Below are 72,089 nucleotides of genomic sequence, written 5' to 3'. Positions count from 1 at the left end.
GTTTCTTAAGTATGATAGTACCAACAATAACAGCTATTAAACTATGGTTCCTGACCAATATGAATGAATTTGAGGAAGTAATCATGAGACCTGTGGGTTGTTCCATATTCCAAAAAGCTCGCGTATTTGCAATAGAACCCGTGAGAAAGAATACACGAAAAATAACAAGACTAGATAGATTACATAGGCAGAATAGACCAACCCCGCCAGCAGAAAGAACATCAGTAATGACATTTCGGATGAGGGATGAATGGAACAAAGATGCTGTGCAGCTGCTGGAGTGGCTCACACGTATGCTCTCAGCAGAGATGCAGGCAACTCGGGAGGAGGTCCGGGCATCACGTCAGGTGGTGCATGGGGATCTTCGCACCATATTCCTCCAGAACAAGACCTTCCACACCTGCATGCTTGCTGCCATGGAGGACCAGACTAGGGCTTTGCGTGGGCTGCCTCCCATAGCACCACCACCTCCTGTGGCAGCAGCAGCACAGGGTGATGAGAGCGACCACAGCGATTCTGAATCTCTCACGATAGCGTAGCCGTGCAGGCCATGAGGCCATGGAGGTGTTTTTTTTTCGCAACATCCTCCCTAGCCCCCACATGACCATTTTTGATTTTGATTTTTGATGTTTGAGTTTTTGTTACAGTGTGTTGCCTTGTGTGGCTCCCGTGGGCATCCAATGTATTCCGGCTGGGCACATGCAGGCTTGTCCTGAGTTTGGGTTAGATGCTTGGGTTCGTGATACACACACCCGTCCTGCTTCCCGTTTCCATGGGCTTGCAAAGGGTGTGCCCAAGTGACATTGACTTCCACAGTGACGTTGGACTCCCATGACATGTGTGGGAAGTCTGTAGTCAATACTGTGTATACATTCCTAATGCATATTGGTGTAGTATTGTACACTGCATGGTGTATTGATGTGTGCTTGTGCATCCATGTCTCCCTCCTAATTTGCAGGTTCATTCCTCATGTCTTCACAGGGCCGTCTACTTTGGAGATGGAGTTCATGTTGTAAGCAGTGCACTTCCAGATTTGCGTGGCACCAACACTGTACAGTTGGAAGTGGTCGATGTGCTAGCATCACCAGGTTGTAAGACTACGTATCCTTTAACTTATTACTGTCATGTGAATGCTATGTTTGGGGTTGGCTAGCTGCATTGTATTGTAGTAAGTCTTTGGTCATGTGTGTTGCCAGTTCTACATTACTGGGAGCATATTGTGTGTGGCCATTTTCCATTCGGGACACTGTACTTTGTGACACTTGTGTCATGTTTTGGGGATTCCTTTGTTTACTCTCACATAGCATGACATGCCATGGTGTGTTGGGTGGCGGTGCTGGGGAGGTGTTGGGTGACATGGCCCTGTTGTCATGTTGTATCTTCCAAGGGGGTAATGATTTTGGCAGCATACAAGTGTGTCTTTTGATGACACAGCATTGGTGGTGTTTGTGTAGGTAGGGATGCACACAATGGAACACTTCCAGGTGAACAATCTCAGGCTGGTATGGTTGTGACTGTTGACTGTCACTTGACTCATCATCATTGATAGTCAGCTGGTATGTGCCAGGGCTGTGTGCACTCCACAGGGGTGTGATTTTAGGTGAAGTAATTAGCCACCAGCTGCGTACGGGCTGCCTCACCCCGTGCCCTTTCCCCTCCCATGCGCAGCAGGCGTGCATGTGGTTGGGGATGTGGGGGCACCACCATGTCCACGGGCAGGCCCCGGCGTGTTGCAACGTTGTGCAGGACACATGCTGCCACTATGATCCTGCACACTACTGGGGGAGCGTATAACAGCTGCCCGCCAGAACGGTCAAGGGAGCGAAAGCGTGACTTGAGCACTCCGAATGTGCGCTCCACTATGCCCCGGGTTGCAATATGGGCTGTGTTGTATCTTACCTCGGGTGGCGTGGGTGGGTTCCGAATTGGCGTCATCATGTGGGTGCTCAGAGGGTAGGCACTGTCCCCTGGGGAGGTGGTGATGTATCATTAGTGGGGTTGTGACATTACTCAGTATCTGACATGCATGCATGTTCTGTGGCACTTATACTCACCGATCAGCCATGTATCGCCATGCCGTCCAGCTTCTAGGTCCCGGTTTAGGGTTGACATTCTGTAAATGAAACTGTCGTGGGTGGACCCTGGATAGTTGGCATATACTGAGGTGATGATTCCCTTGGCATCACATAGTACCTGGACGTTGATGGAATGCCAGTGCTTGCGGTTTCTATCGATGTGCTCAGATGCCCTGGGGGGACGTAGAGCCACATGGGTGCAGTCAATGGCAACTAGCACTTTGGGGAAGTGTGCCACCCCGTAAAAATCCTGGACGACAGCCTGCCTTTCTGCAGGTGTTCTGGGCAGTTATATTTGCCTGCGTACTGATGGGCGTGCAGTCATGATGGCCAAGATCTGGTGTAGGCAGCGTGACTGTGTGGCCTGTGACACCCACCCCCCCCACTATGGCACTTGTCCGCTGAAATGATCCAGTGGCCAAGAAGTGCAGTACATTAAGAACCTACTCCAAGGGGCTGAGTGCATTGGAGCAGATGGTGAGTGATGTGAGGTCATCCTCCCACTCACTGACCAGGTTGAGTATTATGTGAGGTGGAAACCTGTACCTCCCATACACGTGGTCATCAGGCATCCCAAAAAGGCTGGTTCTGGGTGTAAAAATTCTGGCCCTGACTATCCTCCTCCTCCTCCTGCGGTATCCCACGGCCACTGCTGCTAGGAACGGTATATTCATCCTGGCGTCTGAGCTTGTTTGTTGTTTGCGCGCGCTTTTATATTGCGCGGGTCGACTTACGCCTGCTTCCTGCTGCCGTACGTGTTTCCGGATTAGCGCGTCTTTTTGGCATGTGCGTGTGGGCGTTCCGCGCATTTACCTCCTGTACTTCCACGCCCACCACAGTAATACACGTACCCCGCTCGCCCAGGCCCAATCGCGTGTAAAACTTCCCGCGAGCCCCTGAAGTACACGTACCCCACTCGCCCAGGCCCGATCACGTGTTAAACTTCCCGCGAGCCCCTGAAGTACACGTACCCCGCTCGCCCAGGCACAATCTTGTGTGAAACCTCCCATGCATTGTTAGGAAGAATTCTCTGTTTAGGCTGAATTTCCTAACCTAGTGAGTCCCCCAGCAGCTTTGCTGGATTTCTGGAGTTTGTTTTTTTCCATCCTACCAAGAGTGAGACTCTTTTCTCCCACTCTTGGACATGAATGTGGTTAATTCCTTTGAATATCAATGTGTTCAATGGGCTATGGGGTCTTTTACTCCATAGGGTCTCATATGTTTTGCTATGTGTGTTACAACGCACCCTCTGTGCCGTAACACCGGGTCGTCCTAGAGGACCCCTACCATAGACTCCATACCCTGGGACTGACTACTGTCTCCCAGGGCATGTAAAGTCACCATTGGCTTTACTAGACCTAAATTTACTAACAGAACTAGTACAAACCATCCTATTGTGGACGTACTAGTAGGGGTAATTCGATTACCCCTGGGTCTGTTATTCGAGGGGGCACTGTCCCGTCCTCCCTCGTCGAGTTTTGGCTGGTGGCAGTGGAAACTACTTGTTATATTCGACCCCGAATATAACTCTATGGGATTCTTCCCATTGTTGGAGGTTAATACTTTTTCTCGTTAGTCTCTAACATACCACCGGTTTATTTGTCTTAAATAAATCTAACGGTTGGTATTTTCTGCCAGAACTCGGTTTTTAATAATGGCGTCTGTGTTCGTCTCTGTAACTCCTAAACCAAAGGTTGAGCCCTTTGTTCCACTTTTGGCGGGCTTCTGCACAGAAGCCCTCCAAAGTGGTGCCATTCTGTCTGGGTACCACAGGGGGTGTTGGAGGGGGTTTCGGCACCCTGGACTGAGTTGCCTTGCCAACTCAAGTCGCACTCTGGTGTGATTGGCCCAAGTGGTGAGCCACCCCGCTCACCACTTAGCGTGTTTTGATTGACAGCTAGGCTGAATGAATGGGGGTTTTCTGCATAAAAGCAGGGCTTTTGGGACTGGATCTTCAGAAGTCGCCACAGGACCTAAGAATCCGACGAGGGTAAAGCTGAGCCGACCTGCAACGACGACACCTCCGGTGGAGCCCTGCTGAACCGACTCACCACTTCCCAACGACAGAGGAGATCTCCCTGCCGGAGAGTCTTCTTCCCCTGACTGATGGGCACAACCAGTCCCCTTTGCTTTTTCTTCACTTCCAGGGCGTAGTGGTCGAATTGCCCGTGCTCAGCACCCCGGCAACCGGATAGCCACTAGCCCATACCGCAACCAAAAGGTGGTGCCTTGTGACGGAGCACTCCGCGGCTGGTCTCTTCCCTGGTGGTGCAACGATCTTCAACTTTCCTTCGACGACAAGATCATCTCTTCTCTTGGCAAAGCCCCGACTTGCATCCACCACCAGGAACAACTGCCCCCGCCAGAGCTGTCTCTCCACATACAAGGTACCGTGTCCGCCTGGCTTCCCTTGTGACGGTTAGCGTGAGGTGCCTTAATCCTTGCCTCTCCATTGGGTCGCCTCCAAGCTTTCTTAACGTTCTGTTCTGAACTGGTCCAATCTTTCTATAACAATTTGCAACAAAGACTCAAAGTGCATTTCCACTGTGATACTTTTTGGGACATATCGCCTTGCCTCTCTCCGAGTGGGCCTGGTATTTGTTCGTAAAAGTGTTGGTACCGAGTTGATTTCATACCTTGCCTTTTCTCTCCCATCCTAACAAATATTAGAGTGTACAATGTTGTAAGCAGTGCACTTCCAGATTTGCGTGGCACCAACACTGTACAGTTGGAAGTGGTCGATGTGCTAGCATCACCAGGTTGTAAGACTACGTATCCTTTAACTTAGTACTGTCATGTGAATGCTATGTTTGGGGTTGGCTAGCTGCATTGTATTGTGGTAAGTCTTTGGTCATGTGTGTTGCCAGTTCTACATTAATGGGAGCGTATTGTGTGTGGCCATTTTCCATTCGGGACACTGTACTTTGTGACACTTGTGTCATGTTTTGGGGATTCCTTTGTTTACTCTCACATAGCATGACATGCCATGGTGTGTTGGGTGGCGGTGCTGGGGAGGTGTTGGGTGACATGGCCCTGTTGTCATGTTGTATCTTCCAAGGGGGTAATGATTTTGGCAGCATACAAGTGTGTCTTTTGATGACACAGCATTGGTGGTGTTTGTGTAGGTAGGGATGCACACAATGGAACACTTCCAGGTGAACAATCTCAGGCTGGTATGGTTGTGACTGTTGACTGTCACTTGACTCATCATCATTGATAGTCAGCTGGTATGTGCCAGGGCTGTGTGCACTCCACAGGGGTGTGATTTTAGGTGAAGTAATTAGCCACCAGCTGCGTACGGGCTGCCTCACCCCGTGCCCTTTCCCCTCCCATGCGCAGCAGGCGTGCATGTGGTTGGGGATGTGGGGGCACCACCATGTCCACGGGCAGGCCCCGGCGTGTTGCAACGTTGTGCAGGACACATGCTGCCACTATGATCCTGCACACTACTGGGGGAGCGTATAACAGCTTCCCACCAGAACGGTCAAGGGAGCGAAAGCGTGACTTGAGCACTCCGAATGTGCGCTCCACTATGCCCCGGGTTGCAATATGGGCTGTGTTGTATCTTACCTCGGGTGGCGTGGGTGGGTTCCGAATTGGCGTCATCATGTGGGTGCTCAGAGGGTAGGCACTGTCCCCTGGGGAGGTGGTGATGGGTATCATTAGTGGGGTTGTGACATTACTCAGTATATGACATGCATGCATGTGCTGTGGCATTTATACTCACCGATCAGCCATGTATCGCCATGCCGTCCAGCTTCTAGGTCCCGGTTTAGGGTTGACATTCTGTAAATGAAACTGTCGTGGGTGGACCCTGGATAGTTGGCATATACTGAGGTGATGATTCCCTTGGCATCACATACTACCTGGACGTTGATGGAATGCCAGTGCTTGCGGTTTCTATCGATGTGCTCAGATGCCCTGGGGGGACGTAGAGCCACATGGGTGCAGTCAATGGCAACTAGCACTTTGGGGAAGTGTGCCACCCCGTAAAAATCCTGGACGACAGCCTGCCTTTCTGCAGGTGTTCTGGGCAGTTATATGTGCCTGCGTACTGATGGGCGTGCAGTCATGATGGCCAAGATCTGGTGTAGGCAGCGTGACTGTGTGGCCTGTGACACCCCCCCCCCCACTATGGCACTTGTCCGCTGAAATGATCCAGTGGCCAAGAAGTGCAGTACATTAAGAACCTACTCCAAGGGGCTGAGTGCATGGGAGCAGAGGGTGAGTGATGTGAGGTCATCCTCCCACTCACTGACCAGGTTGAGTATTATGTGAGGTGGAAACCTGTACCTCCCATACACGTGGTCATCAGGCATCCCAAAAAGGCTGGTTCTGGGTGTAAAAATTCTGGCCCTGACTATCCGCCTCCTCCTCCTGCGGTATCCCACGGCCTCTGCTGCTAGGAACGGTATATTCATCCTGGCGTCTGAGCTTGTTTGTTGTTTCCGCGCACTTTTATGCTGCGCGGGTCGACTTACGCCTGCTTCCTGCTGGCGTACGTGTTTCCGGATTAGCGCGTCTTTTTGGCATGTGCGTGTGGGCGTTCCGCGCATTTGCCTCCTGTACTTCCACGCCCACCACAGTAATACACGTACCACGCTCGCTCAGGCCCAATCGCGTGTAAAACTTCCCGCGAGCCCCTGAAGTACACGTACCCCACTCGCCCAGGCACAATCGCATGTAAAACTTCCTGCGAGCCCCTGAAGTACACGTACCCCGCTCGCCCAGGCCCAATCGCGTGTAAAACTTCCCGCGAGCCCCTGAAGTACACGTACCCCGCTCGCCCAGGCACAATCGTGTGTGAAACCTCCCGTGCATTGTTAGGAAGAATTCTCTGTTTAGGCTGAATTTCCTAACCTAGTGAGTCCCCCAGCAGCTTTGCTGGATTTCTGGAGTTTGTTTTTTTTCCATCCTGCCAAGAGTGAGACTCTTTTCTCCCACTCTTGGACATGAATGTGGTTAATTCCTTTGAATATCAATGTGTTCTATGGGCTATGGGGTCTTTTACTCCATAGGGTCTCATATGTTTTGCCATGTGTGTTACAACGCACCCTCTGTGCCGTAACACCGGGTCGTCCTAGAGGACCCTTACCATAGACTCCATACCCAGGGACTGACTACTGTCTCCCAGGGCATGTAAAGTCACCATTGGTTTTACTAGACCTAAATTTACTAACAGAACTAGTACAAACCATCCTATTGTGGACGTACTAGTAGGGGTAATTCGATTACCCCTGGGTCTGTTATTCGAGGGGGCACTGTCCCGTCCTCCCTCGTCGAGTTTTGGCTGGTGGCAGTGGAAACTACTTGTTATATTCGACCCCGAATATAACTCTATGGGATTCTTCCCATTGTTGGAGGTTAATACTTTTTCTCGTTAGTCTGTAACATACCACCGGTTTATTTGTCTTAAATAAATCTATCGGTTGGTATTTTCTGCCAGAACTCGGTTTTTAAAAATGGCGTCTGTGTTCGTCTCTGTAACTCCTAAACCAAAGGTTGAGCCCTTTGTTCCACTTTTGGCGGGCTTCTGCACAGACGCCCTCCAAAGTGGTGCCATTCTGTCTGGGTACCACAGGGGGTGTGGGAGGGGGTTTCGGCACCCTGGACTGAGTTGCCTTGCCAACTCAAGTCGCACTCTGGTGTGATTGGCCCAAGTGGTGAGCCACCCCGCTCACCACTTAGCGTGTTTTGATTGACAGCTAGGCTGAATGAATGGGGGTTTTCTGCATAAAAGCAGGGCTTTTGGGACTGGATCTTCAGAAGTCACCACAGGACCTAAGAATCCGACGAGGGTAAAGCTGAGCCGACCTGCAACGACGACACCTCCGGTGGAGCCCTGCTGAACCGACTCACCACTTCCCAACGACAGAGGAGATCTCCCTGCCGGAGAGTCTTCTTCCCCTGACTGATGGGCACAACCAGTCCCCTTTGCTTTTTCTTCACTTCCAGGGCGTAGTGGTCGAATTGCCCGTGCTCAGCACCCTGGCAACCGGATAGCCACTAGCCCATACCGCAACCAAAAGGTGGTGCCTTTTGACGGAGCACTCCGCGGCTGGTCTCTTCCCTGGTGGTGCAACGATCTTCAACTTTCCTTCGACGACAAGATCATCTCTTCTCTTGGCAAAGCCCCGACTTGCATCCACCACCAGGAACAACTGCCCCCGCCAGAGCTGTCTCTCCACATACAAGGTACCGTGTCCGCCTGGCTTCCCTTGTGACGGTTAGCGTGAGGTGCCTTAATCCTTGCCTCTCCATTGGGTCGCCTCCAAGCTTTCTTAACGTTCTGTTCTGAACTGGTCCAATCTTTCTATAACAATTTGCGACAAAGACTCAAAGTGCATTTCCACTGTGATACTTTTTGGGACATATCGCCTTGCCTCTCTCCGAGTGGGCCTGGCATTTGTTCGTAAAAGTGTTGGTACCGAGTTGATTTTATACCTTGCCTTTTCTCTCCCATCCTAACAAATATTAGAGTGCCATCTAGGTTAAAGCATTCACCTCTGTCTGCAAATAAGTGGTGCCATTGAACCTAGACTTGTCGAACTATTGTTAGGGGGATTGATTTACTTATAGTAATTGTAATTGAAGCCATTTTCCGTATTAGTGCCAGACTGTTTTTCATAGATGTGTTGTTATAAATAAATACCTATATATCTTTACACACAAGCTCTGCTCAGTGTTTGCTTGTTCTACTGTGTAAATTGCCCTATTTTGTATACTCCACATACTGCCTAACTTTTCTTGAGAGAGGTCTGACTGCTCAGCCACAGCTACCAGGTGAATCTGTGTGCTACAGACAGCTACCAAGTGGGTTTACTGCCAACACCTGTAAGCCTAAATCTTTTGCAGTGGTCCCAGAGGGAACTGCACAGGTTTTCCGCTTAACACGCATCCCCGAAATACACGCTATTTTTGAAACAGCGGGTGTCCGTGTTTGTCGCGTACCTCTTTGCACGTCATTTGTCCTACAGGGCCACAGTATGGGACATTCATCAGAGCTGGTGTACAGCGGTGGGATTTGTATCGAGTATACAGTTTAGAGTGCTTTTCAACACTTTAGGATAACTATCCACAAAGCTTAGCACTAAAAAGAAACTTTCAAAAAACATGTCTACTATGGAAGTTTACAGTCAAGAGTCCTTGTCAGGTGAAATACTGAGAGTGTGAGAGCTCTCTGTAGACAAGAGAACCTTTCTGTAAGAGGCAAGAAAGTAGAACTGATAGCGAGATTGCTGGAAAACCAAAGTCTGGGTACTGGTTCAGAGGAACCAACTTCTCCAGCGAATGTAGAAAACAGTGATGGTATTGATCTGAATCAAAGTCTTGATAATGAGTCAGAAGAGGAAAGTGAACCTAATGAGGGTAGCCACGCTGAGGCTCTGTCTGCCTTACCTACTGTACCTACGGGGCCCATACCAGGTCCCACATGTAACCCTGCTTATTTTGAACTTGAAAAAATGAAGCTTGAATTAGAATACAAACGGTTTTTGCCTCAATCTGAAAGAAACCAAGAGCTAGAGTTCAGACGGATGAATGCCCAGGCTGAGCAGAAGCAAGCTGAGTTAAGGCTCAGAGAAATAGAACTTAATCACGAGTTAGAGATGAAAAAGTTGTCTGTGGAAAATGCGTCTCTCTCCTCTGGTTCCTCTAGAAGCTCCAGTCCCAAAAGACCCTGGATGCCGAAGGAATTAGTGGGTATGTATGAACCGAGATTGGATGTTTTGGATTGGTTAAAACTGTTTAAGTATAATCATGGGCTCCAGGACATCACCGGGAATGAGTTACTTCCCTGGTTGTTCTCTAGGCTTCCCCCTGTTGCGACTGATGTGGTAATGGAGTTGGGGGAGGTGGATAAGAAGGATTACGAAAGTGTGAAACTAGCTTTGATAGCTAGATTTGGGAAGACCCCTTCCCAGTATCTTAAGAGGTTTTGAACCCTCAAAAAGCATGACGGTACCCCTTGGGCTACCTGGGTGAGTGAAGGGTTGAAAAACTTAGAGGGATAGATTAAGGGTTACAAGGTGAACACTTATGAGGGTATGAAGAATCTTTTTATGTTGGAGTCTATTTATGATGCCTGTTCTCCTGAGCTCAGACAGCACTTGGCTGATTCGAAGGAATTGGATTCCAGGAAGCTAGCTAAGGCTGCTGACTTGTGGGTTGCCAACAGGGCTACTCATAAGGATTCTGGGGCAACTCAGAAAAAGGATGAGGGAAAACAGCCTAAAAAAGACTCAAAAGAGAATTCTAATAACTTAAATTCCAAAGAGGGCCCCAAACAAAACCAGAAGGGTAAGCCACAAGGAAAACCGCAGCAGAATAGTGTGCCTTCTGGTGCCAAACCGGAAGGAGGCCAGAACAAGCCACCATTCCAGAAAGCATTCGGTAAATGCTTTGTTTGTGGCTCGACTGACCACGTGAAAGGAGATCTCAGATGTAAGGGTAGACCTTCAGGGGTCCAGCTTGTCTCCTTAGCCTTCGCTCCAGAGGAGGAAGTCCAAATGGCAAGTGGAAACTTTCTAATGCTGGCTGACGAACACATTGGAGTCTCAGCCAGTGTTTCTTTAGTGTCTCTGGGGTTGTGGGAACAACAGAATTTAGATGTCTATAATTCTATCCCCGATAATACTAAAGAGTATTATAAGGACAGTGTCCAGGTGAATGGTCAGGAGACTCCTGCCATTAGGTACACTGGGGCCATCATAACTGTGTTGGATAAATCGTTTTTTCAGGCTGAGGATGTTGCTAAGGCACCGAAACGCCTCACCAAGTTAGCTGGAGGGCCTGTGCAGATGCTTCCCCAATTACCAGTTCTCATCCAGTGTAACGACATGACTGTGAAGATACCTGTCAGCATACAGAGTGAGGTACCAGGACGCGTTCTGTTGGGTAACGATTTGAAAACTCTCAGAGATGTGTCGCATACCCCCAGACCTCCTAGTAAACGGTTACAGGAGCTAACCAGACCTGCAAGGGAGAGAACCATGCGAGGTACTCTCCAGGAGATGATGAAGAAAGATATCACTCCTGCTCCACTGGAATTGTCAACTGCTGTCTCAAAGAAATCAGAAGCGAAAGGGAAACCTAAGACTTCTATACCGCAACCAGCAGCCAGCATTTCAGTGCAGCCAACAAGGACTTCCCAGCGGTTGTCCAAAGTTACACCCGTAACTCCACCTCCAGCTGCAGCTGAGAGGGAGGTACAACCCTGTGTGGTAGAATTAGACTCTGAAGAAGAGCTAATGGAAGGCCAGGAACTCATTGGAGATCTGGATCCTGTTGACCATCCTGAGCTGCAGTCGTTACTGGCAGAAGGTGGACCCAACAGGGCAGACTTCAGTAAGGGACAGAGGGAATGTCCAACTCTGGAAGGTCTTCGCCATCAGGCAGAAGCTCAGGCTGAAGGGCAAGAGCCTGGGAAATACAGGTTGCACTGGGAAGATGGCCTCTTCTACAGTGAACCAACCAAGTCTGCACCTGGAGACTACAAACGACTTGTAGTACCCCAAGAGAACAGACCACAGTTCTTGCAGTTAGCCCACGAGATTCCTTTGGCTGGTCACTTTAGTTTCAAGAAGACTAAGGAAAGGCTCTCTCTCTACTTTTATTGGCCGAAGATGGGGGCAGAAGTAGAAAAACACTGCAGGAGCTGCCGCACCTGCCAGCCTCTGGTAAGGTTGGCGCCAAGAATGTGGCACCTTTAGTGCCTCTCCCAGTTGTGGGAGTCCCATTTGAGAGAGTAGGGATTGACATTGTTGGTCCCCTTGATCCTCCAACCTCCTCAGGCAACAGGTTTATACTTGTTGTAGTAGACCATGCTACTAGGTATCCTGAGGCAATTCCTATGAGGACTGTTACCACTCCGTCTGTGGCTAAGGCCCTCCTTGGTATTTTTACCAGGGTCATGTTTCCTAAGGAAGTAATCTCTGACAGGGGGTCAAACTTTATGTCCCACTACATGAAAGCCATGTGGAAAACCTGTGGAGTTACTTACAAGTTCTCGACAGCCTACCACCCCCAAACCAATGGGTTGGTAGAACAGTTCAACCGAACCATGAAGAGCATGATAGGTGCTTTAGAAGAACCCCTTAAACGAAAGTGGGACCTTCTACTGCCATGCCTTCTCTTTGCTTATAGAGAAGTCCCTCAGGAGGGAGTAGGTTATTCTCCCTTTGAGCTCCTCTATGGTCATCCCGTCAGAGGTCCATTGGCCCTGATAAAGGAGGGGTTGGAGAGTGCTCCTTCCCCCAAGCCAGTCAGAGTGACTGACTACGTGATAGGTCTCCGGAGGAGAATGTCGCACATGATGACAGAAGCAAGCGATAACTTGAAAGCTGGACAAGCATTGGTCAAGCACTGGCAAGATCAAAAAGCTAACATGGTTGAGTTCACTCAAGACCAGCTAGTTCTCGTTATGATCCCAACAAGGCAGAGGGCCTTGCAAGACAAATGGATGGGACCCTTCAGAGTTGTGGGTAAACTTGGAGAGGTCAACTATCTGGTGGACTTGGGCAATCCCAAGGAGGCTCCGACAGTCTTCCACAACAACCGACTCAAAGCGTATGTCTCTAGACCTGATGTAGGAGCGTTGCTTCTAGCATCATCAGAGGAAGAAGAAGAGAGTGAAGCTCTTCCTGATCTCCTCAGAGGCTTACCTTTGGATGAAAAAATTGAAGGAGTAAATCTCTCTTCAAATCTGACACCTGAGCAACAAAAAGAGTGCAAATCTATGTTAAACCAGTTTGCCTCTCTGTTCTCACTTTCACCAGGCTTGACCCCTTGGGGCCAGCATGACATACTCACTGGTGACTGTCTGCCAGTCAAAAGCAGAGGATACCGAATGTCAGAAAACGTACAAACCCACATCAAAGGTGAGGTCAGCAAGATGCTTGATCTCGGGGTAATAGAGCCCTCTACTAGTCCATGGTCTAGCCCAGTTGTGTTAGTACCAAAGGCCGGATCTAAAGAACTTAGATTGTGCGTGGATTATAGAGCTCTTAATGCAGTCACCAAGACTGATGCCCACCCTTTGCCAAAAACAGATGAGTTGGTGGATAAACTTGGCGCAGCCAAGTTCCTCAGCACATTTGACTTGACGTCAGGCTATTGGCAAATAGCCCTGACAGACCATTCCAAGGAGAAGACTGCATTTTCTACCCCCGTTGGCTTATACCAGTTTAAGGTAATGCCTTTCGGATTGAAAAATGCACCTGCCACATTTCAACGGATGGTAAACCAGGTTCTGAATGGGATGGAGGACTTCTGCATGGCATACTTGGATGACATAGCAGTGTTCAGCAATTCCTGGGAAGAACATGGAACCCACCTAAGAGATGTTTTGCAGGCTCTTGGACAAGCCAATCTGACCATAAAGACGAGTAAATGCCAAATTGGACAGAGTAAGGTAGTCTATCTTGAACATGAGGTAGGAGGTGGAGAAATAAGGCCTTTGCTCAGTAAGATTGAAGCTGTGCAAAATTGGACAACACCTACTTCTCAGACCCAGGTGAGAGCCTTCTTAGGCCTCACTGGGTATTACAGGAATTTCATTGAGAACTATGGGACCATAGCTTCTTCTCTGAATGTCATCTCCTCGCTCAAATTTCCTAAAAAGGTTAGATAGAACAAGGAGTGCAATCAGGCTTTTGAAAACCTGAAAAAGGCTCTTTGCCAAGCCCCAGTACTCAGAGCTCCTGATTACCGCCAAACTTTCATTGTGCAGACAGATGCTTCAAATGTAGGAATAGGTGAAGTACTCAGTCAACTGGATGGGAAAGGTAGGGAGCACCCCGTTTGCTTCATCAGCCGCAAGCTGAAGGATCCTGAAACAAGGTGGGCAACAATCGAAAGAGAATGCTTTGCTATCGTGTGGGCTCTGAAGAAGTTTAGGCTATACTTGTATGGTTCTACTTTTGTCATTCAGACTGACCACCAACCCTTGAGATGGTTAATGCAAATGAAAGGGTAAAACCCAAAACTACTGAGATGGTCAATCTGCCTACAAGGGTTTGATTTTACCACTGAGCACAGGTCAGGGTGTCACCACCAAAATGCTGATGGTCTCTCTAGGATGTATGTCATCGACTAGAGGTATGAGATTCATCCAGGAGTGGATTAAATCCTCCTGTCCCTTAGTCTGAGGGGGGCGAGTGTTAGGGAGAATTCTCTGTTTAGGCTGAATTTCCTAACCTAGTGAGTCCCCCAGCAGCTTTGCTGGATTTCTGGAGTTTGTTTTTTTCCATCCTGCCAAGAGTGAGACTCTTTTCTCCCACTCTTGGACATGAATGTGGTTAATTCCTTTGAATATCAATGTGTTCTATGGGCTATGGGGTCTTTTACTCCATAGGGTCTCATATGTTTTGCTATGTGTGTTACAATGCACCCTCTGTGCCGTAACACCGGGGCGTCCTAGAGGACCCCCACCATAGACTCCATACCCTGGGACTGACTACTGTCTCCCAGGGCATGTAAAGTCACCATTGGCTTTACTAGACCTAAATTTACTAACAGAACTAGTACAAACCATCCTATTGTGGACGTATTAGTAGGGGTAATTCAATTACCCCTGGGTCTGTTATTTGAGGGGGCACTGTCCCGTCCTCCCTCGTCGAGTTTTGGCTGGTGGCAGTGGAAACTACTTGTTATATTCGACCCCGAATATAACTCTATGGGATTTTTCCCATTGTTGGAGGTTAATACTTTTTCTCGTTAGTCTCTAACATACCACCGGTTTATTTGTCTTAAATAAATCTATCGGATGGTATTTTCTGCCAGAACTCAGTTTTTAAAAATGGCGTCTGTGTTCGTCTCTGTAACTCCTAAACCAAAGGTTGAGCCCTTTGTTCCACTTTTGGCGGGCTTCTGCACAGAAGCCCTCCAAAGTGGTGCCATTCTGTCTGGGTACCACAGGGGGTGTGGGAGGGGGTTTCGGCACCCTGGACTGAGTTGCCTTGCCAACTCAAGTCGCACTCTGGTGTGATTGGCCCAAGTGGTGAGCCACCCCGCTCACCACTTAGCGTGTTTTGATTGATAGCTAGGCTGAATGAATGGGGGTTTTCTGCATAAAAGCAGGGCTTTTGGGACTGGATCTTCATAAGTCGCCACAGGACATAAGAATCCGACGAGGGTAAAGCTGAGCCGACCTGCAACGACGACACCTCCGGTGGAGCCCTGCTGAACCGATTCACCACTTCCCAACGACAGAGGAGATCTCCCTGCCAGAGAGTCTTCTTCGCCTGACTGGTGGGCACAACCAGTCCCCTTTGCTTTTTCTTCGCTTCCAGTGCGTAGTGGTCGAATTGCCCGTGCTGAGCACCCCAGCAACCGGATAGCCACTAGCCCATACCGTGACCAAAAGATGGTGCCTTGTGACTGAGCACTCCGCGGCTGGTCTCTTCCCTGGTGGTGCAACGATCTTCAACTTTCCTTCGACGACAAGATCATCACTTCTCTTGGCAAAGCCCCGACTTGCATCCACCACCAGGAACAACTGCCCCCGCCGGAGCTGTCTCTCCACATACAAGGTACCATGTCCGCCTGGCTTCCCTTGTGACGGTTAGCGTGAGGTGTCTTAATCCTTGCCTCTCCATTGGGTCGCCTCCAAGCTTTCTTAATGTTCTGTTCTGAACTGTCCAATCTTTCTAAAACATTTTGCGACAAAGACTCGAAGTGCATTTCCACTGTGATACTTTTTGGGACATATCGCCTTGCCTCTCTCCGAGTGGGCCTGGCCTCTGAACTTTGAGATCTACAGTAGACCCTGCCTTACTTGCCTTGCATTTGTTTGTAAAAGTGTTGGTACCGAGTTTATTTCATACCCTGCCTTTTCTCTCCCATCCTAACGAATAATAGAGTGCCATCTAGGTTAAAGCATTCACCTCTGTCTGCAAATAAGTGGTGCCGTTGAACCTAGACTTGTCGAACTATTGTTAGGGGGATTGATTTACTTATAGTAATTGTAATTGAAGTTGTTTGCTGTATTAGTGCCAGAGTGTTTTTCATAGATGTGTTGTTATAAATAAATACCTATATATCTTTACACCCAATCTCTGTTCCGTGTTTGCTTGTTCTACTGTGTAAATTGTCCTATTTTGTATACTCCACATACTGCCTAACTTTTCTTGAGAGAGGTCTGACTGCTCAGCCACAGCTACCAGGTGAATCTGTGTGGTACAAAAAGCTACCAAGTGGGTTTACTGCCAACACCTGTAAGCTTAAATCTTTTGCAGTGGTCCCAGAGGGAACTGCACAGGTTTTCCGCTTAACACGCATCCCCGAAATACACGCTATTTTTGAAACAGCGGGTGTCCGTGTTTGTCGCGTACCTCTTTGCACGTCATTTGTCCTACAGGGCCACAGTATGGGACATTCATCAGAGCTGTATATACAGCTTTTTGTTAGCGCACATTTTTTTAATGCACAGGGACGCTACCGCCTGCTTTCGTGTGGCGGACATGTGTTGATGTACATAGTTGACTTTTGGTTTGTGTCATGGGATTGCCATTTCACTGCTGTGGGGTGGGGGTGCAAGGGGACATGAGTGGGACATGAGTGGGGGCCTGCTGGCAGGTGCCCTGCACTGCTGGGGGATGGGGGTGCTGGGGGACATGAGTGGGAGCCTGCTGGCAGGTGCCCTGCACTGCTGGGGGTGGGGGTGCAAGGGGACATGAGTGGGGCCTGCTGGCAGGTGCCCTGCACTGCTGGGGAGTGGGGGTGCAAGGGGACATGAGTGGGACATGAGTGGGGGCCTGCTGGAAGGTGCCCCTCAGTGCTGGTGGGTGGGATTGCTGGGGGACATGAGTGGGGGCCTGCTGGCAGGTGCCCTGCACTGCTGGGGTTGTTGGTGCAAGGGGACGTGAGTGGGGGCCTGCTGGCAGGTGCCCTGCACTGCTGGGGGGTGGGGGTGCAAGGGGACATGAGTGGGGGCCTGCTGGCAGGTTCGGCGGTGCAAGGGGACATGAGTGGGGGCCTGCTGGCAGGTGCCCTGCACTGCTGGGGGGTGGGGGTGCAAGGGGACATGAGTGGGACATGAATGGGGGCCTTCACCCAGGTGCCCCTCGGTGCTGGTGGATGGGGGTGCTGGGGGACATGAGTGGGGGCCTGCTGGCAGGTGCCCTGCACTTCTGGGCGGTGGGGGTGCTGGGGGACATGAGTGGGGGCCTGCTGGCAGGTGCCCTGCACTGCTGGGGGGTGGGGGTGCTGGGGGACATGAGTGGGGCCTGCTGGTAGGTGCCCTGCACTGCTGGGGGGTAGGGGTGCAAGCGGACATGAGTGGGGGCCTGCTGGCAGGTTCCCTGCACTGCTGGGGGGTGGGGGTGCAAGGGGACATGAGTGGGACATGAGTGGGGGCCTGCTGGCAGGTGCCCTGCACTGCTGCGGGGTGGGGGTGCAAGCGGACATGAGTGGGACATGAGTGGGGGCCTGCTGGCAGGTGCCCTGCACTGCTGGGGGTGGCGGTGCATGGGGACATGAGTGGGACATGTGTGGGGGCCTGCTGGCAGGTTCCCTGCACTGCTGGGGGGTGGGGGTGCAAGGGGACATGAGTGGGGGTCTGCTGGCAGGTGCCCTGCACTGCTGGGGGGGTGGGATTGCAAGGGGACATGAGTGGGACATGAGTGGGGGCCTGCTGGCAGGTGCCCTGAACTGCTGGGGGGTGGGGGTGCAAGGGGACATGAGTCGGGGCCTGCTGGCAGGTGCCCTACACTGCTGGGGGGTGGGGTGCAAGGGGACATGAGTGGGGGCCTGCTGGCAGGTGCCCTGCACTGCTGGGGGGTGGGGTGCAAGGGGACATGAGTCGGGGTCTGCTGGCAGGTGCCCTGCACTGCTGGGGGGGTGGGGGTCCAAGGGGACATGAGTGGGACATGTGTGGGGGCCTGCTGGCAGGTGCCCTGCACTGCTGGGGGTGGGGGTGCAAGGGGACATGAGTGGGAGCCTGCTGGCAGGTGCCCCTCAGTGCTGGTGGGTGGGGGTGCTGGGGGACATGAGTGGGGGCCTGCTGGCAGGTGCCCTGCACTGCTGGGGGTGGGGGTGCAAGGGGACATGAGTGCGGGCCTGCTGGCAGTTGCCCTGCACTGCTGGGGGGTGGGGGTGCAAGGGGACATGAGTGGGGGCCTGCTGGCAGGTGCCCTGAACTGCTGGGGGGTGGGAGTGCAAGGGGACATGAGTGGGGGCCTGCTGGCAGGTGCCCTGCACTGCTGGGGGGTGGGCGTGCAAGGGGACATGAGTGGGACATGAGTGGGGGCCTGCTGGCAGGTGCCCCTCAGTGCTGGTGGGTGGGGGTGCTGAGGGACATGAGTGGGGGCCTGCTGGCAGGTGCCCTGCACTGCTGGGGGGTGGGGGTGCTGGGGGACATGAGTGGGGGCCTGCTGGCAGGTGCCCTGCACTGCTGGGGGGTGGGGGTGCTGGGGGGCATGAGTGGGGGCCTTCTGGCAGGTGCCCTGCACTGTTCTAGGGTGGGGGTGCAAGGGGACATTAGTGGGACATGAGTGGGGGCCTTCTGGCAGGTGCCCTGCACTGCTGGAGGTGGGGGTGCAAGGGGAAATGAGTGGGACATGTGTGGGGGCCTGCTGGCAGGTGCCCTGCACTGCTGGGGGGTGGGGGTGCAAGGGGACATGAGTGGGTGCTTGCTGTCAGGTGCCCTGCACTGCTGGGGGGTGGGGTTTCAAGGGGACATGAGTGGGACATGAGTGGGGGCCTGCTGGCAGGTGCCCTGAACTGCTGGGGGATGGGGGTGCAAGGGGACATGAGTCGGGGCCTGCTGGCAGGTACCCTGCACTGCTGGGGGGTGGGGTTCAAGGGGACATGAGTGGGGGCCTGCTGGCAGGTGCCCTGCACTGCTGGGGGGTGGGGTGCAAGGGGACATGAGTCAGGGCCTGCTGGCAGGTGCCCTGCACTGCTGGGGGGTGGGGGTGCAAGTGGACATGAGTGGGACATGTGTGGGGGCCTGCTGGCAGGTGCCCTGCACTGCTGGGGGGTGGGGGTGCAAGGGGACATGAGTGGGGGCCTGCTGGCAGGTGCCCCTCAGTGCTGGTGGGTGGGGGTGCTGGGGGACATGAGTGGGGGCCTGCTGGCAGGGGCCCTGCACTGCTGGGGGTGGGGGTGCAAGGGGACATGAGTGGGGGCCTGCTGGCAGGTGCCCTGAACTGCTGGGGGGTGGGGGTGCAAGGGGACATGAGTGGGACATGAGTGGGGGCCTGCTGGCAGGTGCCCTGCACTGCTGGGGGCGGGGGTGCAAGGGGACATGAGTGGGACATGTGTGGGGGCCTGCTGGCAGGTGCCCTGCACTGCTGGGGGGTGGGGGTGCAAGGGGACATGAGTGGGTGCCTGCTGACAGGTGCCCTGCACTGCTGGGGGGTGGGGTTGCAAGGGGACATGAGTGGGACATGAGTGGGGGCCTGCTGGCAGGTGCTCTGAACTGCTGGGGGGTGGGGGTGCAAGGGGACATGAGTCAGGGCCTGCTGCCAGGTGCCCTGTACTGCTGGGGCGTGGGGGTGCAAGGGGACATGAGTGGGACATGTGTGGGGGCCTGGGGGGTGGGGGTGCAAGGGGACATGAGTGGGGACCTGATGGCAGGTGCCTCTCAGTGCTGGTGGGTGGGGGTGCTGGGGGACATGAGTGGGGGCCTGCTGGCAGGTGCCCTGCACTGCTGGAGGTGGGGGTGCAAGGGGACATGAGTGGGGGCCTGCTGGCAGGTGCCCTGCACTGCTGGGGGGTGGGGGTGCAAGGGGACATGAGTGGGGACCTGCTGGCAGGTGCCCTGCACTGCTGGGGATGGGGGTGCAAGGGGACATGAGTGGGACATGAGTGGGGGCCTGCTGGCAGGTGCCCTGCACTGCTGGGGGGTGGGGGTGCAAGGGGACATGAGTGGGGCATGAGTGAGGGCCTGCTGGTAGGTGCCCTGCACTGCTGGGGGTGCAAGGGGACATAAGTGGGACATGAGTGGGGGCCTGCTGGCAGGTGCCCTGCACTGCTGGGGGGTGGGGTTGCAAGGGGACATGAGTGGGACACGAGTGGGGGCCTGCTGGCAGGTGCCCTGAACTGCTGGGGAAGGGGGTGCAAGGGGACATGAGTCGGGGCCTGCTGGCAGGTGCCCTGCACTGCTGGGGGTTGTGGGTGCAAGGGGACATGAGTGGGGGCCTGCTGGCAGGTGCCCTGCACTGCTGGGGGGTGCTGGGGGACATGAGTGGGGGCCTGCTGGCAGGTGCCCTGCACTGCTGGGGGGTGGGGGTGCCATGGGACATGAGTGGGGGCCTGCTGGCAGGTGCCCTGCACTGCTGGGGGTGGGGGTGTAAGGGGACATGAGTGGGACATGAGTGGGGGCCTGCTGGCAGGTGCCCTGCACTGCTGGGGGGTGGGGGTGCAAGGGGACATGAGTGGGGGCCTGCTGGCAGGTGCCCTGCACTGCTGGGGGTGGGGGTGCAAGGGGACATGAGTGGGACATGAGTGGGGGCCTGCTGGCAGGTGCCCTGCACTGCTGGGGGGGTGGGGGTGCAAGGGGACATGAGTGGGGGCCTGCTGACAGGTGCCCTGCACTGCTGGTGGGTGGGGGTGCTGGGGGACATGAGTGGGGGCCTGCTGGCAGGTGTCCTGCACTGCTGGGGGGTGGGGGTGCAAGGGGACATGAGTGGGGGCCTGCTGGCAGGTGCCCTGCACTGCTGGGGGATGGGGCTGCAAGGGGACATGAGTGGGGGCCTGCTGGCAGGTTCCCTCCACTGCTGGGGGGTGGGGGTGCAAGGGGGCATGAGTGGGACATGAGTGGGGGCCTGCTGGCAGGTGCCCTGCACTGCTGGGGGGTGGGGCTGCAAGGGGACATGAGTGGGACATGAGTGGGGGCCTGCTGGCAGGTGCCCTGCACTGCTGGGGGGTGGGGGTGCAAGGGGACATGAGTGGGGGCCTGTTGGCAGGTGCCCTGCACTGCTGGGGGATGGAGGTGCAAGGGGACATGAGTGGGACATGTGTGGGGCCTTCTGGTAGGTGCCCTGCACTGCTGGGGGTGCAAGGGGACATGAGTGGGGGCCTGCTGGCAGGTGCCTTGAACTGCTGGGGGGTAGAGGTGCAAGGGGACATGAGTGGGACATGAGTGGGGGTCTGCTGGCAGGTGCTCTGCACTGCTGGGGGGTGGGGGTGCAAGGGGACATGGGTGGGGGCCTGCTGGCAGGTGCCCTGCACTGCTAGTGGTTGGGGGTGCTGGGGGACATGAGTGGGGGCCTGCTGGCAGGTGCCCTGCACTGCTGGGGGTTGGGGTGCAAGGGGACATGAGTGGGGGTCTGCTGGCAGGTGCCCTGCACTACTGGGGGGTGGGGTGGAGGGGGTCATTTGTTGGTGATCAGTAGTGCAAGCTGATATGTGGCTTGCCTGGGGGCATGCCCCTGGTGGATGGGCTGCCTGCCGGACATGAAGTCCCCTGTGGTGTGGGCTGCCTGCAGGGGCCGTGGAGGGTGTAGAGGGAACACCTGGGAGGACCCACACTGCCAATTCACGTGTAGGACTCCCCTGCACCCCAGATATACACGTACCCCACTCGCACAGGGCCTGTCGCGTGTGATACTTCCCGTGCACCCCCAAAATACACGTACCCCTCTCGACCAAGGCCAATCGCGTGTGAAACTTCCCACGCACCCCAGATTTACACGTACCCAGGCCAATTGCGTGTGAAACTTCACGCAAACCCCAGGAATACACGCACCCCACTCGCACAGGGCCTATCGTGTGTGAGACTTCCCGTGAACCCGAGATTCACACGTACCCAGGCCAATTGCATGTGCAACTTCACGTGAACCCCAGGAATACACGCATCCCACTTGCACAGGGCCTATCGCGTTTGAAACTTCCCCCGAACCCCTGAAATACACGTATCCCGCTCCCCCAGGCACGATCGCGTGTAGAACTTCATGCGCACCCCTGAAGTACACCTACCCCGCTCGCCCAGGCCCAATCGCATTTGAAACTTCCCGCAAACCCCTGGAATACATGTATCCCGCTCCCCCAGGCACGATCGCGTGTAGAACTTCATGCGCACCCCTGCAATACACGTACCCCGCTCCCCCAGGCCCGATTGCGTGTAAAACTTCCCACGCACACATGAAATACACGCACAAGCTAATTTTTCACACAGTGGGTGTCGCTGTTTGTCACGTACCCCTTTGCACGTCATTTGTCCTAGGGGGCCACAGTATGGGACATTCATCAGAGCTGTATATTCATGCTTTTTGTTAGCGCACATTTTGGCTCACATTTTTTTCCAGCACAGGGATGCTACCGCCTGCCTTCGTGTGGCGGACGGGTTTGGGTCAGTGCGCGTCTTTGCCCGTGCACTGGTTTGCCCTATTCGATTCCATGAATACGTGTTGTAGGTGAGCGTGTGGGCATTCCGCGCACTTGCCTCCTGTACTTCCCCTGTGACGCCCACATTTTCATGAGTTGTTCCCCATTCCGAGTGTTACGCCCCGTGTTCCGCCTACTTTTGTTATGTGTGCCGCGCTATGTGCGCTTTCGCTGTGGCCTTAGCGCACGCCATTAGATGACCTGTGCGCCGGCGAGCGCCGTGCACTTTTTTAGGGCACATCCCTGATTTTACTCGTGCACGGACTTCCATGAATAGATGTGCGCTGGTTTCCCTGTGATATTCTCACTTGCACTGCGATTTTCGCTGTTTCACTGCGAATCGCACATTTTCGCACGCTTGCGCCGAAATTTTCGCCGCACATTAATTCCATGAATCGGCCTGTGTATATTATCGGCTTGCTCTTTCAAGGCCCGTCTGACAGGAGATGGTGGATATGCACCAATTGACAAACACTTAACTTGGATAAAACCAGGGTTTTCATTGTTGGTGAAAGCAACAAGGTGTGGGACCATTCGTTGTGGCCTTCTTCAATGGGCGCTTGCCTGGCTCCCAAACTGTGGGGGTGGGATCAGGGGCTAGATTATCAAAGATTTGCACGTGTGCAAAAAAGTGGAGCAAATGAATCTAGCACTAACTTTGCTCCTCTTATAATAGAAAAAGGAGCTAAAAGGTTTAGCCCCCAATGGTATCTAAAAAAAAAAACAAGAATCTGGGGGAAATTGGAGCAGGCTCTTTAATTTGCTATGTTTACTGCGTAAAATGAAAATAAATGTTGTAGACACCTTTTGTTGTATGCTATGTAGCAAATATAGTGCTAAAACAGCCTGATCAATTGTAGCCCTGGTGCAAAGGCTTTTAGATAATATGGATCGTGACAACATCTGTTTGCCCCATTTTGCATTACAAAAGCATGTGCCCACTTTTTAAGACCAGTGCAAATGTTAGATAATCTGGGACCTGGCCATTCAACTTGATCACACTCTATCCCTTCTGCAACCGGTCAATTTGGTCACCTGAACTTATTTTCTTCAATTGAAGATGCTACCGAAATTCTGTCTTTTCTACCCACTTCCGAACATCTCAAGGTGGTTACTGCCACCATCTCTGTTTGGCGGGTTTAGGGTAAATCTCACTATGTTGGAAGTCCAATATATATTATAAAGTGTCTCCAGATTAAACAGAATGCTCCTGCTCACCTCCTGTTTGGTAGAAACAAAATGGGTCGCCTTTGCCCTACTGTGTGGGGTCTTGACTCATTCCCTGTTCAGTGATGAGTCTAGTCCAAAGTGCTTTGCATTATTCACAGGGCCTTTCATAGCTCTCATACTTACTTTGTTGTACAGAAATATAACCACATTCCAACTCACACTCTGCAGTCCGGATCTGTTCTTTTCCTACATGTGCCTGCATACTGTAAAACAAGATTAGGTGGTTGGCTTTCTCTGTACTTCTTCTCTCTACTTTGATGTCATGTGGAGAACTGGCTACCTGGTAAAACTCTGTCTTTTTTTAAAATCATCTGGATTTTGGGAGGTCATTGAATAACGGTTTTCTTCCTTGAAGTATTTTGATCATTACTGCTCCTCATTCATACTTTGTGTCAAGAAACCACTGCGTGAACATATGCTTTACGAAGCCGACAAACAATACAAGTGTATTTTTCTTTTATTTTGATTTTTAAAATGACAATCAGAATAAGAAGCCACTTCAAGGTGCCAGTGAAAAGGGTGTTAAAAGAGGGAACTGGGTACTAGAGAAATGGGTATATATGTTCCATTTTTAGTGTTAGGAAACCAGAGGAATGTCATTTTGGGATAACCAAATATGCCAGCTGGTAATCTTTTTAATACCCTTGTCACTGTCCTTTTGACACCTGGCTCAGAGGTCACAGCAGCACCAGGAAAAACGAAAGGAAATAGGATTGTTAATTTCTTTACTTCCCACCCCATGTTGCCAGCCTGCCCAGCCAGCAGCCAATAAGAGGGTCGTGAAGGGGAACAAGGGGAAAAGGCAGTAGAATGGCTAAGGTTACCATAGGACTAAGCTTCTCTTAAGCTGTTATGATAGCTCAGTAGGTTGAGTACTTGCTGCTGCGATGTGTATGTGATTTGCAGCTCGCAGGTATGAATCCCGCCAATGCCCCCTAAACCTTTGATCCTTGCAAGGTTGATAAATGAGTTCCAACTCTGGTTGGGTGAAATTGTATTTATATATGTTCTATGCAAAGCTCGTAGGCACAAGGGCTATATAAATAACACATCATTGTCATTACTCCTTTTAAGAAATGTTACCGGGGTGGTCCAGAACGCATTGAGGTTTGGTGCAATAGCACAGTTTGTAAACATGAAAAGCAATAACTAAATAATAAAAGAGAATTCCATTTGATTGATAAAAAGAAATTTAAAAAGGAGCCAGAAGTACTAAGGAGTGCTATACAAGTTGTAGGAGTAAAACAGAAGAAATCACAGACTACTCATTTGGGGGAAAATGTATTGCCCTGACAAAGATAACCACTGTAAAGTCCTTTGGAGTATTTCTCAAAAAGGGTTTGGTTTCAAGAAAGATTTTAAAATCATTTCAATTCAAAAAGAAGACAGTTCTAAATACATCCAAATACATTATAATAGGTGTTTAGCTTCCCGGTTCTTCATGGGAGATGATTTAGAAACACAGGAAATGGCAATAGTAGATCCAGCAGTGATTGGGATAAATGATTTATTTACTGCTCTATGCAGCTAAGAGTGTTTAAAAACAGATTAGCCGGTATGGTACCCCATTATTGAGAATTTCATTTGTATTGTGGGATGTATTGATCCACTCTGCTATACTATGCAGCATCACTCTGCTATTTATGGTGCAAGAAACAGCAACAATGGCAGCAAAACTCTTGTGCACGCCAAAACCTCCAAAACCACGTTTTCTAACACACAAAAAGATGGCTGCGCAACCTGCCACCCATGGTGCATTTGTGGTGGAATAGAGCACACACTTTAGAAAAAGTGCCAGTAGGCTCCATGACAAGCAAACATAGAGTACGTAGGGAGAAGCAGCGCTGTGCAAATGAAACTCAAACATATGCCTGTAAATGACAATTATTTTGCTGCGAAAACTCAAAAAGGCCTGTACATAATATTGTTTCAACACTCAAAATCTTGCTTGGCACTAGAATCCATGAATCTAATGAATCACTGTGAATGTAAAAAAGTCCTAAAATGTGAAGAGCAAAACATTTTCTCAGAAAAACTGGATTGCCTGTGAATGACAGCCCCTGTCCAAATCTGTGTGCAGCACACTGGGGCTACCTGTGAATGACCACCCTGTCAGATGGGCTGTCCTGATGAAACTTCAAAGTTATCTAAACTAAAAGTCTGCTGGATTAGCAAACATAAAAGGATTGGTGCTAAAAGGAATACAGATCTCAGTTGTTTTTGATTCCACAGGTTTAAAGCTAAGAATGTCATTTATCTATGTCATTTGTTGCAACTAGTTTGGGTTTTGCTGGATTTTAAGACAAGAAATTAAGAATAAATTAGCCTAGCTGGGCCTGCAAGAAGTGGAAAAACAGGTTTCCCCCAAGGGGAGGGAAATCCTCTCAGCAGAAACTCACTGACACATGATAACTGTGGGTTAGGCCAGACTTTTGTCTGTAGCCAGAGAAGGAACAATGGCAGATTCTCCAGGCCAGGAAAAGGACATGTGAAAAAGTCATAAACTGCTCCTTGAAGGAATACCCCGAAGGAGGGGACTACTCCTTGAGCTCCAGGGAGAGACAAAAGGCAGACCATTTGCTGCTAAGAATAAATAATGAACATTTTTTAGAGACTCATAACTTGCTATCCAAAGTGGTTAAAAATATAAAAAGGACAGATTTGTTAGTCTAATTTTTGGCTTTACGTTTCAAGAGACAGTGGAACTGTGTAACATATTCATGACAGGAATGGCAATATATGTGTTTTTATGTGAACTGTATTAATGCTTGAATTGTTAAACTTTACACACACATCCCTATGGTAAACACACATATTCGTGGAAATTTGCAGAAAGTGGAAAATGTATTCATGGCGAAATGGCCAAAATTCTGCAGAAAGGTGAAACAAGGTCTCACAGCTGTGGGATTTTGATGAGGTTTCTAAGGACTGTAAAAGCCAAACCATAAATGTGACATCATCCGTCCTTGATCCAATCACTCAGATGCATGGCGGAGATGAGGCCCTGATCCAATCCCAGTTCACAGGGGCAAGCTTACTTAAGCCGGCCCATCCACCCATTTTTGTGATGTCATTTGAAAGGATAAATAGAGAAAGCTGACAACACATAGGCACTCACTCACTCTTCTGATTCCAGTGAAGCACTTTGTTCCAGCATTCAACATCCAGCCTTCAACTTTCTTCCAGATCCAGATGCCAAGAATCTTGCCAAGCAGTAGCTGAACCATTTTCAGCAAGGCCTCAATCCTCAAACTTATCCTTACAACCCAGTGAAGCGCTGTGGTGTGCGAAAGCATCCTGAACTAGCATCCTGAAACTATCTGGCTTGCTACCATAAGGCTTGACTGATGAACTCGCTATCCCACTGAGTTGAGATACTCAGAAACAAGAAGGACAGATCCTGTGCAATTCCGGTGACCGGCCTAGCTGATCCAGTCCTGCACCTGATGTGCTGTCCTTCCTTGATAGACCCAATCCATTGACCAGAACCGTGACTGTCAAAAATCTTAAATCCCAGTGGATTGTGAGTATTAATAGGATGCTAGAGAAATATTGTATATCTTGCATTATCTTGTTCCATTCGAACCTTTGAACTATCCCTACTTTCATAACAAGCAACAGTGCCAAAATCTTTAGTGATATCTTTTTCTGTCTAGTTGCTAAAGCGCCATTTTCATAGTCATCTTATTTGTGTAACTCTGATCCATAAATACCACTTTGAGTCCTTGGACTGGTGCCGCCGGTGAAGGTGATGGGGATCTGTTACTGAAGTCATGAATCAGTCTCAGAGCTTACTTTGTCCTAACTTGGTTGCCTAGCCTAAACGCTTTAGCCTTGAGTAAAAGCATAAGCCATATTATCTGATTCTAAACTGAGTCCTTGTTCAAATTCGTGTCTTTATTTTCGAAAAACACCTCTCACTAAAACCTCCATAACCCCCTCAGTTTTTAAGATAGAAGCAACATTTCAACTCCCACTTGTACCTAACATCCTTAGCTATCTTTACAACCCAGCAGTGCTAAACACTGCGATTGACCCGTTATATCAAAAACCGCATAAGAAAAGTTTACAGCAAATTTCCTCGTTGGCCTTTGAGATTTCAAATGTTTTCTTTTGATTAAATCATTGCTTTTGTTTGCTTGCATCTGTTCAAAGTTGCTCCCATAGAAATGTATAATAAATTAAGCATTTTTGACCACATTTAGTGTTTTTGCTCAGCCAATTTCAAAGCCATCCTGACAGTTGAAAAGTCAATTCTGTTTTTCTCTTGTGTTTAAACGGGGAAGGTGGGAGTGATATTCTATTTGATCTGTGTTATTCCTGAGTACCTGCTCTCTCCTCACATCTATTTAAATTGCCTATTGGTGGGTTGAGGGGTGTTGCATGGGTAACCTCTAACTATAGTGCTATCTGTTCCAAACCAACCCAAAAGTATTCTTTTCTGTGCTGCATTCTTTTTGTGTTCATTACTTCATTCCCAGTGCATTAAAGATATTATTCAGTGTTCTGTCACCCCATTGGTGATTGTTGTTACCAATTAAAATACATTGTGATTTAAATTCTAAACAATTAAATAAATATTTACATTTTGCAAACTAGCCGGATTCCTGGTTCAGTGTGACCGGGGGCAGGGGGGGCTCAGGAGAAGGATGTGATATGAGTGCTATATCATTCAGAATATTGAACTTATAGATCAAAATAAATAAGGGTATCATTTGTGCACTACATGCTGGGCAGACTTGTGTGTGTGCCAGATTGAAATCACTTACAGTATGAAGAATAAATTGTATCTGTTGCAAGAGTCTATGCAAGTTTGTTTTGCTGTTTCTACTAGTATGGCGCTTGTGCACATTTATATAGATTGCCTTTATTAAGTAAAATGCGCAGTAGGTATAGTCCACACGTTTTGTTTTTAGATACCATTGTGATTTATTGATCGCCATGAGTGACGACACGTGTTTCAACCATTAGCGGGTCTTTATCAACATATCAAAGTGGTTAGTGCCATCATCTCTATTTGCCAGACCCTTGAATACATTGTTTTTTAACTGCTCCTGATCTAGTGAAAATTGCTGATTTATACATATCAATATTGTAAAGATCACACCATACCTGACCCCCAATTGGGTGTAAGGGTGGGGTAGCTTGTGAGTCTCTGTTCTTTTCTATATTGCTAATTCCCCCTCATCATACAAGCCCACTGACAACAAAAAAGAGGGCCTTTTTTTGCTCACACATGTGATTTTGTATGTTCATAAGATCCATGTACTAACGAGTTGACCGTGGTCAACACCCCCTCCCCAGTATTTAATGATCACTGGACATTCCCCACACCATGTGCCAAATTCCTGCTGAGCTACCCCCACATCATGGGCAGCAATGAGGCGCCTGTTGGTTAATGGCATGCAGTCTTGACGGGGTCATATATACCCTGTGTAGATAATTTTATTGAATCAACTGGAACCGTGTATTGCTTGATACTTTTTTAACGTGTTCCCATATTCAGAACCCTGCCTGCTCTGATATTGCAAACCCTACATCCCTTTCCCATTTAGCATTAATGCCCAGATCCTTCCTTGGTAGCCTCTCCTGAAGCCCTGTATATAGCTGCTTGATAATCCCTTTATCTTCACTGATCGTCAACATCATCTGTAATATCGAATCTGATTCCGGTTCCCATAGAATATCCCCCCAGAATCCAGCTAACCTCTTTACCACCCATGCATATGCCAGGAAGGAGCTAATCTGCATTCCGTATTTATCCCTCCACTGTTCAAAAGTGAGCAGTTGTCCGTCTGAGAAGAGGTCCCCTATCCTCCTGCATCCCTTGTCTTGCTGTCTTGATAGATCCATGCCTTTCAATGCTTCTCAGATTATTCGTCAAACCCTAGGGGACGGTCTGGGCTATACATTTCTGCAGTATGAAGGTTGTGGAGAAGATTACCCCACATCACCCTTGGTTCCTTGCCTATGTTTGCCGTCCCTTTGGATCCGAGTGGGCCCCTCAACAACTCAATACACTGCCTATGTCGAGGGAGGGTACCCAACAGCCGTCCCAAATCCCCCTCTGGAGAACTCCTTGCATTTGGGCTGCCATTAAATATGATTCAAAACTCGGAAGAGATAACCCTCCATCCTGATGCAGCCACCGGAGCGTCTTCAAGGCAGCTCTCTGTCTCCCCATACCCCACAATGACTCCCCTATCTTCGCATCCAGCATCTTAAAAAATACCTTTTTTATTTTTCATGGGATATTCACTAAGTAATATAATAGCCTTGGGGGGACCATCATTTTACACAAGGTTATTCTCGCCATTAAGAATAGGGGCAACCTTTCCCAAATATCCACTGCTTCACCGCCCTGCCTGTATTGTACACAAAGGCCTCCGCACTCTCGTGAAACATCTGTACCGAAAGGAGTCAAATTCCCACTGCAGCCCCATAGTTGGGAATGTGTCCCTTCACTTTTCTCGCAATGCAGCCAATGGAAACAGTAGAGACTTCTCGTTATTCACTAGGAACCCTGATAATCACCTAACATTACTAACATAATATGGACATTCACTAGAGGGTTGCTTACATATAATAAAACATTGTCCATGCATAATAATCCGAATCCCCATTTCCGGTACAAATTTAATAAAATATCTGGCTAATGCAAGGACATAATTTCACCAAAATGCCAGGGGTGGTGGGAGTGACCTCAGATTACATCACAGGAAGTGATGTAATCTGACCCAACCCTGAAGTAACAGGAAGTGACATCACACAACATTGTTTCTAAGTACACTATGAAAAATATGGTTACGATATCACTGTAAAGTGATATATACATTTTATAAAAGAATGGATTACCATGTGTATCATTAACATCAGTGTGTATAGGCCCATATTACCAAAGTACTGTAAATGCAAGCGGATGTCCAAGGCCAAACGATAATGATGTGTTATTAAATAGCACTTACGCTTCAGCACTTCACATAGAACAAATATGCATACAATACCACCCAACCTGTGTTGGTACTCATTTACCAACCTCAGCAGGATGAAAGGCTGAGTTGACTTTACCAGCAGTCGAACTTGCAACCTGCAGATCACACAGACATTGCAGCTGCTCAAACTGCTGAGCTATGTTACCAATTATAGCTGTCAGAAAACCAGCCACTACACTCCAGAAACAAATATCCACATGCTGCAGGCCACAGCCCAGGAGCCTCCATAAAAAAAAAAATCTTTTAAAAAAAACACATTTTTTTGGGGGTTGCAAGGGAGACGGCAGGGGTAGCAAGGGAGGCCTCATGGGTCGCAGGTGCGCCCCCTGGAAACCCCTAAATGAGGTCCCTGGATTAATGACTTCTGTGCCATTGCAAATAATATCAGGGCACCCCTGCTTGTTACCCCTTTCCAGTACCCTTTGCAAAGAGACCCATTCCCCCAGGCTTCACCCTAATTATTGGATCCTTATATAACAGCTTTATCCATCAGATTATGCCATGTCCCAGATCAAATGCATTCAATACTTTAAAAAACCATTCCCGTTCCAAAGAAGCAAAAGCCTTGAACGCATCTATAGAGACCAATGTCCGTTCTTCCTTGGCACACATGCTCCATAATATAATGTAAGTACCTAAGGTTCATAGAAGTATTTCCCAACCCCCACAAATTCGCATTGGTCCGGATGCACTAATCCCGGCAACACCATTGGCAAATTTAGGGCAATAACCTTCCCTCGGATCTTGGGGTCAACATTAATGAATGAAATCGGCATTTATAATCCACATTGATTTGAGTCTTTTCTAGTTTTCAGTAGTACTGTGATCAGTGCCTCCAACATTGATTGCAGGGGAATCCCTTTATTATATGCTTCATCATACATCAACTTCAGCTGGGGAACTAAAAGATCAGCGTATGTATTATAAAACTCTACCAGGAGCCCATCTATCCCAGGGGGTCTGCCCATCTGCATAGACCGCGATGCACATCGTATTGCGGCCTCCTTCACCTCCACCGGTGCGACCAACTCAACACTATGCTAACATGCCAGTCTGGGCAACTGTGCTACATCCAGTAGATCTGCCGCTTCCCTTTCTATAATACATCCCCTTACTAGTGTAGAGTTTCTGATAATACCTCTGAAACACTTTGTTAATATCCACTTTTGACATGACCAGGTTCCCTTCCGAATCATAAATTTGTGTTATTGCAGATCTGGGGACTCTACACTTTTGTATAAGCATCGCCAATAAATGGGCTGCTGTATCCCCCTCCCCATGGATCCAACCCGTACATTGACCATACTAGAATTTAAGTAATGCTTCCTGAAGTTCCTGCTGGTTTAGGAGTGCGTTTGCAAGAAGGTCCCCTACCTGATTCCTCCTCAACTGCTCATCCTCTTACAGTTTAATCTCCCGCTCAACCCGATACAAAGATTCATTTTACATTGTGAGCACTCTCACCATCTTTAGTATGCACAGCCCTCTCATGGTTATTTTTAAAGGCCTCCTACATGACCCCCACTCCCGTCACCGACCCCTCATTCGTTTCAAAGAACCTAGAAATCTACCAATGTTTCTCCCTGGTCTCCTTTTCGTCTATTTAAACTTTGTCACCAGTGGAGCATGATCTGATAGGATCCGCCCCAAGTACTCCATATCTGAAAACCATTGAGCATACGCTCTGCCAACGAACATGTAATCCACTCTGATATAGGACCCATGCACTTGCGAAAAGAAAGAATACCCTCTGTCATCCCATGAGACCCTTTCCATGGCTCCACTAAATCCAAATCCAAAACCACACTATTGAGGGAACCAGATGTTTTCTGTTTAATCGGACCTGTGCTCCTCGACGGGTCCCTGACTGTGTCCAACCAACAATTAAACCCCCTCCCCCAAATAAAGATATCAGCCCTGTCTTGCCCTACTATTGCTAATATGCAACGGAAGTATTCCTCATTGTCTGTATTAGGTGTCTATGAATTTACTATGCAGAGATTTCATCCCTCTATTGTATCTCGCATCATCAGGTTTCGTCTCTCAGAATCTCCTGTTGTTTCCTTAACTTGTATTGGGATCCCATTGCGAATCCAGATTAAGCCCCCCCTAGTGTATTATGAAAACCTGTACCCAAGCCCCATCCTGCCCCTTTTACGACACACCTCTTCTATATCCGGATCCAACAAATGCGTTTCTTGCAACAGTGCTATCTGTACCCCGCTGTGCTTCAGAAACTGCCCTACTTTCAGCCTTTTTCACCCACCTTACCAGTCCCTGGAAATTCCAAGTTCCTATTTTGTGCTCAGTAAGGCTTGTATCAAAGACCCCCCCCCCCCCCTTGAGTCCCCTTCTCTCCCCTATTCCATGTGTCATATACCCGTTTGTGCATATTATTGTGTGCTGCAATCCAATTGCCTAACAAAATCTGTAAACCTAAACTCTTCCTGAAGCATTTCACATATCTCAAACCTCCCTTCTTCATCGCTCCCGCCCTCCCCCTTGCAACAACCCCCAATTGGTATACATCAAACATTCCTTCCTCCCACCACTATGCAACAAGTCCCTGCTGCTGCTCGTCATTCTCCTTAACTATCCATAACCACTGGTTCCCTTCTGCCCCTTTCAGGTTTCCCCCATGGGATGAATGGACAAGTGGTTTGGGGTAGTTGGCCACCACTCTTGACTCGGCCAATGTAATGCCCCATCAAACCATCATGTATCCCTTTTACATCTTCCCCCTTGCATGGGAGCAGACCCCATTCATCTCCCCTAGTCTAACGACAAGATGATCCATTACATTCCAAATTCTCTGTCACATCTTCCTGTCACCATTCCAACTCTTCTCCTGCTGTCCGGGTCTCCCATCTCTCGATTTCAGCCAATTCCATGTTTCTGACGCAGAAAGAAAAAAGTATGACGTCTCATCCAACTACACTTTCAACTTTGCTGGAAAAAACATGATATACTTTCAGTTTTCTTCCCGTAATTTCCTTTTCACTGTATCAAATGGTCTCCTCTGTTTTTAGACTTGCTGAGTAAAATCTGGGAAGACAAGGATCCTCGAATTACCCAATGGAAAATGTCTGATCCTCCGCACCTCCTGCAGAATCGTGTCCCTGTCTCAGATGTTCCACATTTCAGCCACAATTGTTCTGGGAGATACCCCTGTAGGTGGTGATCTCCCTGGCATTCCACTGTGAACAATTTGGACAGCTCCATTAGGTGAAAGGTGTCCAATAGTAACTTTTCGGCGAATAGCTCCATGCATTGGCCTTCTTCTCCATCCGGCACCCCGATAATCCATATGTTACACATTCGGGATCCACCCTCTACATCTTCTGCCCTTTCTTCCAGTACTCTTGTTGCCCCTGTGAGAGACTTCACATGAATTTTCAGCAGGGTCATTGTATCTTCCAAATTGCTCACTCTTTGTTCCCTCGCGGTCACTCTTTGTTCACCTTTTTCAAATCTGCTGGTACAATGGAGTCATCCACCCCTGCTTCTTGAATCCTTCCCTCTAGGAACACTGGATTATTGGATTGCAGCCAGGCGACCTTCCATTGTGACACTCTCTGTCTCCTTCACCGTATCATTGCCATCCGCTATTGCCACCACAATCTGTTAGCCATGCTTGGCGCCGGCATAGTGCTCCATTTTTTGTTGGCCCTTCACCATCCTAGTATCCGCTGGTTCCCCCACTGGAGGTTTATTGAACTCCTCCTTAAGCCCCTGACTACCTCCAAAGGGCTTACTCAATTGTCCTGTTATCAGCCCCTCCTATATCTGTTTTTTGTTTCAGGACTCTGCTATGTGTCCATCTCCCTTCGATCTCAGACACCCCCCCATGTAGTCCCCAGACCATCTTTTATTACTCAAGGGCCTGCTGACTCGTGCAATCTCCACCGGTGCCGCAGGGGTACCTTTCTCCCACTCAGCCGATGGGCGGATCAGGCTTGGTTCAGACCGCTCTGCCTGGGGCAGTGAAACTACCTCCTTATCATTGTAATTGTGGGCTACAGGCTCCCAGGGATGACGTAGGTCTGCCCCTGTTCAGGGGGTCCATGCCAGCACTCTGCTTATGAACGGTGCTGGGAGCAATGGACCACCATTTTATCGATTGGCCACCTCAAACTTGCGACCCCCTTCGACCGCACCCAGAGATGGCTCACTCCAGCCGGGGCCCCCTTCCCGTCCTCATCGCTAGAATTGATCCATTCTGTACCAGCTGGCGCCTCCATGCCTGGAACTCCTCTCCAATCACGGACCGCAGCCCAAGCCATACAAAGTCCCAGTCATTTTTACCGGGTTCCTAGACTGAACGCTGTTCATCTGGTGACTCTCCAGTCCTCTCGCCTGGTGTTTATTTGGATCGGCTCCTCTCAATACAAATCTGGCTAGGCACCAGCCTCGCCATGTCACCATGCTCTTCTCTGTGCCTCTTCCTCCCCTACTACTGCTCTGCTCCCTCACCTCCAGAACCCTCTCTCGGGCAGAGGGTATTTCCCTACCAACTTCAAGACATCCTCCAAAGCGGGTTCCACCATGGGCGGCAACATTTCCCATTGGCTGACATGCTGGCGAGCCGCCTCCATCTCCACCAAGATGGCACCTCCTCACACTCTGCAGTGTCTTCTCCATTACTTCCTTCTATCTTTCCATTATTTTCAAACAATCAATGGGTCTAACCACATGATTTTCATTGGTCGGCCATTGAGTTCTGAGCCTCGTTCCTGCATCGCTCGGCTGCAGACCACGCCGCCCCACAAAGTCATTCTTTTACTGTATGCATCGCTGCCCAACTGACGCACAAACCTTAGGAAAGGATAAATGTCCTATTATACTGTTTGCTAATGATGCAGTTTTAATATACCTTACTCAGGCAGGAACTAAGAAGCAGTTGGTAGTATTCCAGGAGTTCTGTCATGGCAGAGACCTAAAGATTGACTTCCTACACAAAAATCCCAAGACTAAACTTATCAATTGAGGGCACCCAGATAAAACAGGCAGGCCAGAGGTTTTGACAACCCGGGAGTCAGGTTTTCCTCAAATGGAAGTTGGATTGATCATATAGAAAAAGCGGACATCGTTTTTGCTAGTCAATCGTCTAGGGCTGGTGCAAAAATCATCGGAAATGTCTCTTTTTTGCACTAAGGCAATTTTTGGCCTGGTGCGTATAACATGCCAAACTGCACTTGTTATGGTGCAATGACTTTCTAACATATCTCAGAGTTTTTAGAAATAGTGCAAACTTTGTCCTAGTGCTAATACCATGCAACTTTGCACTTGCACCAGTGCAAGGTTTCTGCAATCTGGCCCCTGGTGGTCATTACATTCAGCAAGTGTTTCAGGATGCTGGGGTATATGAAGGAGTCTGATACTGTTTCGCACATTGTGCTCCTCGGTGAAGTCATGTGAAATACTTACTGAGAAATTCTGCTTTGCATTGAGATTGTTTGATAGTAATTGCACCTTTCAACTTGTGAAAAAGCAAGAGTTATCTATTGAAAGCTTCAGAACTTGGGCAGATTGGAAAGCTAGGAATCTCAGAAACTAGATTCTTTTCAATGATAATCCAATCGGCTGGACATTTATCCTGGAAATTTTACCAGGAAGACGTATTAATATTAGCACCAGTTCTAAGGCCATCTGTCTGGGAACAATCGAAGATTTAATAAATTGTACGCATTTATAAAGCCCACATTATAGCCATAAACATCTCATCTATGTGTGTTTGAGGTTATGAAACAGGTTTTTGAAATGCTGAAGGTTTATTTCATCCATTCAGCATGGCCCTCATTACGAGTTTGGTGTTGTTACTGCAGTAATTCCACCCCAGCGGTATTACTAGTACCACTGGGATGACTGTCGTAATTATCACTGTATCATGACCTTGCGGGTGCACGTAAACCTCCCGGGCAGTAATGGTAATACCATCTGGTGGTATTACCGCTGACAATGGTCTATGGGCAGTAATACCACCCCAATACAACAGTATTACCATTACCACCACAACAGCCAGTGGAATACCGCCAGCGATATTACTACCAGCAGAAATAACGTCACCGTTGGAATGGGAAGCATGGCAGCAGCCATTTTGAAAAACTCAATCCACTGAATCTCCCATTTTCTATTGGCATCTGGACAGCAAACATCCATGATAACCATGTCCCAGAAAAAAAGTAAGGGACACCTCCCAGACCTCAGGCTAAGGATGTCCAAATCCAGTGAATCTGAGCTGAATGCCCTGGTGGATGAGGTCGTCATGCGCATGGAGGAGCTGTTTGGCAGCAGCCAGAGGAATACCTCTGCACAGAGGAAGGCAGCGATGTGGGGGTCCGTCAGTGACAAGATGGCAGCAGCGGGCACTGTTCCACACGATACGGAGGACTGTCGCAAGCGATGGAATGATTTTAAGTGCAGGGTCCAGATCCTCATCGCACACCACGGGAGGGAGAGTACCACCAAATGAGGTGGCACTATGGAACCCTTCACCCTCAGCCATGGGAGGAGAAGGCCGGCTTCCTCCTCCACATGTAGAAAATAGAGGGGATTGGGAGTGCAGAGGTCGGAGCAGGGACCCACAGCAAAGGCGGTAAGTCTATCTGACCCCACGCATATGTAAATGCAGTGGCCAAAATCATGCATCCCCCAGCAGAAATGTGCACAATGCCCAAGACTACCCATGCCAATCATACAAAATGGGCATCCCTGGAACACACACAATGTTCCATGAGTGTCTTGCAAGCCCGCAGACATGTCTGCAAGATGGCTGGTAGTATGTCATTCTATTCCCACGTTCAGTGATGAGGCAGGACCCTCCACTGCTGCCATATCATCCACCTCCACTCCTGCACAGAACAGACCCCTTGGCAGCGGAAGCAAGCAGCATAGTAGGACAACAAGGCTACCACCGCCACCTACCACCACAGTGGAAACTCCAGCAGGTATGGAGGATGTTATCATCCCCATGGTGGTTCACAGTGGCCCCTCCACTTGCCAGGCAGGTGACATGGCTGTCACTGAAGCTGCCCTGGCAACCCACAGCCAGTGCATCTTGTGGAACATACTGCTACCATCCTTGCACTGGCTGCAAGTCATCAGGATACCAGCACGCCCACCTCTCCATCAAGGGCAGTGCAGCCACCAGTCCATTGTGGCCACCAATGAGGATGAGGGGGATGAAGAGGAGCAGGACATGGGCTTCCTCTCCCCATGCTTTAGCCCAAACCCACCGCACAGCCCACTACCTCTGCCCGTGCACAATATGGCAGCTGAAGGGGCGAGGCTAGATGCCATAGAGTGGTGGCAGCCATCTATTCAGGCAATGGCGGGAAAGCAGCTTCAACACATGGAGGTCATGCAAGACTGCCTGAAGGGGTGTATCCGCAGGATGTCCCATTCCCTCGGCCATGCTACCGCTTCTATGACCTCAGTAGGTCAGAGAGTGCAGGAGCACACAGAGGCAAGATTAGCCTCTGCTGAAGCACACAATATATGCATGCTGCTCACCCTGCATTTTATCCGAGCTCATGGGTCAGAGCCCTCTATCTCTGTAACCCCCACAGAGGGCTCCCAACCCTGCACCCCAAGTAACCACTCAAAGCGCCACCTGACTGCCAAGGAGCCGGAGCAGGCTTCCATGCCCAAGACACACCGAAAGTGACTGTCGGATACTGCAAGGGTGTTCTACGGATGGTGTTCAGGGATGGGTTTTGGGGAAGGGGCTTAGTGAGGGGTTTTGTGGGAGGGCGCTTAAGGAGCGTGTTTGGGGAGGGGGGTTGGCGGGTTTGGGGAAGGTAATTTCACATTAAACAGTTTTTCACTTAAAGCAACGCTAAGACATTCCTTATTTTGTGCAAGTGTTTAATTAATGATGTGACTATATACAGTGGTGTGTAGCAAGTGCATATCAATTGTGATCTAAAAAAATTGTCAATCAGTTCATGGCAAACCAAGCTCCATCCCTACCCTCTTCCTGCTCACTGCGTGGCAGCACAGTCCTACTCTTCCGGGGATAGCAAGCCCTCATCAGGGGGCAGGAGAACATGTTGTGCAGCATAGCACAGACAAGAACAAATTGCCCATCCTTATCCAGCCTGTACATTCAGGCCCCTCCATAGTGGTTTATGCCCCGGAAACGAGAATTTAACATGTCAAAGGTCTGCTCAGAGCAGAGCCTGGTCCAGACGTGTAACTCGTTGTAGGTGACCTCCTGTGCCGTAGGTGGATTCTGCCCTGCTGTCATCAGACATGGAAGCTGGGGGAATCCAGAGTTACCTGAAAGGGCAAAGGTCATAGGTGTCAGTCACAGTGCATGGTGGATGTGTTGCCAGATCCAACGGCATGTTGATAGACTGTTTGCACATTCATTTCACAAGTATTGTCACACAACATGATTTAGCATTCCAGTACTTGCATATGGAGTCATTCACTCAGGGGTGCATTTTCTCTGTCGTGGTACATCATGCATACAGCCATCATTCACTGCGTTCAGGGTCTGTGATTGACAGGGCAGCATGCCATTGTGCCCGTGTTGGGTCTGTGCATTGCTACCATGCATGTGCCTTGATGAGTGTTTAGTTTTACCTGTGCAGATTTTCTGCATATATTCCATAATGGATTAACATCAATGGTCACCTGAGTACATGGCATGACATTTGCCAGTGTCACCACATTTCTTAGTTGCAGTTGAGAAGCATGTCGATCCATGTATAGCAATGGTCTCCAACTACGGAGGCCCCCTGGAGTTCAAATGGTGTTTCTGCCCCCCCCCCCAAGGAGGCCCAATAGATGTCCGGGGGGGGCATGGCTCTCTGATAAATGCAAACATTTATTATTGCTTATGGTTTCTGTTAAAATCAGTCATTTGAATCCTTTTTATATTAAGAACAGTCAACTTAATCCTTTTCTGAGGACTCTGGGGGTTCCCATTGACATACCTTGGGCCCCCGAGGGGGGGTGCCCCCCAATTGATGACCACATATGCAAAGGGATGTGTAAGGTTGCATTGTGGTTCCTGTAGTTCAACGTGTGTGTTGCTAGCCAGTCTGGAAAACATTCTTTGAGCATTTAATGCAGCATTGTCACTCAAGTCCTATTCTTGTGGGTTGTAGTCTGTCATGTGCAGTGTGTGAGGGCAAATCCTGCATGTACAGGGCCTTGACAGTGCATGCAATCTTCATTTGTGGTAATCCCTCCCGGTAACATGGCTTGTCAATTATGCTGCGAGAATAGCGTGATGGCACTTGCACCCACCCAATATTCACGCCTGTTGCCCTCTATACCTATCCATGTATCCTGTCATTGTTCTGTTCCGCAAGACCATGGCATCATGGGTGGAAGCAGGGAAGCAGGCACAGCAGTGTGTGATGATGATGTCAGGATCACAGGTGACCTATACATTGAGGGAGTGGTACTGCTTCCGGTTGCAGAATACCTTTTCTGATGCCTGGGGTTCCACCAACTCCACATGGGTGCAGTTCACAGCTGGAATGGTGCATAAAAACGTGCCTTTGTGGCGTTCACCTCTGTTGGGGTGGTGGGCAGGGAGATGTACCAGGAGATATGGTACAGGAGGGCTTCCACTTTGGAAAACGTGGGCTGGGACATGTCATGCAGTGTGCCCACTGCTGTGCTGGACGGTACCAGTTGCCAGGAAATTTAGGACTGACACAAGCTTCAGCAGTGGTGGTGAGGCTGTCCTTATGTTGATCCTGCTCTCTATATCACCCTGGATTGGGGTCAGCAGCTCAGCAATGGTCTCCCTGTTCAGCCGGTACACGGTGAGTAGCTGGTTGTCTGTAAAGGACCAGGGTCAGGGCCTGATCTGGCCCCTAGGAACTCGCCTTGCATGGTGTCTCCTCCTCCCCCTCCTCCACTTCCCCCTAATCCTCTTCTCTGCATCTTGTACCCTATGTTGCTCTTCCAGTCCCTGAAGCTCAATGCAGAGCTGGAGCAGTGGCATGTCCATGTGCACAGAAGCCAGTGGCAGCAGGATGGTGTTGAAAAGTGTTTTGGGAAGGATTGGGCCTTATGTACCCTTCCTGAGTGCATTTAGTGCACCTGTGGCTTCATTTCCATCACCTGTATGCATTTAGCTCCACTTTTCAGGTGAAGGTAACTGCGCTGTGTTTTTGGCAGTATTACTTGTGATATGACGGTAATACCGTCTTGGGATCTTGGCGATAAAATCAGTGGATTATCCACTGACTGTTTACCCGCTGATGGTATTACTGCTCATGGTATACCGTTGACTCATGATTCAGTGGTACGGTAAAGGTGGTGGTAATTCTGTTACCACCATTTTTACTGTATACCGCCGAACTCATAATGACCTCATGTGTATCTTCCATTGACAGTCTTATAATAAATGTATGCTGTAGTGAGGTTTAGTATACACATTTTCAATTTAATGTGAACATGCTTACCATAATTAGAGATTTCACAGCAAAGGCAGAAGAACCCTAAAGATAATATGGATGATGGGACATGACAGGTGCAAGGGGGAAGGCAAGGACTGTAGTGAGTCACAAGAGGCTTTGTCTGCCACCCCCTTAATCTCAGTCTAGTCTTGTGCGTCTAGTACAGCCTCAAATGTGCAGGTGCAATATCAGTTTGCTCAAAAACAACCATCTTATGCCCTGGCAGGGTATTAGGGGTTGTTCCTGAGGACATGGTAATTGTTTCTGGGCCTATGAGGCTATACTTAGTGTAGCCTTTGTTTTCTGTCCCTAACCCAAGCCACGGAGCACCATTCCTGCCCTAAGTCAGAGCCAGTCCTCGTTGACATCACCAGCCCCACCCACCAGTCCACGTAGATAGGCAGGGGTGCCGCACCTGCAAATAAAACCACTATTAACAGGAGATGGACTACACCCTGAGTTCTTAGATTGCCAATTAACACAGAAAACAGAGTGGGTTTTATAGTGATCCAACAGGGACCCCTCTTTATTTATAAAAACACTTATCCTTATAATGCCTTTCCCTTTTTCTCTCTTAGGATTCCCCTGGCGTGAGCACCAAATAAATAGACACCTGCTATAAATAATAATAACAATAATATCAGCTCACCTTTACTTGGATGGGACGCAGGACCCTGAGGGTGAGGCTGATTTAACAGGCCCCTTACCTCCACTCAGGTACCACCCACATGGAGTGTGAGGCCGAAGGATGGCCTCTGTGGGTGGTCCCATCTCTAGAGGAGGCCTCAGGCAGGCCAAAACATGATATAGCTACCTCACGGCAGGATAACTCCCCTCTACCCTCTTTTATCTATTTCATTTTCTTACAAATACTTACCGTCCAACCCCTAATTCACTTTAACCCTACATAATATTCCCTCTAATGTTTTCCCCAAACTCTACATCTCCCCTTCTTAACATTCTACGCAACATTTATTAATTAAATATATTCATAGAAAAATACAGACATATGTACATTTTCATAAAACATGTATACAATATATAAACACAATGGGGGTGACTTCTGCAGCCATTTAATCCCTTCACATTACTTTGGTGCTGTCTCTAATGATGGTGCTGTGCATGGTGGGTGACTGGGCCATTGGCCCCTGTTGGGACTGGGTACTGGCCCCCCCGTTTCATCCTCCTAATTGATTGCGTCCACCACGTGGGGGTCACCCACACTCACTGCATGGCCCACACTTACACAGTTTTCCTGGGTGGCCCCTACACATGTGGGGGTCCGCCCGCTGTCACCACCATGCCTGTGCCCTCTTTCCATCTATCTTCAGAGTGGGACACATATGCTGGGGAGCCCACCCACAATCACTGTCGCAACCCATGGCCATCTTCTATTCTTTGGGGCGGGCCCATTGTAGTGGGGGCTGCCTGCATCACTGATGCGCCTAGTGGTCACCACCCTGTCTTCCCCTGCAATGTGGGGATGGCGCTTCATTCACTGCCGCTCTTGGCCCCATCTTCGAATCAGATGGTCCCCATCGCAATGGGGAGTGCCGTTGTCACAGCGCGTTCCTGCGATCTTTGAATCTTCTTGGCCCTGTGGTCTTCACCCAGGCTGCTGTGTCGTGGCAACCCAGGACATTTCTTCACCCAGGCTGCCCGATGGAGCAGCCCTGGACTTCAACTCCTCCAGCTCTTCACTTCTCTTTACCGATCCACCCTCCGTGGTCGAGAGGACTTCCCCACTCTCAACCTCCTGGCCATGTCTGACATACACAGCCCGGGAGAACTTTTATAAAGGACCTGCCTCACTGGCCAAGAGAGGCTGGCTGGGGCCTGGCCCACCCCCCTCACGCGAACCGGTCTGGGATTTTCATATTCGACACAGGATCCCCAACACATGCTGCCTTGGCCCTTAACTTTTATGGTCCTGTCCGGTCAGGCCGCTGGTTAGGACGTTAGCTGCTAAGGCCCCATGGGTGGCCGACTGCCCCTGCCAAGCAGCTCCGGCCCTGTGGATTATTTAGTGAGGGCTCCCACACATCCTGGCCCATACCAAGATGCCGGGGGCCTGTTGTCTGCGTCATTATTTATAGGTGTTCCCTTAGCGGACAAGCATTCAGCCCATAGCCTTACAAGCCGGTCCCCTTTTGGGCCACAGGCTACAATAGCATATGATGACCCGATCTAGGCTTACAAGACTGTAGCTTGGATATGAAGATCCAAAGGTCATAGGAAGTTTTACATGGCATAAAATGGCATTACCTGGGCCTTTGAAGCTACACTTGATATATGGGGGCAGCAATCGAGCCTGTGAGGCTACAACTCGTATTTGTCAGAAATACTGGCATTTGTTACATAGCCTGGCAGAAAATGTCAGTCCTCGGGTATCTCTTGCTGCGCTTTACATATGATGCAGCATCTGTGCCTGTGCAGATGTGCCTTGCCTTGATCCTTTGCCCGGCATAATATGGCAATGCTTTGGTCTCTGAGGCTGCACCTCTTGTATTTTGGCAGAACCTTGGTTCATAATGATGTACTCTTCTTATCATGGCTGCAACAGGCATAAGAAAGCAGTAGCTGAATATATGTGTCTGCACGTGATATATTATGGAAGCCACTGGGCACATGAGGCTGCATGTGGCTTATGATGATTAAGATGACAGTAATGGGTTCTATGGGGCTGTACTGGGATAAGAAAAAGTGTCTCTAGTCAATAATAGTACTGATGTGTGTGGCCATTGCCTAGCATGGCTGTGTTGCTGTCATATCAAGTTCGGTCCTTAATAAGTATTTCATTGAAAATGAAAGCAGATCTTTGTCTGCTTTGGTAACCTTTTTGATATTTTACTCATTTTACACATAGTTATTTTTTTACATCATTGATGTCACTTGCTGCCATCAAAGTTTAAGACATCAATCTCGTCAAGGTTGTCAGGGCTAAAGACCATGGGCCTCATTAGGACCCTGGCGGTCCCGTAATGAACGGTGCCGGTACGAGACCGGCACCGTTCATTACGGGCTGCCCTATTACGAGGACTGCTGCGGGACCGAATAAGGAACGTCTGGTCAGACCAGGTGTCCTTAGCGGGTCCTGCAAGCAGTCCAGGATGCTAACAACGGGCTTGTCATTAACGGGCCTGTTGTTAGCATCCTCCCCATTCCCATTGAGCCCTGTGGGGGCTCAGATGGGAATGGGGATGTACCGGGACCAGGTCCCGCGAAAGGGATTTACCGGGCCCTCCAAGGTCGGACCCGCACATGGTACCCGGCATGGAGGTAGCCATGCCGCTTTTAGTGGCATGGCTATCTCCATACTCGTAATGAGGCCCAATGTGATGCTGCATCCGGAGATTTATCAATCTTGGGAGGATAGCTCAGGGGCAACGTGCTCGCCTTGGAAGCAAGACAACACAGAGCAACACAGGTTCCATCCCCAGGTCCCTGCTTAGGAACCTCTGGGTATTAAGCACGTTATAAATAACCTATCATATCAGTCACATGGTGTCACTTCCACGGTCCCTGGCATTTTGGTGATTTGTCATCCCAGGGTAAAATACTATAAAAAACACTCCCAGGATACACAAGAACATGTTTTCAGTCAACAGTCTTCTGTACGAGTTGAAAGGGTTAAACCCCTAGAGATATATAAGCAATGGCATGTGTTACAGTTCTGCTTTCAGTGCCTTATTGAATCTTTGATGACATTGTGTTTGTCAAACATCCAGTAGTCAGTTGGTCCATAAAGTTGGGGCTTGGATAAAAAGCAGTTATCATCTAATTTTCAACCTATTGGAAAAGTTTGTTTGAAGCCTCTGAGATAAATAGATAAAGTTATCTCTCAGTCGGAGAGTGAGGAAGACATTCCGATAGTTACTCAGGACCTGTTTTCCAGTAGCATCTTTGGGTGACCCCGAGTGATTTAAACTATAACATCTTCTCATGTGGAAGCTAATGCACTGCTTTCAGCAAATGGGTGATTGTGGCTGTCTAGACCAAAGATGATTTTTGCTTCTCATGACAAGTCAATTTCCTCATGGGGTTTTCACCAAACCCACATACAGGGTATACAGTCTGGTTAGGAATTGGAAAATCAGCACCTTGTGTTGGAGATTAAAGAAGCTATTGATTTCATTTAATGGCTGGATTTTAAGGTAGGAATTTCTGGTCTGTCCTTTGAACAATAGCCTGTGAGTGAAAGATGTTACCACGGTTCATAATTATGCATGAGTGAGCCAGTAGGTCCCCAAAGGGATGGTCAGCTATTTCAAGGGTAAGACGCTGGGTTGTGGGGTTGCTATGCAGATCGTCTTTGTCTTCCTAGTATTGAAGCATAGTTTCTTGGTGTTCAGCCAACCATGGAGCATACTAAAGCACTTAGAGAGCTAAAGGGAGGGGGTTGGATCATAAGAAAGATAATTTAACAGAGGATAGCAGAGGGGCAATGTGCTGAACTTGGAAGCAAGACCACACAGAGCAGCAGAGATTCGAAACCCAGATCCGCGCTTAGAAGCCACACTCAGCTATGTTATTTGGCGTGTTATGAAAAAACTATCAAATAGATTTTAAACAAAATCATTTTGATGTCATCCACACAGAGCTGGAATAAATTGGTCAAGTTTTTCAGGAGGATACCAAGTGTGGCATGCACATATTAAAATGCCATGGCTATAGGGATGATCTCTATTCAACTACGCCAATGTAGGGGGGAGGGCAGAAACTGACCTGATATCATTTGGTTTGATTGGTCAGTGAAAAAGGATTGTCTGTCATGGAGAGGGAAGTTTGCTTCACAGAGTGTTTTAAAAAAAATAATGTACTATATCTTTTGCGAATCTTAGCAAACAAGGATTGATTGGAAATAGTCTGAAATAGAATGGGAAAGAGGTTCTGAGTTAGGTTTCTTTAAGATTGGTTTCATAAATGCTTGTTTTAGAGGGCCTGGTACGTTCTACTTTGAAAGGGAGAATGACAAAACTTAATAAAGAGGGGCTATAGAGCAAAGATGTCTTCCGGGATGACTGCAGATAGACAAAGCTAGGGTAACGTTTCTGGGGCTTTCATGTTCTGGACGAATTTGATTGTTATTTCTACAGAGATGGTGTGGAAGGTGGGGAACCTGTTCTGGGAGGCAGGGTTGTAGCTCTGTATGGGTGAAGATTGAATTCAAATAATTATCTTCTGGAAGAATGCAGTCATGTCTTTGCCAACTTCTCTGAAGGTATTGGTTTAGGTTTTCATTGTTGGGGTTGCCCAGTTCATCATGTATTTTATAGACTGCATACATTTTTTTGGAGCTTCATTCCTGTGTTGGTATAGTATTCTTTTTTACAGTGATCATCACACTTTAGTTCCCCCTTTGGTCTATTAGGCAGGCAGTGGCATTTATTTGACTGTTTGATTTTTGCCAATGCCCGAGGGCCAGTGGGACCATTAAGTGAACAAGACGCTCACTTTTAGCGCATTGAAGAGAGTGGGGGGGCATAGGTGCCATGCTCACACAGTTCACTTCTGAATGTATTGCTATTTGATAAAAACATGAAATGCTAGCGCGGTGCACCCTGTTCATGTAAATGTAAATCTGAACAAGGATGGTGTGCTGGTGCCAAAAGAGGGACCAGTCCTGGTGCGGGTAGGCCATTGCCATACATGTCTGCATTCAGGTCTGCAGGAGGAGCTTAGCAAGAGGGAGTCAATGAACCCAGCATGAAGAAAGGTAAGTGTTAAAAACAGTGTTTGTGTGTGTGTTTGTATGTATGTCTATGAATGTGTGTGTGTATGTGAGTGGAGGTGGGTGGAAGGAGAGGAATTGGAGCGATGGAGAGAAAAGGGAATTAGGGGCAGAGCAGGATCTGCAGAGGGTGAGAAAGCAGAGACAGGTGAGAGCCATCTATAAAGAGGCAAAACAAGGATTTCCTGTAAGTAGAAGGGAAATTGAGAAATTGAGCATAAACCCTTCTAGGTGAGGAGCCTTAAAACATTGAATGAGATCTCTATGGGAAGAGAAAACTGTTGAACATTTTTTGACCTTTTCTGAAAATATATGCTTGCCCAGCTGGAAGAATAGCATTCCGTCCTTGTGCAAACTGCTGGATTAGTGATAGCATCGTCCACCTCCAGAAACATTGGGGCGTTCATTCCATCTCTGAGAAAGATCCTGTTGCCTCCTGCTGCATTTCTCATAGGAAGCAGAGAACTGAAAAGCAATCAGATGCTTGTGCTCATATTTCCTGGTATTCAGAAAAAAACTCTGATGATTTTTTCAGACCAGAGATTTTTGTTCTCGTAGAAAACTGTCTAGGTGGACTTACATATCTACACTTTTACCGTCAGAGGTTTGACTTGCAAAGAAGCCAGTCTGTGAGGCAGTGTTTTAGCTCTGTATGGAGGGGGAGTTTACTCTATGTTAAAGTCTAACCTTTTTTTCACAAACGTTTATGGGTCTTTTCAATTTTGCATCTATTGGTTCTGATTACTTCAGAAATCTTTCAGAATGTGTTAATTTTAGAGACCGCTCAAACATTTCTAGATGAACCCCTGATTGTGAGTGAGCGAGCTCACCCTTATCTGACACCTCACACCCACACCTTTCACTCTTCAAACTAACATGACGGTTGATTTAGTTGTGTTTTATTGGCTTGGAGGTTCTGGGAGCTGCAAATCCACATAGTTCATTAAGAAATACAAATATAGGTGACCACAACATGTCTGGTACAACAGCCTCCCAAGCCAATCCCGAAGCTGCAATGAAGATTGTCCACATCAGTATATAGGGCTCATGGTTCCACAAACTTACTATCAGGGTGAGCTTTGTGAAAAATTAAGCACGCACCATGCCCAGTGCATATTATGTACTTTTGGATTCAATCATACAACCGCATTATCGCAGGCATTATTGTCGTATCTAAAGATCTGTGTTGATTGTAATGTTCCCAAAATGCTCTGTGCTGTTATGCAAAGCAGCCAGGAAATCTCATTGGTGCTATGTGCCCCCCTTCCCTTTCTCATGGAGGTATAGAATAATAACGTTTCTTAAAGCTTCTCAAGGAATCCACAACCAGCATGAAAGGGGGCCAGCACTGGCATATGTTGTGACAAGCGACTTGATTCTCTTTGGGTGCTAACATCGTTGCAAGGGGCTAGGGTTGGCATATATAGTTGTGAAGGAACTCGTGGCTTTCTTTGGCTACGCACAGTATGAACATGTTTTTCAAAAATGCTCAATTATATATTTGGCTACCTGAATCTATAGAGTTCTAAAGAACTGGATTTAACCATATATTTCTGAAATGTACATGGTAAAATGCACCATTTCTGACTCGCTAGTTCAATACATTTCTTGGGCTGTAGCCCCCAGAATGTCACAAGACTCCTACTTAAGGTTTGCATACCGCTATTTTGAATTGCTGGAGTAAAACTGTTTTCAAATGCTATTTCACAAATTTAGGGTGCAGTGGAGAAAATGCAGCTCTGGCACATACAGCTTCTGATAGACTACACAAACAAATACAGTGTCCTTATGTGTTGGACAATTCCGTCCCCCGCACACCTTCAATACTGATCAGGGTCAGTCAATAGTTACTCAAGGTACATTTAACAATGTCAATGATAGAGGTATACATTTAATTATTTATTTGATACAAAACAAATCATACAAATTAGCTCTATGCGTTTTGGGAAAACCCTTTGTCAGGAGCTGAACTTTTATGAAATTAGCGTTAATGACTCTCTTCATCATTTATGAGTCATCTATAAAACTAATATAGTAGAAATCTGTTATTAACACTTTTAAGAAGTTTGTATTTGAATACCAATGAAAATAATAGATTCTAATTCCATCTCTGTATTTGTATGATTGTTGTGAATTTCTGTTTGTAGTACGAAAAACCTGTACGATTTTGTTTGAACTGTATGAGCCCGAATCTTTGTTGTGCCTTACTTCTCTTAATATCATTGAACTGCTAGAATAATTTTAGCAAGAACTGTTAAATAATACGTGAGGCTAGTGAAACCTATTTACTTTGGTGTTCTGTTAAATCTGAACCTGAACTCCCAAGCATTTCTTCATGCCCTGTTTGCCGTACTATTTATATCCCGGCAAACGTCATTCCTAATCTGCCTAGATTCGACAGCACATTTTCAGAAAACCTTTTGCCTTATTTACATTACATCAGAGCCTGCGTCAATCTAATTGGTGTTGCAGAGTCGGAGAGCAGTCCTAGCTTCCTTGTAGTTCGGCTGAACTACATTTCCCAGCACTGACCGGGCCTTAAAGGAACGTTGTCAGCGTGTTAGCGCCGGTGCATTTGTCAGGTCGGTCAGTGCTGGTTAGTGCAAGTTTGTGCTGCGTAGTGTTGGGTAGTTCTAATTACCTTATCGCCAGTTGGTTACCTGCTTCCCTGTCTCTCGCTCCTGAAGTACATCTAGGGTAAGCTAAACAACCTCCTACACCATTATACTGCCATCCTTGGCCATTCTGTTAGCATGCCTGAAATGCCCAGAACTCGGTACCAGTGCAAACAAGCTGTAATCTTGGCAAAATATACTGCATTAGGACTTCTCCCTGTTCCGGAATCACCAGAAACTGGGACCACCCGACACTCAATGTCAGTACCATTGACAGGGTTGAAGTAGCCCATATTCTTGCTCCAAACACCACCATTTATACTCCAAAAATGATTCATAGCAAAGACAAACTAATCTTAGCTAGCGGAGAGGGTAATAACTCACAGTCTTGTCCTGCACCTAATATTCACAACCTTCATGTTACCACTCCTGCTGAGAAAAACATTAAAACTCAACCGACCACTACCTGCACCACTCCCCCCCAGAGGTGGCAGAGTTTGGACACTAACATAAAAAAGCATCTAGAAGCAAATTCACTTCAATCTCCTTTCTTAACACACGCTTCTTAGTGCAACATGGAATAGAGGTTGCAGACCATGTTGCCATGCACACCCCAGACCTGGTCACAATTACAGAAGCGTGGCTACATGAAGTTGTCCAGTCATCTGCAGACGACTCAGTTGCAATACCTAACAGACCGCATTGGGCGCCGAGGAGGAGGAGTCACATTCATGGTGAAAAATTGCATGGACTTCCACATCTTAAATCCACACAGCCTATTGAGGTTTGTGAAACTTTACATGTAAAATTGAAAATAAACGCTGATGTCTCTCTGTCCATAATCACATTGTACAAGCCTCTTCATAATCTACCCTTGTTTGAAGAACAGCTAATTTCACTACTAAATGGTGTGACAAAATCCAATTCACCAATGATTGTGGTGGGAGACTTTACTCTCTGGGCAGAACACCCAACTGATCTACAACCCACATCAATATTATACTTTGCTGAAGACTATTGGTTTTACGCAAATGATAAAGCACCCCACCGATCAAGGGGGACACACCCTGGATTGGATCCTGACCCGCAACTTACTCAGTATGGCCATAGACGTTCAACTCTGTCCTTGGTCGGACCATCGTTGGTTGAACATGACTATGTTATTTCCCAACGCCTCACCTAGACTCAACTCAAACATCAGGATTGAAACAAAATGCAGGGATGTTGAAAATGTCTCAGCACTCACCTTCTCCACCTTACTGTCTTCTAATTTGAACGACACCACAACATTTGATAACTCATCTGACCTAGGCCCTCATTACAACCCTGGCGTTAACCAATGGCGCTATTAGTGCCATGGTTAATGCCGGTAATGTACCGGATCTGCCATGGTGATATGGGGAATTACCGCCCCATTCCAAGGTTGGCAGGGCGGTAATTCCCCATTTACCATTGGCCCTTCCCCATTCCCATTTTTGCCTCATAGGGCTCAATGGGAATGGGGAAGGCGGTAATTACGGTACCGCAAAATGCGGTACCGTAATCACCTTCAAGGTCCCTTTGCGGGTCCTTCCCTTAACGACTGGTACAGACCAGCCGTTAAGGTCGGGACCTGCAAAGGGACCTCGTAATCAGGCGTTAAGGGATTACCGGTACCGGTACCCTTACCGGTACCGGTAATCCCTTAACGCCAGGGTTGTAATGAGGGCCCTAGTGTCATATTTATCATCAGCAATCAAAGATTCTATTGGCACACTAGCTCCTGAAAGAATAAAAATGATATAAAACAGAAACCAAAAAGAAATGCTGGCTCAGTGATAACATCATTGAAGCTAGGAAATTAAAAAGGTCACTTGAACGGCAATGGAGAAAAAAACATTGCCCCTCTACACTGAGTACGTATAAAGGCTCAGTGCACGCCTTCAAAAAAATGATCATCAAAGCAAAAATGGAAAAATACAGCACTTACATTGACAATGCCAGATCTAGTCCAAGTGAATTTTTAAAATTCGTAAAGAATTTGAAATTCATACCACTACCTTGCTGCCGTCATTAAAGATTTGCCCTGGTGTCAGACCATGCAAAACTAATTCCTGGCCAAAACATCAGGCCACCAACAAAAAATTGCCAATCAGCAGGCTTGCTTGATATCCAACAAAAACCAGGAGGTCATCACTACAACCACGGGAACATTGCTGACCTTTCCATCCCCAAATTCGTATTCCTTGACTGTTCATAGGCAGAGGTCCTCGCCATTATCACATAACTTAAATCAACATCATATGTAGGAGACCCATGTGCTCCCGATATCTTGAAAGAATCCCTGAGCATCCTAACCCCCTGGATAATGAAGATGATCAACATGTCATTTAGGGAAGGCATTGTGCCAGCGTCTTTAAAAGACTCTTGTATAACTCCCCTCTTAAAGAAACCCACCCTGGACCCAGCACTGACGAAGAACCACCGTCCAATAACCAACATGCCGTTTCTTTGAAAAATCATTGATAAAGTGGCTGACTCACAGCTTCTGAAGTACATTGAAAAAAATTAAGTCTTAGGTACCCATCAGTCTGGGTTTAGAGCCCAACATGGAACCGAGACTGCACTATTAGATTTTAAATCCAACAATTCAGTGATCATATAACAAGGCCACCATGTGCTGCTAATGTTGTTGGACCTCTCTGCAGCATTCAACGTCATGGACCATAACATGCTGCAAGAAAGACTTATTAACATCGCCAATTGCTCCGAAAACAGAGCTTCTCATCATTGCCTCCAGCCCCTGTCTGAAAAAGTTTGACCCGCTGTACTCACACTTCTCCATCACAGGCTTTCAAATCCCAGTAGGCAAATCTGTAAAAACCTGTCATTCTTGATCAACAATTGCCCATGAAACCACATGTCACACATATTCGCTTCTCATGTGGCTATGTTGTAAAATTACTTCATCAAATCAGACCTTATCTTTCTCTAAACTCTCGACTAGATTACTGTAATAGCTTGCTTTCGGGTACTTCACAAGAAAACCTGCAAGGACTGCAAACCACCCAGAATGGCACCGTTCAAGCCACTTTTGGTCTTGAAATACGTGATCACATCTCTTCCTTCAGAAGGAAACTTCACTGACTGCCCGTAAAGCAAAAATCAAACATAACATTCTTTCACTTACCTACAAATATCAGAACCAGGCTGCCCCTCACAACGTAATTGACAGACTCTGCTATAAGCAACCAGCCCAGATCTCAGATTCCTATATGAAGCATGCCTTGACTCCACCGTGCTTTTGGCTAGAAACATTTGGCGGTAAAAGGTTTGAAATACAAGCTCCCTGGGAATGGAATGCCTTACCTCCTGATATAAAAAGGTTAAACCCCCTCACATCCTTTACAAGGAAAATAAAAACCATTCTCTCAGGGATGTCATTTCACCAAAATGCCAGCAGTAGCAGAAGTGACATTACACAACCCTAGCCCCTGATGACATCACAGGAAGTTATGTAATTTGACCCCGCCCCCAAATGACATCACACGAGGTGATGGTAAACGACCTTCAGATTTTTTAGATGCATCTAACACCTGTGTTTCCAGGTGCTCTCATTTCAGCCAGATATAAGAACCGAGGCACAGAGGGAGGCATGATATGTCCATGATTACCCATTTGGGGAATTCCATTTTCCAGATCGACGTGGGGTCTATTGTTTGTATTGTCTTGTAACAATACTTATAAAGCGCAGCAAAGACCTGTTGGTATGTTGGCACTAATGGAGCAAGAGAGGAGCGGAAGGCAGCCCCCTCTAAAACAGCAGTGTTTTGAGTTGTTTGCGAAAGCTTGATGGTACATGGTTGCTCCTAAAATAGTATGCAAGGGCGTTCCACAATGACGGGGCCAGCACGGAAAAAGATCTGCCGCCTGCCGAAAGCAGGGAACAGAGAGCAGAAGTTGATTGGAAGAGCACAGAGATCTCTTCCTTTGGTAAAGAGAGACCTTAGTTTGAAGAAATTCGGCTCCCGCAGAGTGAATAGCACGATGAACCATGCATAAAATCTTAAAGTTCACCAGGGCTTTAACAGGCAGCCAATGTAGGCTTTGGAGAAGGTCATGAGAGTGGGACAGTCTAGGAGCATTAAGAGCAAGCCTAGTGGCCTAGTTTTGCAGAATCTGGAGCCGTTGAAGAAGCTATATATGTAAAACATATGTAATGCAAGTATTTCTAACAGGGTAACCGAAATCTTTAATGCAGGCTACAGCTAGTGTTTGAAACATCTATAGATCAATGGACACAGATGTACGTGTTATCTGTGGCATTGCTGTGTTAAACAAGCCAAAAAACCACTGACCTGGGGAGGCCTGCATTGCTGTTTAACCAGGAGCAAAATGCTGCACGAGCAAGGCCTGAAAATTAAATCATTGACCAGGATTTAGTATCAATAAAATTCCCTGGTTAGAAATGTATACATGATTCAGCTACCACTATGATAGAAGAAACCTAGTAGACAGGTCTGCATGCACAGAGGGGAGTGCACCTGATAATGGTATCTTTGCTGGAGTATAATACTTGGGAAAGTTTATTTCAATATAGCCAAGACCAGCCCCCCCATAGGTTTTATTATATAAGCGTAATACGGGGTGCCAGAGGAGTTTTTTTAAAAAAACACCATTTAATGTATATCATTCCTGCACATTTAAAATTGAAAGCAACCACGAGTTGCTTCTCACCCGGGGACGCACTGCACCGCACTTGTGTAAAGGCGCGTTATAAATGCCATGCCATATCATATCATATCATATCACTACCCCTTCTTTGTCAGACCCAGTGGTGCCCAATGGCTTAGGACAGCATTTGGAAGCTCCACTGTGAGCCATGCTTTGGGGGCCCCCAAGCTTCTTAACAAAGCACAGAGCACACCACATCCCGGGCCGGTCCGGGCCACCACGTGTGCGGAATGTCCATGATGATTCTGCTGCTGCAGGGGCATGCACTACTGCAAGTGAAAGAAGTAAATATGTTTTTCAATCAAAGCTTACGGCCCTCATTAGGACCCAGGCGTTAAGGGGTTTACGGCGCCGTAAACGGCGCCGACCCTTAACGCCTGATTCCAAGGTCCCTTTGCGGGATGGTGATTATAACGCCTGCTTTTTGCAGGCGTTAAAACCCATGCCGCAAAGGAACCTTGGTGCTAATTACGCCACCGTAATTTACGGTGCCGTAATTATCGCCTTTCCCCATTCCCATTATGCCCTATGGGGCAGAAATGGGAATGGGGAAGGGTAAAATGGGAAATGGGGATTTACCGCCCCACTCACCTTGGAATGGGGCGTAAATCCACCAATCACCATGGCGTAAACGTAGTTTACGCCATGGTGGTAAGGGTACGACCCAGGCGGTAACTTACCGCCTGGGTCGTAATGAGGGCCTACATCTTTGACATAACATAGAGAGAAGGGGGTGGTGCCTGGTCCAAAAATATACCAGACAGCAGTGGTGACTGGTAAGTTGTTTTTTTGAAGGATGTAACTATTTGTAAAAAGTGTTGGGATTGAGCATAGTGAGGGAGCCCGAACTAACGAAAATGGGTTGGGGGGTCCGGGGGGATTCTTCTCCCTCCCCAGAGTAAATGCTTTGAATAATGGATTAAAATGGTGCATTAAAATGCACACTTTCTGGGAAAATGTGGGTAAAAGCCAACAATGTGGGTAAAAGGCCAACAATCGGTTTTGCAGCGTGTAGGTGAAATCATGAAAAAAGTACAATAGATGCAAGTCACCAAAAGTGCACAGGGCGATTCCCAATGCATTATCATGCCAGTCCCTGCAATATATGCCAGTATAAAAAACATTTGTATGCTGGCTGTGCCATACATTTCCATGCTGGCTCCACCGACATATGCTAGCATTCCCATATAAGCCCATACTTATGTTCGTTTTATGAGGTTTTTCTATAGTATCATTATTGGCACTGGGCACAAAACTGGCTCTGCCAATATATGCCAGTACTCCTATGTAAGTGCATACTCCTGTTGGCTTGGCCATTAAAAGTGACATGGTACAACAGGATAACATGTCCAAACTGGTTCCAATGTCAGCCAGTCTAGACCCACAAGAACACTTATCTTGCTTGATTAATCATAGATGCTCAGTTAATACAAAGTCATGCTACAGTGAAGAATATACAGGTTGCTATGCCAAAACATCAATCTAGAGAGGTAACACTACTTATCATGCTTGCTTTTTTAAAGATGATGTGTAATAAATGTCATGCCACAGTAAGCAATGGCTAGACTGACTGCACCAAAATGCCAGTCTACCCAGGGAATGGCAGACATGAACTTGCCTTTGCCCAAAAATACCAGTAAAACATGCAAAGTCAATAAAGGATCTGGCAAAAATGCTCCAGTGATCCCCAGTCTCCCAGGGCCTTACACACACATGCATCCCCCACCAGTCATTCACACATACATCTCCTCTCACACTCGCTCCCACAAGATTCACCACACCCCACCCAGAACATTGAAACACACACTACATATATGCTCATTCAGCGACCAGTCACTCACTCACGCCTTCTCTTATATGCACTCATTGCATTCTCTACACCAGCACACACCCACCCACCCAGAATATTCAAAAACACACATCACATCACTTCCCATTCACCTACCAATCACTCACACTTTCTCTTGCATCAACTCATTACATTCTCCACACAGGCACACGCCCACCCACCCAGAACATTAAAAAACATGCATTACGTCACTTCTCGTTCACCCACCAGTCAAACCTTCACTTCCATCCACCCTTTGTATTCTCTACACAGGCACACACCCACCCACCCACAACATTAAAAAACACACATCACATCACATCACTTATCATTCACCCACCAGTAACTCACACCTTCTCGTACATCCACTCATTGCATTCTCTACAAAGGGACACACCCACCCACCCAGAACATTGCAAAACACACATCACATCACTTATCATTCACCCACCAGTCGCTCACAACTTCTCTTACATCGCGTCATTTCATTCTTTACACAGGCACACACCCACCCAGAACATTCAAAAACACACATCACATAACTTCTCATTCCCCCACCATTCACATACATACATCTCATTCGCACTTCACACATGGAAAACACACATCATATTACCCAAAAAAAAAGCCTTCTTACTTGTTTCTTGCAGCTTCGGTCCATCCTTCCAGGCCCCCTCGGCTCCTCTGTGCTGCTCACAAACAGGAACCAGCGTCCTGGTTCCTGTATGTGAGCTGCAAGGAAGCCGAGGGAGAAGGGGTTGGAGCTGAAGGTGGCATGTGACATGTGCCACATGTCATGGTCAGCTCCAAACCCTACTGAGTGCCTCCCCGGCCCAGCCTTCATCTTGATGGGAGAGTAATTAGCTGGGGATGCACCACACCTGGTGTGGCTGGTCCCCTTGTGCCGCAGGAGGGCCCGCTACACCAGGAGCACCTGTTTTCTTTTGTGCAAAAAAATGCTATTCTTCAAAATTATTATTTTCTCCGTTTTAAATTTGCAAGGGAGTCCCAGGGGTTGCAACTGTGGCCCCCAGGGGTCACAGTTGCGACCCCTGGTTACTCCCAAATGACGTCCCTGCCTTTTCTTCTCAGTAGAATAGCCTTACTCTTGCTTTCGCTTCTGGATTCTCGTCTTCTTCCATGCGCTCTGAGGCCCATTGCTGTGCAGCGCTTTACAAAAAATATAAAATATATAAATCTCAAGTCACCTGGCTGACGTCACGGTGAGGAGTTTTCATCAGAATTCTTACATCAATATTTGTCAATTTAGATCCTTAATGTTAAGGAATCAGCTCTCCACCTAGTATGGGGAAGATAGTAAAAAGAACAAGTGTTTCCTTGTAATTCAAGTCACCAACAATATTATAAAAATAGCATATAAAAAATCCATGTACTACATCCGAAATGGGACAATTTGGCATTCCTCAAAGTAAATACGTAGAGCACCCTGAGGTGCATTGAAAACGATCTCTGATGGTCACTATGTGTCAAGGGGCTGAACCTGTCTCAATATCTGTAAACAACTGATAAAGCTCTGTGTAAGTGGTACGTTTAGTACTTACACAAGTAGAAAGTAGGATTACAGAGAAGTGACACTCCCCCTTGCTGTGCATGGAGAGTACACGTTCTCTGCACGTCACCTGCAATACATTGTATAAGGTGGAGGTTAGGGAACGCTCCAGACTCTCTAGTAAGGTGGAGGCTAAATAAATAAGTTTATGAACTGATCATTATATAGAAAAGGTCTCACCTTTATTGGAATGTGAGGGGGTGATTGTTTGACATGAGTATGTTTAGCACTCTACAAGATGCATTCAAGGATTGTATCTGAAGAAGAGGTACTGAATATCCTTAATGTCTCTATAAAGAGATTTCAGGGTCTTATGCTGGTCAATGTTAGTTGTCTTGCATTACATGTCATAGTGGCTTCTTACCTTTTAGGTGTGTTTTTAGTGCCACCAGATAGATCACAGAGCTAACCACGCTCCAGATCTAAAATGGCCGCCATATAATGTCACTCAGTTGCTTTGAGCTTGCTCCCGCTAGTTTGGTTAAAACCTTTACACACACCACCTTAGAAATCCATCAGCCACCACAGGCTGTACCTGTTCTGTGTGTGAGAGAAACCTGCAGCACTTTCCTATTTGTGAGTTTGAATATTGCTGCCCATGCTGGGCGTCTGGTTCTACCAGAAGTCCAGAGCGGGTCCCGTGAAGGGACCAGGGAGCTAACAACGGGCTCGTTATTAACAGGCCCGTTGTTAGCTTTCTCCCCATTCCCATTGAGGCCTATGGGGGCTCGAATGAGAATGGAGAAGGACCGGGTCCAGGTTCCCTGGAGGAGGAAATAATGGGCCCTCCAAAGTCGAAATGGCCCGGTATTTCCCCATTCAGGGAACCTGGACCCGGACACACGATTTTCTACCTCCAAAATCGTAATGAGGCCCATAGCGACGATTCTAAAGACTACTGTATACAGTGGTGTGTGCTTTAAGATCAATGTCAACTGTAGACATGGTTCATGCATCCACCTTCCAGAATGCACAACATGGAATGGAAGTGTCCATGTATGCATTACTGTCCTACTCGTGGATGGGTGATGAGGGACCACTACCAACTCTATTACTACATGTGATAGCATAGCATACATATGTTGAGGTACGCGTATTCATCATGCACACATGGCACTAACCTGATGTGGCTGCATTTGTGTCCATGTCTCCCATGCCAACTACTTGCTCACTGCTAATGAGGCCACGGGCAACCTCTGCAAAAATCACTCAGGAAGGAAGGACATTATATATCATGATATATCAACACACGCGTTTCAGGGGTTTTAGCTTTACTTTGGCAATTATCTTTCAAGACCTCAAAGGATGGATAATATTGTATAGCTGTGTAGTTATTGCAAACCAACCTTTGCTGTGGTCCAAGGGAGGTTCAAATGTTGTTATATCATAAGTAATATTATATGTTTGTATGCATTTTTATTTGGCAAACCACGATTCATTGACCCTTCTCTAAAATTACAACAACATACACATGCAAAGCATGGACCTTTCTATTACAGGCGTATAAATGCAGCCAGGTCCCCTGCACCTGTCCTATGAGGTGCAGGGGAGAGGCAGAGATCTGAAGCAGGTCCGAGGTCCTCCGATTGTGAATCTGGATGAACTTTAATCTGTCTCATATTTGCCCTCACCCGCCTTTTGCGCTGGTGCTGAATCACAAAGCGAAACTACCCATGCACAATCTTTTCTCACAGGCAGATTCGCTTTTGTGAATCAGAAGAACAAAATATGGCTGTTTTGTCAACGTGTATATGCGTGTTTGCCATGCAATTGCACCCCATTTCTTTTATGAATCGGCCTTGTGTTTTTACGCCATAGCTTGATCTGACTTTACCGTTCTCATCTCTTCTCTTACGCCATGTCTGCCGTTGTCATTTGCGCATGCGTCACCCTGATTGACGGTTCTGCAATTGCAACATTGCCTTCCCCTTGCGCCCGTGGCTTTCCACTGTCAGGCTATTTGATAATTGACCACATTGCGACCTTTGCTAACTTTGCACGGTGACAATTTCCTTCTGAACGTTCTTCTTGTGGCAACGTGTTTACAATGCCTGACAAGGTCTTGCAGACTTGTCTCGATGTTGTGTTCAACACGAACGGTCTGTTTTTGCAACCCCGCCCATTATTTGCCAAAGTTCTCTAAAGCGACCCAATTAGATTAAGATGCAGCTGGTTACCTAAGTACGTGGAATCTTGTCTTCCTTGAAATGCTGAGAGCAGATGAAAATCCAGTTATCTCCATTGCACAGAATCTTTAATCTTATGAAAGATCCCTTCGAGGAAATGGTATTTATTCCTGAATGCAGCGCCTTTGCCTGGAGGACAGGGCATTGCAGTTCGCTGCACAGATGGCGCAATGCGACCAGTCAGCACTAACACTATCAGGTGCCTGAGATTAGTTTCTTTCTTTCCCTTCTGGATCAATCTGCAATAAAAGAGAAATCAGCATTTTCACCCACTCATATTGCATCTCCTGGGACCGAGAGAATGTGGGGTTTCAGATTATGCTTGTTGCAGGGGGAACACAAACACAATCATCTATTGAACTAAGACATCTAATTATTTTCAGAACACTACATAATGGGGTTTCTTTTTCAAATAATATAATTTAATTTGAATTTGGCATTTATATAGCGCTACGAACCCTTAGGTATCTGAGCGCTGCTTATTATTACCCAAGGTGTGTGGTGCTCATTTATCGACCTCGGAAGGATGAAACGCTGAGTTTGGCGCTGCCGGGATTCGAACCTGCATTCGCAGGCTCTGTACTGACGTCAAAGCGAGCGCTCTACTCACTGTGCCACTTGACCGGCTCTGATATATTTGTTCAGTTCTTATTAATAGGATTTTTTCCCTGCACTGCTTACTTTCCACTGTTGCTTTGACTTGGAAGTGCTCTTTATTTATTTCAGAAATGGTTACTAATATAAAGTCTGTGTTTGTGAGTTTATCAGGCCCATCATTGGATCAGAATACCCCCTTGTAATGGGAACAGACACGTTTCACATCACTGGCCAGATTTTAGTGGGAGCCGGTTATAGTCTTAAAACTGTATAACAGCATAGATTGGGATTGGTCCCCTATTCTGTCCAGCCCTTTTATTTATTTATTTATTTATTCATTTATTTACCAGAAGGAACAATGTTCTTTTGATCACAAAAGAATGTGCAATAGAAAATAAATAAGATCTCACAGGAAAAATGAGCTTCTTACAATGTGGGGAGTTTGAGTGACATTCTCACCAGGTTGTGGAGGGGAGTAACTGGAACAGTCTTCAGGGAACTTCCAAAGATTAAGGACAATCAACATTGGATATTTTTAAGTGCAGGTCGGTGGTACAGCCAGCTGTCGGGGATGTGCACATGATGGATGAAGTGATATAGTAGAGGCAGAGAAAGGGAGGGACACAGACAGGTTAGAGCGAAGGAGAAAATGTTAGCTAGAAGGCAGATGAGAGGTGTGTAAAGAGCGTAACTACGAGGCCACAAGGTAGGTTTTTTGTTTGGTTTTGAACAAATCGTTGTGGACTGTTTCTCGGATGTCCAGGGAAGAGAATTCTATGCAAGTGGAGCAAGAAGAGAGAAAGAGTGGAAGCGAGAGTTAGCACAGGGAGGGCGAGGAGCCACAAGGGTAGTCGAGGAGGCAGATCACGGATTATGAGAAGGCTTGTAGATTTGGATAGAGCAGGATAGATACAGCAGTGCCTTACCATGGATAGATTTGTGAACCAAGAGAAGATATTTCAATCTGACCATATTTTACACGGCCAACCATCCAGCCTGGTGATGGTACTAGGAAGTAGGTGTGAAGTCAGGGAGTAATATTAGGGGACTTGCTGCTTAGGAGGTTTCCATCTCATGAACATGCAGTAAACATCCACCAATGTTAATTCTGTACATTTAAGGGCCTGTGTGGGTGTTTTCATGACCAAAACAAGCCAACAATGTTATGTTATATGGCATTTGTATAGTGTCACTGCCATTGGTATGGCCTCGAAGCGCTGTGGCGATGAACACCCTCTTTAGAGGACCGTGGCCGCAAATGTGAGATGTGAAGGAAGGATTTTAAAATGCATGTGTGCATTTTTAGCCAGCACAAAGGTGGGTAGGGAGTGGCCAGTTCCCTAATATTCTAATGTATGTCTGCATTGTTTAGCCAGCCCAAGTAGGTGGGGTTTGGCTAGTCCCATACTAGCAGCCCATAGAAATCAGAAGAGAGGAAGGGTTCGTGACAGGCTGTCTGGGCAGAAGGAGAGTCAAGGAGACTGATAATGTGCACAGCTGGACTTAATTTTTGCCAGTATCCAGTAATAATGAAGCAGTGAAAATGGCCAGCAGGTGGCAACATTCCCCTAAAAATGCACCCACCAGACAATCAAACACTTTCCCCAAATATTGTAGGATTAGAGGTAATAATATATAATTACACCCGTCCTAGGAAATTTAGGGATAGCATTTTTGGGGTCAAGCACCACCAACCTGGCGACTTTTTCACAGCAAAATTATCACATGGAACCATGCTTTCATGCGACAACCGTATTCTATTGGGAGTAGTGATGTGTGTTGAGTGAGTGAAGTTAAGCAGTGTTTATTGCAGATGAATGCTGGCGGGATACAGGTATGTTCCATTGTGATGGAGTTCTAGACGTTACAGTGAAGCAAGGTTGGGCAATGCCTTGCAGAGTTTCTCATAAGGCTTGACTGACATTTTTTCTGTGGGGGCTAGGTTCTGCTTGTTGACTCATCAGGTGCCCCCACCCTCATTCCTGTCAGTGGGGTCCTGTAATAGCTCATCAAGGAAATTGACTAAGTCTGTCAGGATGCTGAAGGGAAAAGCAAGGTCCTGAAGGTGAGGTGATTCTCCATTCAGCGATTGGTAAATGGGATTGAGTTCCAGATGGTGGGTGTTTGGACTGAGAAGGACAAGCCCCTTATTCTGGGTGATATTGCCACTCGGATGACATGCAGGAGTACTGCTGCTGATCTAAGGTTACTAGTGGGTTTGTAGTTTGTAAGTTTATGTTGCAGATATTCTGCTCCTGTGTTGTGTAGAGCTTGATGGGTATTTGTATTTGTATTTTGTATTTTGTTTATTTGTATAGCGTGCCTTGCCTCGAGGCATCTGGGCACATATCTTAAGGTTACACAGAAAGGTACATTTTACAAACATATAATAGGTAATAGTACAGTAAAGTAAATTTTCCAAAGTATGTACAGGCATGATAAATATTAAAAGGTTGTGTAAAGGTGGTTAGCATACCATAGTGTATTGGAATATTATACAAGTAATGTACACAGATGAGGTCGCAATAGTAAACCTAGTTACATAGAAGTAGTGTACAAAGGTGCGGTTGCAGTGGTCAATATACAAAATATAACAGAATTGACTACAAGAGATACACAAAGGTGCCGTCGCAATGCAAGTTAGGCCTGGGCGGTAGTGGTGTGGTGTCTCAAATGACTTGAGCTGAGAGTCAGAGTTTGGTTTTACTCTTAAAGGACTGAAAGGATGGTTCATCTCTAATGGCGTTGGGCAGGGCATTCCATAATTTTGTGACTAGGACCGGGAAGTTTATCCCACCCGCCTTCTGGAGCTTGTATCTAGGAAGGGAGAAATGTGCTGATTTCTGGGAATATTCAGGGCAGCTCTAATGACATTATTCTGTGTGACTTGTAGTTTATTTAGAGTGCTTTGGCTAGTCACTAAATACAAGGCACTACAATAGTCAATCTTAGACATGACAAGGGTTCTGGCCAGAGTGGTGCTATTGGCAGAGGTCAAGAAGGGTCTAAACGCGGTGATAAGTTTGCAGGCATAAGCAGATGCTGAGCTGACAGCATTAGTTTGTCTAGACAGTGATAGTGAAGAATCAAGATAAACTCCTAAGGTTTTGGTATCCTTGGATACCGTGATGGCATTGCCGTCAATGATGAATGACTTGAAGGAAGGGTCAAGTTTTCTGATACGTTGATGGGGTCCTAAAATGAGGAGTTTCGTCTTGTCATCATTGAGGCAAAGTTTGTGTTGGGCCATCCACGCCTGTATAACAGTGTAGACCTCGTTCAGAGATTTAGTGTCTGCTTTGTGGTCACCCGTAATAGGTATGAGTTCCTGGGTGTCGTCAGCGTAGTTGGTGTACGTGACACCCAGATAGTCAAGGATATCGAAGAGTGGTTTGGTGAACACATTATAAAGTGTCAGTGATACACACAAACCTTGGGGAACACCACAGTGAATGGGAGAAGGCTCTGCGGATGCTGAGGGGGAGAATACCCACATAGATTGTTATCTAGAAAGGATCTAATCCAGGCGGTGGCAGAATCTGAAAAGTAGGCAGCTGATTTGAGGTGCTGACAAAGAATTTGGTTGTTCACCAAATCAAAGGCTGCTGAAAGATCCAATAGGAGTAGCAAGGCTAGTTTCCCATTGGCTTTCAGAACCTCAATCTGAGTTTTAAGGTCAATAAGGGCGGTCTCTGTCCCATGCCTCGGATGGAAACCAGATTGCCTAAGGCCAAGGAGTTTGTTAACTTCCAGGTAGTCCTGGATCTAAAAGTAGGCAGCTCGGTCCAATATTTTAAGCATGAAAGGTACTGTGGGGATGGGCCTGTAATTTGTTGGTATGCTGGGATAAAGAGATGTTTTTTTGAGCAAGGGGTTGACCCTGGCGTCCTTTAGGTTATTTGGGACTATACCTGATTGGAAGGACGAGTTTATTGCCTTGAAGGTGGATCGTCGCCCGATTGGCAGCCAATGAAGGACATAGAGTGGGTGTGATTCGTTCTATAGGGCCGAGGGCAAGGAGGAGCCTTGCTGCAGTATTTTCTATCCACTGGAGATTTCTTAGTTGTGAAGCGGGGGTCCCCATGTATAGGGCTTTAACATAGTCTAAGCGAGAGAGGATGATAGCAACAATCGTATATATTTTGTGAGGGAAGGTCGGGTAAGGAAAGATGCGGCTGAGAATGTGCATGTGTAGGTAGCAGCTTTTTGCCATGGAATTGATGTGATGTGATAGGGACAGGTCCATGCCCATGAAGCATCCAAGGTTTTTTACTGTGTTGGTGGTGGTGGGACTATAGTGAGTGGCTACAGGGTGTGTCATAAATCCTAAAAAGACAGGAAGTGAAATACTTCTGCAGAGTCCACTGGGTTTAAAAAATGTCTTCCGGTTATGGACTCTGTAAAGTATTCTTGAACTCGCTGATCACCATGAAGCTATGTTATGGTTCTGAGTAGGTATGAGGTCAAGGAGCCCTGAGAAATAGGCAGGAGAGTGGAGTCTCTGTTGCCTTCAGTAGAGGGAATAGTTTTTCAAATCGCAATTTATTTGGTTTTTAGACATTTTGAACTCTTTTTCCTTAACCTCACTAGGGGACAGTTTTGGTCAACAGGAAGGCGATCTACTGACTACGCTGAAACGCTCTGGTGAGTGCATCTAACTCATATGTGCTTCAAATTGTTATTCAATTTGTTACGATTGACCCTGCTTGTTTGTCTTTGGCTATTTTGGACAAATCACATTTTTAGTCTGCTATTATTTACTGTACCTAAAACACCCTGTTTTGCACAACTGCCCCACCTCTCATCTTTAAGCACTGCGAGATGTTGGGATACTCCTTTTCTCTGTGGACATAATGATGTCAATAGACTTATTGCCATGACTAAAGGTTTCAAAATAAACACACAGATGCAAATGAATTGATGAATATGTTTGTCTTTCTAAATAATACAAAATAAGGTTAAAAGAAAATTACATATGAGTGAAAATAAACCACTCCTTGTTCTTTCCACCCAGTTCAAAGTATCTCTTGGATACATTCAGACCCTGAATACAATAACCAATGATTCTATAACGGTATGTTTCCACCAGGAACTGCCCTTGTTGTATTAGAGGGAATAGTTATGAAGCAACGATAGTGGCTGAGATTATTTATTCTCCTGTGGCTGTCAGGCTAGTGGTAATGGCATACACCTGCATATATGACAGTGGTAAACTATTCCTTAGCATATGTGGGTGGAGTCCTTCTGGACGTACGTTCGTTGGTCATGCTTGGCCATAGCAAAATAAAAGAGGTGTTGGCTGGAAGGTTTAGAATTAATGTTAACCTTTGGCATTGCTCTGGGCAACCATGCAATCAATCGTCTTCAGCCTGACAAGCCGGTACAGAAAGGGGAAAGACCATATGCAAATCAGGCTTACTCCGACTGCACTGTTGTGGGGTTGAGCTTCATAAATTGATTGACATAATAATCTTTAGTGATGGAATGTTATGACTTCCTCCTACAAAAGGGAACTGCTCCCCAGCTTGATTTGCTATTGATAGTGAATCAGCATATGCAGCCATGGTCATACGGCCAGGCAAGTGGTATATTTTGCAGGCAGGCTGGTGAAAGAAAGACAGACATTGACAATGGGCCACTTTGCCAAGTTCCATGTGATAATGTCCCCTGGGAAAAAGGCTGCCAAGTAGGCAACTTATTTCCATGCACTCCCAAAAGCCTTCCCCCACATATTCTAGAATGGGTACACTTTTCTATTATAACTCCAATCCTAGAATATTTGGGTAAAGTGCTTGATTTTTGCAGTAGTGCAAATTTGGGGAAATGTTGCCCACCCTGGGGACCTTTTCCCAGGTGACATTAAAACTGGATACCCTTTCCCATTGTGACTGACCACCACCTTCAAACATTGTACCTAAAATCTTGTGTATAACAAGTTGTTGTATATCAGAACACCCTGTTGAGCTGTTTATCATGGAAGCAATCCCACATTTCCTACTTGGGTGTAAAGTGTATCAAATGAGTTCTGGAAAAACCAATGGGATTTTGTATATTTTTTTGCAGCTTTATTTATTTGCTGAACACCACGAACAGAAATGCATCAATATCCACACATGGGTGAAAAGCAGTTACAGACACATCTGTAGACCAAATACATATTTTCTTACTTATATACAGTAGACCAAAAACATATTTTCTTACTTATATAAAGTGGTAGTGTGTGAATATGGTATAGAGTACACATCATGTAAAAATCGACATATTAAACTATCATCAATGTGGGAGAGATACAGAAGTTGAAAGATCATACACAAAGTCTCACCGCCACAGTTCTTGACGGTAATGCTCCCATCGCCGCACCTTCTTGGATGCAACGATATTACTTATTAAGCTATTAATTAGCTCATTTAAATTAAATAACAACCAACCACTGCGATTGAATACCCTGATAACAGCATTTCCTATTTCCATTATGCTCTGACAGATACCACACGCACAGAGTATCCCTCGCCATCAATCCTGAAGAAGGCCACCCCACCAACAAGCACCAATCAACAGCTATTGTTGGCCAAAATACTACAGTGTCGATCTATGACACAACGTCCTGTCCACCATTTTGTCCCCCATGTTGTTGTGTGTTATGTTCTGAGACCCTGAGACCAGCAGCTCCCCAGTACTACACGCAGACATCCTTTGTCACTAAAACATATTTGATTTGTTAAGAGATTGTGTATTTATGTGAGGAAATTCCCTGGACATTTTAGAGGGAGGTACTTAGCAGTACCCCCACATTGTATAAACAAAAAACTGTCAGTTTCTGTCTTTGGTTTGTCAAGGAGAGAATGTACAAAACAAAGTTGTTTTGCATTTGTTTATAAAAAACTAAATACACCCAGAAAAAACTTGCTGTTTGGATCTCACACCCTGATTTTTTGTACATAAATAGCTACCCACCTGGGTATATCAGGGCTTAGCCAGGTGCCCTTTATTCTGATTTGACTTAGTACAACCCATGTTTGTAGGGTCAATTTTTTGATCCTGAGTATGGATCCATAACAATACTCACGTCTTCCCGCATCTGTACCAAACTATGGAAAAAGTTAACATAGTCTCGTATACGGACGAATATTTCCAGAAACTACTAGGAACCACCTCCTCGTTTGGATCACAAGGAGTATCAAACAAAGATGGCCTTGATGCCATACTCCAAAAAAAGAAGAAATGAATCCGCACGGAGCTGCATGGAACTTTCATGCTTGAATGCCTCAAAGCCGGCGTCATACCAGAGGAACTTCAGGTCAAAAATATTCCTACAGTTTTTACGGACAACCTGAAATTCAAAACAAATTTCAGTGGAGTAGGCAATAAGTGCAGCCGCGATTGGATCATATTGATCATCGATACAGCCGAAGAAGAATTTAAAAAACAAGGAGAAGAATTGCTCGCACTCGAGAAAAAATTCAAAGAGGATACCACTATAGCAGAAGCCAAGCAAAAACTTGAGAAACTAGAAGAAGTCACCAAGTTCAAACAAATCACCATAGACAGGAAGGTGCAAAACTTTAAAAAAGACCTCAACAACTACAGAGAAGAAAAAACATATCCCTACCTAAGAGAAAGCTATTAGTGACTACCAACAACAACAATATCAAATTACAATAGGCGTAATAGAGCTGTCAATTTCTCAGATAGCTCGGGATCTTCCAGTGGCAGCAACTCCAGCATACAAGGCGGAAACATCCCTACAGTACCGCCACCCCAACACCTGTTTTTTCAGAGAGGGGGGCAATGGGGACGACCAAGGAGAAGACCATAACAGACGGGTCAATACATGCGCACCAGACAATGGTATTCGAACCAGCCATGACTCAAATACCAATTTTCAACCTATCCACCAGAATATTGAACAGTGCTGAACAAGCACTTCTTGAAAGAGGACTCTCCTTTGCCCCATCGACAAAAGGGGACTCATTCCACACTGAAGTTGAACTCAAGAGATTCTTTAGAAATCTCAGACTAAAATACTTCTTTGAAGTATATTTACCCAAATACCAAGAAACTATGAATATTCCCAAACCTAGACAAGATAAAAGACAAGACAATACGATGGGCCTCAAACTGAAGTCTAACTTCATGCCTCCTTCACACACCATTCCAGTTGAGTTTGACACCTTTGAGAAAGTCATGATCAAAATAGTCTCAGAAGGACTTTCCACCAAAAACTTCTACCAAGACAATCTCAGTAAAAAAGAAAGAAAAGCAATAAGTGAACTGAACACAGACCGATCCATCACCATCAAACCAGCTGACAAAGGGGGTGGAATAGTGATCATGGACACCATCCCCTACAACGATGAATGCTCACGACTCCTTGCAGACACCACCTCATATAAGAAACTCAACAGAGATCCCACACAAAGACTACAAGAGGAAATCATGAGCCTTATGAGACATGCAGAAGAGGAGGGCTGGATTTGTGATGATGAACGCAGATTCTTGAATAAAACACACCACAGGATGCTGGCATTCTATATCTTACAAAAGATACACAAACACGCCACCAAACCCCCCGGGAGACCTATCATTTCTGCCTGTGACTCATTACTGGAACCACTGTCGCTATACACAGATTTCTTCATGAAAACCTTTGTAGGAAAAATGCAATCCTATTTAAAAGATACCACCGATACCATCAAGATTTTACAAATCATTGTGCTCTCCCTGAACTGCATTTTGGCCACCATGGATGTAGATTCCTTATACACCTCCATCCCCCAACAAGAGGGATTAGATGCTTTAACAATTTGCCTCAACAAGAGAACCAACACCACCAGTACACCTACAGACTTCGTTCTAGAGTGTATCTGTCTAGCGATGTCTGAAAACGTTTTCCTCTTTGAGAAACAGATCTACCAACAAGTCAAGGGAGACAGCATGGGCGCCACTTTCGCCCAGATATGAAAAACCTATACATGGCACAATAAGATGACAACCACATCTACAACAACAGCAACCCATACAAAGCAAATATTCTACTCTGGCGCTGTTACATAGACAATGTGCTTTTGATATGGAAGTGACAGAAGGATCTTCTCCTTGCATTCCATCAATGGCTGAACTTACAAAACCAACACATTAGATTCACCCTAGAGTGGAGTTTCCAGACAGTCATCTTCCTAGACCTCCATATATATCGCTCCGGAGACACCCTGAAAACAGAACTATTCAGAAAAACAACAGATAGGAATAGTCTTTTGCATTTTGCTAGCTATAACGAAGCAGGACTCAAATACAACTTACCATACGGCCAACTTCTTCGTATAAGAAGAAACTGCACGGAAAAAGAAAGATTTGAGTACCACTCCAAACAACTACAAACACGCCTTACTGAAAGAGGCTACCCCAAGAAATCCATAAAGACGGCAAGGAAAAGAGCTGCCAACACAGACAGGTCAATCTATCTCACCACCAAAGAAAAAAAACCCCATCAATAGGACTGTATGTGTTACCACATACGACCCAATCAGCAACCTCACCAAGACCGCTATTAACAAACATTGGTACCTCATAAAAAACGAGGGGACGCTGGCTAAAAAACACTTTTCGCATAAAAAAAATGTGAGAGATACTCTGGTACATACCTTCCTGGAACCAGAAAAAGTAACAAATACCCTATGGGATTTACCACCAGTAACGGGACATTTCAGCTGTGGCCAATGTGTCACTTGTAAATACACAAAAACAACCAAAACCTTCACCCATAAGGACTTCCACTGGACACTGAGAAACCACACTAATTGAGAAACCAAATTCATAATCTATGTCATCAGATGCCCCTGTGATCTGATATACATCGGAAAAACCATCAGACCCATAAAATAACAAATCAATGAGCACAGATCCTGCATCAAGAATGAAGTTGCAGAAAAAACGCTGGTGGAACATTTCACCAAGAAGAAACACACCAATGAAGACCTTACATGGAAAATCATACAACTGACTCCCCAGAAAAGAGGCAGAGACATTAATCTATACCTCCCAAAGTTGGAACAACAATGGGTCCATAGACTAGACACAGTAAAGAACGGATTAAACATAACAGTCGAATCGAAGCATTTTTTGAACTGAGCCACCATGTACACATGATCTACCCAACACTGAATACGGAGATCATATACTAATCCTTGATACAGGACACTTACTGCCACACTTTTTTCTCCGTGGATCAGGAAACCTTCTGCAGAAAATCAAGCTACCAACCTCACTAGTAGGTATCACTAGGTCCTCATTAATCATCTATATCAGGTCCACTACTGTAGGCATCAGTAATATATGTCAAGGCCACCAAACTATGCTACACCAGGGACACATGTATGTACAAGAATATTTAGAAATGCATACTCCTTTGTATCTCTCCCGCATTGACGGTAGTTTAATATGTTGATTTTTACATGATGTGTACTCTATACCATATTCACACACTACCACTTTATATAAGTAAGAAAATATGTTTTTGGTCTACTCTATATAATTAAGAAAATATGCATTTGGTCTACAGATGTGTCTGTACCTGCTTTTCGTGTCGAGATCACCAGACAATGCTGAAAAAAATTGATATACAACTATATGTATAAATGACAAACTATGTACCTATTCCGCATAACTGACTACACCAGCCTATCTTACCTATACCATCAGATAATGCGGTTCTTGCACAAAATGTATCTACAGCTACATTGCATAATATTTGCCCCGGTTACCCAGGTCTGGTCATAGTACAGACGGATGACATTGAGGATGCTGGAACCTCATACTGGCCCGACGCACTGTTAACATGCGGCACGTCCTGATATGGGCGCAATGATGTATCACGCCTCTCTGTGTGACTACCCGTCCCATCATACACTACGAAAATGCCTGTACTTTGTAGATGTCCAGGCTTGCCCCGCATGGCATTTTTTTTGCCAACACGCAATATGACTCTGACAGTCCCCACCAACGGCGGGGTTCCAACAAACGCACCCCTTTTCCCATTAGCCAGAGCGTTTTTTGTCCGGATTGGACCTTAACAACTAGTCTCTTCCGCGTACGTAGCTGTACGCACACTCCCCGTTCCTCATTGGTCCACCAGTCACTCCCTGATTAGATGAACCTTCTGGGGGCGTGTGTTGCCAGACAGCAAGACGCTGCCTATATAGCCAAGGCAACACAGGGACACAGACCGCCCAAAGAGCGACTTATTCATGCAGCTCTCTCCAAGTAAGTAGATTCTTGACCCTGGACCACATTGGGTCCTTAATCCACATCGGACCCTTTTCAACACGGGCCACCCTGAGTATGTCTGTATATTTTTTAGACCACTTCCACACTGTCTCACGACAGGTTATCGCTGTGATTGATTGCCACGTGCATTTACCATTCAACTGCACTTGTAAATTCTATGCTTACTGTCATGATGCCCGCTCCCGGGGAGCCGGTTCAAGCCCTGTGTCCCCGAGAGTGGACATCCAGTCCCCAAGGAAGGACCCAGCAACCCCATATAGGGGCCCTTTGGACAGTGTCCTGGCGCGTATGGCGCCAGGCTCATACAAGACATCAGTCCTGGCGCTATAGGCGCCAGGCTCATTATGGGAGTGCTTGGGTGCACTTACCTGATGCAGACCATGCTGCAGGACCCCGGCCTTCTTGAGGCCTGAAAGGAACTACTTTATCTGTGGGACTAATTTACCATCCGGGCGTGGTCGGGGAAGCATACATACCTGATTGGAGGAAGGATACATACCTGGAACTTCTTCCAAGG

Source organism: Ambystoma mexicanum, chromosome 7q (genome assembly GCF_040938575.1).
Source record: "Ambystoma mexicanum isolate Mex_15411 chromosome 7q, UKY_AmexF1_1, whole genome shotgun sequence".
Classification (NCBI taxonomy): Eukaryota; Metazoa; Chordata; class Amphibia; order Caudata; family Ambystomatidae; genus Ambystoma; species Ambystoma mexicanum.
The sequence above is the reverse complement of the archived record's forward strand: the minus strand, read 5'-3'. Positions refer to the sequence as shown.